The sequence below is a fragment of the Xiphias gladius genome, chromosome 14, assembly GCF_016859285.1.
Source record: "Xiphias gladius isolate SHS-SW01 ecotype Sanya breed wild chromosome 14, ASM1685928v1, whole genome shotgun sequence".
Taxonomy (NCBI): domain Eukaryota; kingdom Metazoa; phylum Chordata; class Actinopteri; order Istiophoriformes; family Xiphiidae; genus Xiphias; species Xiphias gladius.
The window spans coordinates 16286541-16344329 of NC_053413.1; the positions used below are offsets into that span (position 1 = coordinate 16286541).

Genomic DNA, 57789 nt, shown 5'->3' on the forward strand with positions numbered 1-57789 from the left:
AGAAATATTTAAGTTCTGTGGCCGACGTGAAACTTTTACTGTTAACAAATCCGCAACAGTTGCACCACATTAGCTGTCAATGTGCAAACGTTCAGGGCTCGAACTTAAAAATAATGGTACTGAACCCTACCGTGCCGCGTTTGACAGGGAAACTGGATGCGCGCGTTTAATAACAGCAGCCCGTAACTCCTCTGCCTTCGCCGCATTTACAAAAAAGGTCTGACCTGGAGACACGGCGGCCCCCAGCAGGACACAGCTCGGCTCAAGCCTCGCGGTTCGCTCCACTAGATGGCGAGAAATACAAGAGAAACGAGGGCCGCTGTGCCGCGGCCTTGTGAAATGGCGTCCTGACGAGATGGTGCTGAAGTTATTTGCCTCGTCACCACTAGTCTAAAGTAACTGGGCCCAGGGGGGGAAGCTAAAGTTTTCCACGCGGCGGAACCTGGGGCTCTTTATTGATTGGAAGTAGCTGCACCGCGGGCCACTGACTGTGAAGGGAATCCCGCCGAGCCGAGCGCTGGAAGTTCCCGCAGTCCGCAGCTGAGGGCCGGTGAGTGGTGGCTGAGTGTCGCAAGCTTCACTGGGCAGGCTGACACTCTCCTGTTAGCACGCGGCCCACCGGCGGGAGACGAGGGCGCACTTCTGCCGCGGCACCCCAAACATTTTATACGAGCTATGTTTACTCCCTCCCGTCGGCTCACCGCCTCACTCGACGGAGACCGCAGAAAAGCCTCATGGGAAATGGAGTCAGGACGCCGTTCCCTTCTGGCGGCGGCGGCGGCGCGGCGCTCGCTAACGTAATACCCTACCCACAACCCACTGCGTTGTTGTTAGCGACCCCATCTTGTGTCCTCCTCATGAATATATATCAGTCGGTATTTGCGTAGAAGGTCGGCCGACGTTCATTGCATATTCCAGCGCCGTGTTTTGGTCCAAATGGGACGCACAGTCACGTCTCCTCCCCGATCCGTCCCTGCACGCCCTGCCTCTTCCCAGCGAATTTAATCGGTAAAATGTTTTTTCGGAGCGGCGGAGCAGACTCCGGCAGGGAAAGGAAGGCAAGAAGTGAATGACCACTAGTGGAATAAGTCAGCAACACCGCCCAGTTGGCGGACATTTAGCGCGGCGGGCACGTATTCGGGTTTTTTAAATGTAGAGGCTGTAGGTGTAACCAAGTGCGTACCGTTATTTATTGAGAGAGGGGGACTTTTCATTGGCAGAGATGGAAAGTGTGCAGGCTGTCGCTGAGGATGGCGCGTCGGATGGAGGCGCGACCAAGTTAATGAAGAAGCCCAGCGGACTGTCGGTCGCCCGTGGGACTCCGGCGGATGATGGCGGTGGACATTTGGCACCCTCCCGCGTAGAGGCAAAGAACGGGAATAGCCTCTCTCATTCCGTCGCTACCGCGGGGTCTAGTGCGTCAAACCGAACTGTGGCGCCTAATGGCCGGGGCTCATCCAGCAACTCCAGCTCTCTCCTGCTGAGACGGCGGCGCTTGAAGAGGAACCTCTCCGCCGCAGCTGCAGCCGCCGCCAACTCCGCTGTCACCGCCGCCTGCGGCGCCAAGATGAACTCGGCCCTGTCCTCTGCGTCTTTACATACCCGGAGTCTGGATAGGAAGACTCTGCTGAAGCACCGACAGAACATGCAGCTGCAGTCCGCAGACCGCGAGTGGGTGAGAGCGGATCTCCACCGGGGCTCCATACATGTCCACGACAGACTGACGCCCTCGTATCCCAGGCCGGTCCTGTGCACTATGGACACCACGGCCGGCGAGGTGGCGCTCCGTCTGAGCAAACTCTGCAGTAAGTCGAGCTCCGTTATGCGCATTTTTTGTAAAGATAGCCCCAAGACTGACCAAAATGGCAACTGCAATGTGAAGTATGAATATAACGATAACCCATGCAAGGTGACAGAAGACTCCAGTATAAAATGCAAACACCTGACTCCCCTGGAATCCACAGAATTAAGGGGCCATCCAAGCGACAGGTTGAGACTGCTGCTCATGGAGAATGCAGATGAGAGGCAAAAGCAACAGGACGTTGATGGAAAACTTTTCACCCCTGAATCAGAGTCACAAGATAACATAACCTGTTCACTGTCAGACTTAAATTCGAACTCGAACATGGATACCCCGAATGACGATGACTCAGAGCACAGGAATGGTGTGGACAGCTATGGATTAAATTCTGGCTCAGATGTGGAGAGCAGTGCATTTGATGACCTGAGCTCCGGGGCCCGGCTCAGCGAGCACAGGGACTCCCTCAGCGATGACATGATCCTTGGCACAGAGGCCTCCATCCTCAGCCCCACGTTTGATAGTGCCACAGAGGGCCACGACATGTACGGCAGCTCCTCGGACGAACTGGAGCTCGACTGTCCTACGTCAAGCACGAGCTTGGACCCCATCTTCCAACATCACACCAATGGCATCACTGCTGTCACTGCGAACTACAAGCAGTGCAGCGTGGGACATTTAAACGACATGACAAACAATATGGGGCCAGATTCCAGACTCAACCCACACAGTCTGGGCAGCCTGCCATCCAGCAGTAGTGCCGGCTCATTGTCAAGAGCCTGTTCTACAGGTAATACACCTGACATTCAAGATCCGGACTGTGGCCAAGGTGATGCAGAATCAGGGTTGGCGGAAGACCACGGTAGAGATTCCTGTGATTTCAGCCTCACACTGTATGTGCAGCTGCATGGTGAAGCTGTCAGGAGGCTTAGCCCAGATGAGAGGCCTCTGCAGATCCAGAATGACTTTCTCTTTAAGCTTGGATTTAAGGACCCGTGGAGAGTTCAAGAGGAAGGGCTTAACACAGAAATTGGCTCCCTGTTACGTTTCTATGCAGGTAAGTGAAATGATGCATTCAGATGTAACCACATTCTCTCACGAACAGGTATCTGCTCATTCTCATTCTGGCACTTGGTGAGGCCTTCTTCTTTGCACACTGCACCGATTGACTGCAGATCCTTTGTGTTCTAGTGTTTGTAACAGGTTGTCAACCTATAACACAGTACGAGACAGGTGTATTCATGCAGGTGTATATTAGGACACTGTGTGTATGACAATTTATTCCCCTTTTTGCTCCTGATATTATTTGCACACACTGTTTGTGAATGCTGTCAGGGTAGGTAAGTGCAGCACTAGACCTTTGCTGATAAATGCAGCAGCAATTTAGAGGGATATCATTAAAAGTATGTGCTTCCCAGTGATGGTTTAACTGTGTGGTGGCTTGAATGGGTCAGAGTGGGGCTCATGGTCCAGAGGCTACTAGTGTGCCAGATCTACCTTGCCTCAGGGACTTCCTTTTAAATTTCCAGGTCTGTTTTTTTTCTTTGTTTTTTTGTTTGTTTGTTTCTTCCAGCCTTGACTGTCTTTGTTGTACCATAGCAGCACACTGTGCTCCCATGGACACGCATGACATCGCTACAAAGCCATCACCACAACTTATGGTGCTCAGACATGGGGCCCTTTCCGGCTTTTGCCCCATTATCATCCTAATGAAAAGGCTGAATGCCTTTGTGGTTGGATGGAGAGTTGGGGTGGGAGCGGTATGGCTGGGAGGACCATAAACCCTCTCAGTGGACCCAGTGAATTCTGGTCATTGAGATGCGGCACATTGCCTGTCCTATTGGCATCCAGTGCTGCTTCTGTCACACTAACTAACAGCCTGCCAGGCTGGGTTAACGTGCTCCTCCAAAGCTCAGGAAGCCCTTTCCTTCACCACGCCAATGCCGCCAGCACTTCTGCTATTGCTGTCGCTGCTGAGGAAGGTTAAAGGGAGGGGGGGGGTTACTGAATGTCTGTTGAGGACAGTTGAGGAGAAAGTGTTTTTTGGGTCTGACATATGGAAATAGACACCAACAGAGGCACTAACACTCAGTAGCTTCCTGTCCCGAGAGGCTGTTGAACTAGAGGTCGCTCAATACAATGCTGAAATGGCCACATGTGCTTCTGTTCACAGTCACAGTCACATGCGCTTCATGACCTATTGTGCTCTTGAAATACTGGGTTGCTTGAGGTACTGCTAGAATGATTTCATTTAGACAGCATCATATGGCAGGCTGTATGGCTATGCATTTAGGAAAAAAAAACCAAATGAGTCCTACATTTCTAGTCCTACATCTGCTCAGCCAGCAGCAGCAGCAGTTGCTGAAGGCGGGCAAAAGAAGCCCTGATGCCCCTCTGAGGGCGACGCCTCCAGATCCCATGTGAGACAGCTTAACTGTGGTCACCTGAGCTCCCTCTCCAGCCCCTCACAGCCAATAACTCCACTCGGCACAAAAGACCTAATTCTCATCAGCCACATGGAGAAGGACACGGAAGAGTGTGCACACACACAGACGCATGCACTCTAAAGGGAAAGCAGAGCTGATGCCCTTGTGACATGTCTGGCCTTCTTTTCTGCCGTTCCTCTACACGAGTAAAGCATGTGAAGAATGTACGCTGGCTCCTCTAGAATGTCAGGCATGTCTGCTGAGGAGGAAGTGGAGTGAGGGGGCAGGGGGGACAGGGTTTGCGAGGGGATACCGTGCTGACACATGTTGAGCTGACTTTGAATGGTTGTTCTGCCCAGATAGTGGAGATGGGGCCAGCCTCAGCTGACTTGCTGGCTGACTATCAGGCGCAGCTGCCACAACTGTAGACCTCAGTCACACTAAAGGCCTTTTTGTCTGCATGCCTGTGCATGCATAGTGGCCTTTGATACAGGAAGTCCAGTATCTAAACTCTGTTTTATTGCTCAGTTTCTCAGTGAGAACACTGTGCTGTCTTAATGGTAACCTAGATATTAAGTACACAGAGAGGCAGATGAGGTACTCAGCACTTAGCATGTTTAAGGAAGCAGGAGAAAGATGGGAAGAGGCTGTTAAGTCAAGGAGTTGCCATGGTGCATCTCGCCAGGTTCTTTGGACAATGCAGAGGCCAGTTTGACTTTGAAGGAGTCAGGTCATGCTTTCAGTGCACAGACTCTGCAGTGACCAGATGAGAGAACTCACTTTGCCCTAATAGACGAACGAACACACACACACACACACACACATACATATGTACACTAGGCCGCCTAGATCAAAGGGTCGCTGTCTTCTTTGGCAGGCTGACAAGTGATCCTTTCAGAGCTAACCACACAGGAGCCTCTTGTAATGCCTAGCCAGCTTTATTAGAGTTTTGAGTACAAGGGAAAAGAGTAAAAAAAACATACACACACTCATATAATCAATACATGCACATCCTGTTGGTGACATGCTCAGAATGCCATAGCTCTAAAAAGTACACCTCCTCAAGAGAGTTGAGTTTAACAGATTTTTCTGACTGTGCCCTAAGTCAAAGCCATGATTTAATTGCCCATTCAAGTAAAAGTATATGGTACAGGTCAGTTTTGCTCAGTAACAGTGCTTCTGCTCTGAGGACAGGAGATCCTCAAACCTGCAAGTAATGAAGCTGCCCCCTGCTTGGATGGTTCTGTTCCTGTGTGTGTGTGTGTGTGTGTGTGTGTGTGTGTGTGTGTGTGTGTGTGTGTGTGTGTGTGTGTGTGTGTGTGTGTGTGTGTGTGTGTGTGTGTAGACTTGCAAGAAAAGGAAATGGCATACTGAACCCTAACACTCACTGGCACAGGGTTTCCCTAGAGGCGGATGACCCGCAGTTCTTAACCAAACCAAAGCAGCACAGTAAATTATTTAGATTCATTAGCCTACTCAGCTTTGTAAAACACTCATCCATGCACTTCAGCGTACCCACTGCTTTTGCTGAGCTTTCTGCTTACCCTATTAAAGTTGAAATGTTTGTTTTTTGAAAGCAATGTCTTTTAAACCCAAAGTGGTGATAAGATCTGGCCTGCGTCATGAGTGAAATTAAGGACCACTGGTGTATACTGGCCTAGAAACTATCAAGGTATTAATTCCTTTCAGCTTCATGCAGGTTTATAGCTCAAACCTCTGTGAAACAACATCAGGGTCAAAAAAAGTTTCAGCAAGCTGCTCCCAATTTTCAGGTATGTCCCATGTTGTTTTCAGTATCTGCCAGCAAGGTGAACTTGGCAGGAAGAGTTGTTCATGCAGAACTTATAAAACCAGAGATGTGTGTGAAATGATGGGGATAATGGCCCTGCTTTTACACAACAAAGGTCTAATATGTACATGCTTGCATAGTAAAAATCATGGCTGTTACAATTTCAGCAAATGTGATCAGGTTTAGTATTGGGAATTATTTCTCAGTTTTTCAGAATAACACTGTATGGTGCACCTTTTTTATTGCACATTTTTAGTAGAAACTTTTCTCTGCATGAATTCTCAAAACAAATCATGCTTATTTCCACACTGGTACTGTGGTGCTTATTTACAAAATTGAAATAATTATTTTTACGTTTTTATTGCTTTGTGGCCTAGCTGAAACACCAGAGCATCTTTAAATGACCTCTAAAAACCAAAACAACGTACTTATACTGAGACTTGGAAGATGAAATCTTCTAAAAGTGAACTAACTGTATTTATTCTCACTTATTCACTTCTTGCATGCTATTTAAGAGTTTTTTGTATAGATTCGCTCGCACAAATGGGGTTGCTTGCTGCTCCATCTTAATTTGTGGTCACATGTAACAGATGTATGGATGTACACATCTGTTACAGATGTGGAGTCCTGTGTACACGACCCCAGGACTATAAAATAAAATAATCAGTATTTCCAAATGACAACATAAAAATCTAAAACTGTTCAATTTGAAGCCTTTTTGGAGCTTTTTATAATAGGTTGATAGGTTATAATAGGTATGAAAGTTTTTTTCAATATTAGAATACAATAAAAGCTCCCAATTTACAGTCAGAAAAAATCTGAAAAGAGGCATGCGTAATGGAAGCAACATGTCTTTTACTGATAAAATCCTCTATATTCCATATAGACACATGTTGACATTTTAAGAAGTCAGTGATAGTTCAATCATTCTAAAAGCTTTGATGAATCTCAATTCGGGGCTGTGTCTTTCCACTCTAACCTCAGGTCTTCTCTGAGGAGGCAGCGGCTGCTGACGTGATGACTTAAAGGACTCTGCAGGGTTTAAAGGCTTAATGAAGCTCCCAGCTTTCTCGAGCAAGCTCCGTAGCAGCTATTAAGCAGAGAAACGCTCACTCTGTCTTGTCTGTTCCGTGTCGCTCTCTTCGTACAGCTTCGTACACCACGCCAGGTTGCTCCCACACAAAATTCTTCCATCTCTATGAAAACATTGTCAAAGGGAGGAGAACATTCTTTAATTTTATTTATTTATTTATTTTTTATCCTTATTAACCTGATAACAATATGAGGGTCCCTCCCAGTGGTTTAATTTGAATGAATTTTGTTATTCAAACGAGCTTTTACCGGTCACCAGGGATTTAGGAATGGCAATATTCCGAGTGTATATTTCACTTAAATTTACAAAACATGGCGTAGTTTACCACAACTACAGCATCTCCATGAATGCAAAAACTCGTGGGAGATCTTTGCAGAAGTGAGGCACTAGGCTGCCCCATCCTTTCTCACATCCATGTCCTCGCCTGATAGCTAATGGTCTTTCTAAATGGCCCACTGCTGAGTCATTATGTAATTGTGTAATCAGATTTCACACGTTCCAGAGCTCAAATCCAATACGCATGTGTCGGTGTGCGCTTGGGTTTTTGCGTTCACTAGTGTATGTGTGCGCGCCAAAGATGAAAACGAGCAACCAAAGAATAGATTTATGTATTTCATGTCTCTTCACATGCAGCTCCACGTGTAGAAGTGCTCTTAAATGAAATGTGGCCATACAGCCTCTGCGTTGAGCTGGATGTGTGTATCTCTTGAGGATTCACACGAGTGTCTACGGAGGCAGATATGGATGGGATAGGGGTGTCACCTTGTAGCAGTTATGGCCAAGGGAGCTGTTTTCTGTCTGATATAGATTGCCTTCTTGGCTGACATCCTCACACCTTCCTCTTCTCTCCTCTCACGCCAAATCTTCCTCTGTCTCTTAACTTCTCTCATGATCGATCCCCCTCCCTCTCCACTCGCTGTCTTTCCTATCTCCTCCTCCTTCACACCATCTGACAGTTTCCATTTATCTTCCCATATCTCTTTGTCCCTCCCTAGCTTAATGCTTTTTATTCCAAGAATTACTGGTCACCCGCATAATTGTCTGTGAAAAATATGAATAAAAGGCAAAGAACGTACAGCTCAGGTCATTATTTCTACAGGTCTAATGCAATTAAAAGCACTCTTTCTCCCTGCCCTCTGTGTGTGTGCTTGTGCTTGCTATAATGTAAAGTTTTTTTTTTTTTAGTTCATGCCCCCTGTGGAAATAAGTAAAAAAGAAAGAGAGGGGTATGCCATTGAAATTCTCATTGCTTTGTGGTAAGCAGCTAAATCTAGGCTGAACAATGTCTAGCTGATATGTCAGTCCTGTCTGCCTGCCAGCATGTTCTGAGACACAGAATTGGAAAGGGGGGCGTTTGGGAAGGGCAGCGGCTTTTCCTGTCCTATGGGAGCAGCCCGGCCTCTCAGCTGTCTGTCAAACTGCCCTTGCTGAATCCTCACCAGAGACGTCGAAGGGTTGGAGTAGATGGAGTTGACGAGCAAAGGCAGGGAAAAGGTTCTGACTGTCCCCAAGCTGAGCACCAGCCCCTGCCCTGACCACATGCATTAGGGGGGGATTAGGGGCAGGCCAGCAGGGGCTCACTTTCCACAGCTTTGATCAGCAGCAGCACAGTATAATACCAGACAACATCTGCAACTCTCAGCATTAAAGAGGCCCAAAAATTCCGATTAGGGAACACACAGCCCGCTTGCCTGCTAGTGTACAGGACAGAACTGTGTCAATTCCTGGATGGGAGCTTTTTAAATACCATCGCTCCAGTGGTGCTTACACTGGTTTGTTTTACAAAGCCTGAGTCTCCAGAGAAGCTATTTCACATTGTGTTTAAAATTCCAATTTCTTAGCCTTTCATTTTCTTCAACACACATTGAGGAATTGCAAGTGGATAGGATCAGTTAGGTTTTGGGGCAGCTGTTTTTTTTTTTTTTTTGCAGATTTTGCTTCCACAGACACCTTCCTACCATTCAGAAACAAAAAACTAAATAGACGGAGTATTTTGCAAATAGTACTGTGTGAATGGAATTCAGAGCTTTACCAAACTGTCCCCGAATCTTTGTTTGTGTCATTTGGACACAGCTAGATAAGGTGTGTTTGGGTGGAACTGAGCTTGTTTCTACGGACTCTGCTCTAATAGCAGGGGGTAGAGTTATTGATATGAAATGACCTAGTTTAAAGTTCATCTCTCTCAAAAAACACTGAAGCGCAAGAATGATACTTCCTCATTGGCGAGCGTTTCTTTTTAGAGAGAGGCTTTGAGAGCAAACAGGAGGAGGACACACCCACAGTCCATAGATGTACAGGAATAACTTTACAGTTATATACTGCACAACATTGTGGTTAATGTACAGGACTCATACTTTGATCCTGGAGGTATATCTGCAGCACATCATTCTTATAGATGCTGCAGTTCCAAACTTTGACTACCTGCATTATCTCAACACTGAGTCACCAATTTAATAGCTACACCTGCACAGTCTAATGCAGTACAGAAGACCTGCAATAAATCCTATCCTTGTATAACAACATTTACAGTCTGTAGTTAGTGTTAGTGCAGTATTTTGAATGTTGGAGGAAGTATTATGTTAAGTTATATGTACAGAAGTATATTCATCAAAATATAATTAAAGCTGCTATAATGATATATATATGTGTGTGTGTGTGTGTGTGTGTGTGTGTGTGTGTGTGTGTGTGTATATTATATATATTATATATATGATTATAGCAGCTTTAAGTATATTTTGATGAAAATACTTCTTTACATATAACTTTTACTTGTAGTCAAATACTAACAAAACAGCTTTATCAAAAGCTAAACATACATCTCAAAACAGATTATTATAAGCCTCATAAAGGTAAGATTTATTGCAAGACGATTAAATTGGACTGCATTCAATTACACAGGTGTGCCCCATAAACTGGTAAGTCAGTGTATATACAATAGATGCGCTATGTCTGAGATCTGTGAAGCTGAAAGTCCAATTTTCATCGCAGAGACTGAAGAGACATTATTCCACGTGCAGCCAGTCTCAATCATTAACATGGCAATTTGCTTGTCGCTTGCTGTCAGCTGTACGTTTTGATCATCACCCAGGCCCTGGAAAAAAAGTGGAGTTGTCACCTGCTGCAGGAGGAAGTTACTTCTCGCTTTCCCTCCCTGCTTTCTCTCTCACATATACAGTTGTTTTTATTAACACTCACTCGGCTACCACCCAATTCTTTTCTAGCCCACACTGTTCCTCATTCCCTCTGGTTAAAGACTTCCCCTCTTTAGTTCTTTTTTTCTATCCCTCTCTCTCTCTCTCTCTCTCAATGTCCTAGCCCCCCCTTACCCCCTCCCGCTCTCTCAGTGCCACTGTGTTCACATGGCCCCTGCATGTGACATGAAGCTGAGCCAAAACACCCCGGATGCCCGCTTCAGCCCTCCACTGTTCCAGACCTTGTTAAATTTTAAACAAAACAAAAGGAAAGGAAAGGCGGGAGGGGGTAGAAGAAGAAGAAAGAGAAAAGTAAGCACGTGGGGCCAGGGGAATGTGCAACAACATCACAATCTCATTCATTCACTCGTCCTGTCCCTACGCATCATCAGGAGAGAGCAGCCCTTTAATTTTTGCCCCCCCCTCGCTCTTCTTGTGTGAAAGCCTTCCTCTCTGTCTCTCACTCCTTTCTCTCCAAACTGAACTGGACTGATTGTAGCTTTAACCACAGATCTGGGGTCTGATTGCTTTGTGGGCTGTCCTTAAGTGGGATTAAAGAACAACTTACTGTGTAGCTGCTGTCTTCATGGACACTTTCTTCTCAATTATCCAATGGCTACTGCTGCCCATGAGATGCATTTTTAATACTTGATGGAAAATGAGAGCTGGACTAGATATAATAACAGTCACTATTTACCTTTATTATTGCTTGTCCTCTTCCCTTGTATGAAACTCCTTATTACTCTGCTTCTCTTTCCACTGTCAAGAGACTACCACAACATGGCGGCCTTTAATATAAAGTCTCCCTGAACAACTTGGATGCCTGCAGCATCCCAGTGGCTCATTTCCAGATGTAGCTACGCAACGAGAGTCCTCCATAGCTTCAGATAATGAATGGCATTAGAGGTTAAGTACAAACAATAACAAATGATTATCAGTGTGTCTGTGGTCCACCCTCAGGGAAAACGAGGAACTGAAAGTCATTTGACTGTCTTTCATTGTGAATTAGCAGCTAATAATTCCAATCAGCCATACAAACATTGTCATCACACACACTGCTCATATAAGGACATTTTCCTGGCATCCTGCATAATGCATTGGGATGGCTGTGACACCAGATCTGTTGACAAACTGCAAGCAACGGCATGCATTGTTACAGAACTGTCGTTATTTGCAGAGATTAAGTTGCTTTTGAATTAGGCTAACTGATTAAACGCACTGTGTATTTCTCTTGCAGTTGATGGTAAGACAGTGTGTCAGCTTTGGTGCATTTGTGATAACAAATGACACAGATACTTCACTTTCATAGCCTTGTTTATGAACAAAACAAGTTCAGACAGGAGCCTCAAGCACGCTGCAATTTTCAGTCGACCCAGCACAACATTCGTCCCACCAATCAAACATACACTCCTCATGATATTACAGTACAGTACACTGCTCTGGTATTCACCCAGTCTCTTGCTCAGTACTGCATGTATTACAGTGTTGCTGCCGCCTACTTCAATCTGCTTTTCTCTACTCAGGAATCTGTCTACTTGTTGATTGGTAGCACATGCTAAGTACGCACACAGTACATAAAAGCACATCTGTTCACTGAGAAAAGCAAAAGTTGCCATGTCATATTTTCAAAACACAGATTTCTTTTCTTTTTTTTTTCTTTTTAATGACACAAAAGTACAAACCTACCAGCTAGGCTGTGTGTTACAATGTTACGATGTGTTAAAATGTTAACAAGGCCAGTGATGCAGGTAACTCATTATACATTATTGGAAATGGAGGTGTAATTATAACACATTCCAGCACAGGAGAGAGTGAGATAAGATTTGTTTTTGTCGCAGACTGACACATAATGTCACATTGTCTTGACACGTGATCCCACAGCTTCTGTTCACTTAAAATTGTACCAGTCTGTAAGTCTGGTGATTTAAAATGATGTGCACAACTACCGACCTATATCTATATTGCCTGCTCTCTCCAAAGTATTCGAGAAAATTGTATATAGTAGACTTACTGATTACTTAGATAAATCAAATATTCTTATTCCTTCACAGTATGGCTTTAGCAAAAAGAGCACCCCTTGTATGGAAATTCTCGATCTCATTGAAAAAAATCAATGACACCATTGATAAAGGCGATTAGGGCATTGGAACTTTCCTTGACTTATCAAAAGCATTTGACACTATTGACTTTGAAATTCTTCTAAACAAAGTACAACATCATGGTGTCAGAGGCACAGTGCTCAGTTGGTTTTGAAGCCATATGTATGGGAGGAAGCAGTATGCATGTGTAAATCGTCTTAAATCACGAAGTAAAATCATCAAGTCTGGGGTCCCAGAGGCTTCCATTTTAGGGCCGCTCCTCTTTATTCTGTGTATAAATGATTTTGCGACCTCCTATAGCATTATACATAAAGTATAATTCGCTGATGACACAAATGTATTCTTATCGTACAAAAATTTACTGGATCTGCAAAAAAATCTAAATGAGGAACTGGTTTAGGTGGATACATGGTTTAAATGCAATAAACTATCATTAAATATAAGCAAGACAAATTTCATTGTTTTGTGTTCCAATAGAAATCGAAATAATGTTGAACATGTCGGCTAATTGAGAGACTGAAGTGAAATCGATGAGTTGACAAAAGAATTCTCCAAAATTTTAATTTCAGGCATTTTCTACCACTTGAAGCACTTCTAACCTTATATTAGTCCTTATTTGAGCTTCATATGAATTGCTGTAATGTTAAATGGTGCAATACTTTTCCTAGTTATCTTGAGAAACTACAGAGTTTATAGAAGAAAGTCTTACGTGCCATATCATGGGCCAAAGTAAATACTCCCACAGATCCTCAATTCCACGGCCAAAGTTTTCTGAAGCTTACTGAATATAATATTTTCCAAAAGCTTGTGTAATATATAATGTTGTATGTATGCTCAATGACAGACTTTTTCGACCTTATTCCGACTCACGTTCCCTCGCATACATAGAGTATAAGACTCGAAAAAAGCATCCTGTATAGGGTAAGAAACATAAACTCAAATGTACAAGTTTGAGTGTGGTTTGCAGAGGTCCCCAGTTGTGGAATGAGCTTGATAATACTATAAAAATGTATTTATCCGTGTCTGTTTTTTAAAAAGATCTTTAGCAGCAGTTGCTAATAAAATTTGTTTAAACTTGTATATCGTAAGTGGCTGGGGACTTCAGAACTGGTCACTCTACTGTGCTGTTATTTCCACCTACCATATATCTGATTGCGTATCTTCGTAACAAGTATGCGCGGACAGAGGGTTTTGGTGGCAGTGCAGCAGCTAAATTTGTTAGTTGATGTGCAGGAGGAGACTGAGAAGAGATTTTGTGTGTGTAATGCAAATCCTGATGCTCCTGTAATTGTAATATTTGACTTATTATCTAAGTAATTTTAGCTTTGTGAGACAATATGAATCCCCTATGAATTGATGCTTATATTCCTCTGGGTTTTCAGGGTTGCAAAATAAGAGCATAGTCTTTGGGGCAGCATAATGCACACTTCACACAGTTCATAAATTTGGAAGGAGATTATTTATGCTATGGTGAAAAATTTGCAAATGTCATAGAATTCACATCTCACCCAGTGCTGCGACACAAACAATCTACCTGATTATCTTTTGCAGTTTAGCTCTTTTGTGACCTTTTAAATTTTCTCCTTCTAGTAGACATCCATGCCGGCCTTCAGGCTTGGATAGTGGAATTGTTGCAATATCTCCATTAAAACATTATTTATTATTTAGGATTTAACACTTTAATTAAATTAGTGACATACTAAAATCAAGCAGAATTAGTATTGCTGGAGGGCACAGAAATACAGAAGTCAATTCAAAGCATATTTTTTACTTTCTTGTCAGGTATCACTTTAATGGAATGGCCGATTCTGGTGGCATTAAAAAAAAGTCTTCAGTAATAATTAAAATATTGGACTCTCTCAAACTGTGCTTATACCTCGTATTATGTTCAACTGTGAATGTGAGGGTATTATAAAGATGAAGTTCATTGAACTCAGTATATTAGCATTAATTGCTTGTTCCCCTCCAACCTGAAGGGAAAGATTTTGGACAGTTGCTGCTGTAAGGCTTCAGTGGTCTGTCAGATTTACTAAAAGAGGATTTATGATGCTGGTATTGAGAAGGAGACACTTTGGGAAGCACTTTAGGCTCAAGGAAATATTGACCATGACTATGATCTTGTGAAAAGAACCATAAGAAAGACGAGGAGGGGAAGAGAGAGGAAGGAACTGAGAATGTTGAGCTCCGAAGGTAAAATGTCCTCGCTTCATTTCTATCAGCGACAGGCATTATTAATGCAGTGGTACAAATGAACAGGGAAACCCAGGGCGACAAACAGGCGGGAGTCCCTGCAAGCTAATTAATCACTTACATACACATTGACATAGACACACACACATAAATTCAAGCGTGCGCATCCACGCGCACTCCACCACAATCAGCTCTAACCTTTTGTGCAACATCAAACCTTCACTGGCTTACCAATTAGCGTTCTCATCTCGCCTCTGTATCCTCGGTATCAGAGGGAGGTGTTGTCAGCCTTCTCTTTTATCGCTACTCTCCCTTCATCCCTGGCTCTCATATTTCACCTTCCCCTGATGCACTTCCCAGGGGAGCTGAATGCTAGGTGGGTAAACCTAAACCCCTGTGTCTGGGAGGGGGTTATTGTGCTGGTGCTTAAGATGACAATACGACTCTCCCCTCTTCCTCGCTCTCTTTATGCCCCCCATTCAGTGTAAGGCGCTTCACTTTATCAAGGTTGTATAGAGTGCTGCAGAGAGAGGCTGCTGCTGTACACAGGCCATTAGCAGCTACTGAGCGACAGAATGTGGAGGCTGAAGTGACACAGTGACGCTGCTGATGAGCAACCGGTGTCCTGAACCATGAGATAATATGCGTGTTTATGAAACCTCTTGTGTGATTTGGGTAAATCTTAAAAATATGCACAGCAGGATAATCTGATAATCTCTTACTTATTGTCGACTTAGTCTTTTTTTTTTTTTTTTTTTAAAGATTAATTGAGTAGACTTTTGGTCTGTAAAATACTGATAAATCAACGTTTTGCAGAGCAAATCCTCCCATCTGAGAAACGGGTACTTCACTTGGCTTTAGCTTTGATACTACGATTTTAAAACAAAAAGCCTGCGTTATGGCACACTAACCTTTTCAACACAGCAGCAAGTGTATACCAAGCTGCATTTCACTGCACATGTTGTATTAGCATGTGACAAATAATCTTTGCAAACTCAGGGTGTGGACTTTGACAGATATAGGCGTTTATCAGGCAGTGGAAGTCTGACACTTTCAAGTTACATAATGTTAAAAACCAGCATTTTTGGAATTTGAGCTATACAAGGAACTAAAACTCAGGCCTCTGCTGCATCCATTTTGATTCTTTCATTCTTTTTCTTGCAAGTGCCCCACCTATATGGTAGTTCAGTACTAAATCTCTGTAATACCCCTTTAATAAATAACACAAATGATAATCAAAATTGTTCTCTATCAATTTTCTGTTGATACACAAATTGAGATCTAGGTAGAGAATCTATCTTAGTGTTGTCATATATTTTGTGTTGGCTTCTGGGATTTGCTTTAATTGCATCTTCACTACACGCTGCAGATTGCCTTTGTGCCATTGTGCATGCAGTGACCATGAGCAAGCCTGATTGTGTGTCTTCATGTGTTAGTGAGAGTGCTGTAAGACTGACAGCGAGTGCTGCATCATTCATGAGTGTGTGCCACCCTGCGCCTCGACTGCAGTGACCCATAGCTGTCAACAGTGTATCCTTGAGCGTGATGGCACAGGCTGTGCAGAGGGCACACTGCAGGGACCGCTGGCATGTAGAGAGCTTTGGGTGGGGCCAGGGGATGGCTGAGCCAGTCTGGGGCTAGAGAGGAAGCTGTGAATGTAGAGATGGGCTGAATAGGACACTAATATTAATGTAGTACATTATCTGGCCCTTTTTGGAAGTCCTCTTTTCACTTCTCTACCTCTTTGGGGGACATCAGAGAGAATTATCAGCTACAGAGTGGCAACCTCGAGCCTCTGTGTGCTACTTAAGGACACTTAAACAGGATGGACCCTGTACTGACATTTTTCAAAAGAGGGCTGTGGTTTTGTGAGGAGTGAACAAAGAGAGGTCAGGTGGTGAGTAAGCTGGGCCAGAAATGGTGAATCCCTGCAAGGACTGACACATAAAACTACTCAGACTAAATCTCAACAGAGGAAAGTAGGTAGAGGAATGAAGGTTTACAGAGTGTGGATGAAGACTGGAGATATTCAAACCTGATGGTATATACTTTAGGGAATGGGTAGTGAAGGCAGATAAGTAGGAAAAACTAAGACACTTCAGTTGAGCTGAGACTTTCTTTGCCCTCTGAAACATTTAAATATGCACACACACATAGTCAAAACCTGTCTGGTTATAATGTGTGTGTGTGAGTGTGTGAGCAAGCAAGCAAGACAGAGACACATTACATAACTGGGGCACCATGGCTCTCTTGCCAATTTACTATCACACAACAGTAACTCAGTTCACACGTGTGCAGGCCTGCTTTATTTTGTGTGTGGAAGTGCAGCCTCCCGTTCGTTTCTCACGCTTTTATGACCTCCTGGTTATTCATTATTTCCCAACATAAAATAGTCATCCTCTTACACACCAATGAACAAGTTTATCATGCATTTTAAGTCAGTCTGCATGGAACAATATTACATAAAGAGTTGGTGGATTTGATTGAGAATACATCTGACCTTTCGCTTGCAAGGTATTAGACACTCACTGTAGTCGACTGAGACATCAAAGTCTTTTCTGAGTTGGTAACAAAACAAAAAATAAAGAAATCAGCATTAAATTAGCCTGACACTTTGTGATGTAAGGTCGTGTCTGAAAGCTTTCTTGGTTCCACGTCGCCAGTAAATAGAACTTACTCTTCTCTTGTAGCATCTCTGCTGATGAAGAAATGCTTTCGCTTTTATTTAAAGGAATCTGCCAGTACAGCACTCTGTGTGCGTGGGTGTGGGTGTGTGTGGGTGTTAGTGTGTGGGTGTGTTTGTGTGTGTGTGTGTGTGTGTGTGTGTGTGGGTTTCTTTCTCTTTCAAAGGGTAATTTTGTTCTTTTACAGCAAAATCATATTTTTGTAGTTTTGGCCATGTTTTTATCACTTATGTACACACGTTAATTTCTGAGATTACTAAGAAGAAGTCTTGTCAAAATAAACACAAGCATTGTGGTGATCATTCAGGTTTTTAAAGTTATTAAGCTTAGGATTTCAGTTCTGGTTGGTTTTGGCAACACCAGGTTGCTGTTGGTAATGCTAAGGATGCAATAATAATGCAAGTCCCATAGCTCATATTGAAATGAAAGGTTTATTGCTCACTGGGGGCAGGGGACACACTTTTAGCAGCTACACTGTCAGAAATACATAAATCACTGTAGTCATACTTGTGCCAAAACTGCTTTTTTTTCTAAAAATGGCTGGGAACGACTGTTCTGCTCTTCCACATGCTTTCATTACGTGACATATGAGCATGCGCACAAATTACTTGCAATATGCATATGCATCAGCTCTTGTCTCCTAAAATTAGTCCAGTGTGTGCACGCATTGTTTCCTGTGAATTCCCTTGTGCAGGTGCACACCATGTGAATCCAGTGCAGGAATGGTGGACTCTGCCAGGGACAGTGCCAGCTACTATACCAAGAGGTACCTAATGAGTACAAACATGTTTAATGGCTGTAGCAGAATAAATACCATCCATGAATTTTATGACATTGGGTTTGATGTGATGTGAAAATTTTAAGTATTATGACTTAAAAAGGCAAACAGTAAAATGAATATCCACACTGTTCATTGTAATCATCCATTATTCACAGACTGAGTTCTTGGTTCAGCTGTGGCTTATTGTACTTTCTGTAGCTGTGCATGCACACAGTTTGGATGCATTATCATTACTGATAAAAATGATGGCCAAAACTAAACACAACAAGACCCAAACTGTAATTATCCTTTAATATCTATTCATGCATGATTTTATACGGTTGTACAATTTCTAATTTTGTCAACCCAAGAGAATATAATGTCTGGCTGAGAGTATTTTGCCTGTTTTGTGCCACTCTTAATGCTGAGGTTTACAGTTGACTGAGATTAGCTCAGCTGGCCTCATATCGAGTTCCTCTCGTGAGTCTTTCTGCCTGAGGTGACAGGATATGCCTGTAGCCAATTCCTTTTCTGTCTGTTTATACATGTATTTTTCTATCTATACATTATTTTTTTCTCTTCTCTATTTTAGCCATCTCTGTTTGGCCTCATCTTGTTTTCTTTTCTTTTACCGTTCCATATTGTATGTAGATCTCTTTCTTGCCATAGACCAGCCTGCATAGCTCCTCGTATTCACACTTGTACTGCAGCATGCAACTATGGACCCTCATTATTTTTTTTCCTGTACTTTTAGTTATGTATTATTACATTCATTATTGTTATATACACATTCACCCACAAACAGACTAAATAATTAATTTGGGAGCTCTGCACACTTTCATAACCCCACAATCATACTCAGATTTACGCCCATGCATTCAATTAACTTATAGTGCACATTCACAAACACACACACACATATTTTTCCACCACGGTGACAACATTTGCATTCGCTTACACAAAAACAAGGGGGCGATAACAATCCCCACAGCTCTTATGTGTGTGTCTGTGTACTCTGAGCTAGCTGATCAGTGGGCTTGTGTTTTCCAATGTAAGGTTTCGTAACACACACTCATTACATAACAGCAGCAGAAGTGGAGCTGGGGAGAGGGGGAGAGGAGAGGGGGAGCGCACATCGATGTTCGTCAGCATCCGACCCTTCCACTGACAGAGGGAATCACTGGGGAAGTTATTCCTTTTTTCACACACTGATGCCAACACCTGCAATTTGAAGCATCCATAACGCAATTCTCCTCTCTGCCCACTGCAACGGGTTCTATTTTTAGGTGGATATTGATTGAATGACATGATGAAGCATGTTCACAATGCAGCGGGTAGTGTGAAGGATGGTGCTGCTGATGAAAATGCTGTTATTTCTTTCACTTAAGGGCTCATAAGTCATTTATTTAAAAATCCATAGCTGCAAAGCGTGACTTATTAACCTCTAATGGGGCCTTTTTTCATTGCAATTCCTCATCCAGCTGTCAGGCGGAATGAGGAACCTGAGTTATGATTGCATATTTAGACATTGTTTGCATCTGTTTCTGCTTCTGCCCATCAACACAGAGTTGAGTCAGGTTTACATGACCTGACGTGTGAAGATATAAAGTGGGTTGACTGTCCACTGCCGTGCAGTAAGTCATGTTTGAAAATAAAAATGCAGCAGATGCAGAAGAGGGACTGAATTTGCAAGTGGATCAAATTCCAGTGGGGGGAAAAAAAAAAAAGATAAAATTATTTCACATCTACAAATCCTCCTTCAGGTCATCCCCGTGCCATTATGCATCCCCACACTGCCCCTACAGGCAGTGGATGACAATGCACTGACCTGATAACTGGAGTAGTACAATGCCTTTAATAGCAGAGGGCTGTTTAGTTCCCTTCTCCCCAAGGGCAAAGGGTAATAATGGTTTGATGGGGAAGATATTGCAGGCTGTGACCTCATTTGGATTCAGGATGTGTTTCACTGGACTGAAAGAGGAGGTTTTGTATAGTGTGTGCGTGTTTCTATCTGATTGCATCCTTCCCGGTGACATGTTTAGAGGAGATGAGCCATCAGAATTTCAGGGCATCCATCAACCTATTAATTATCCACTTCGCCCTCTCTCCTGGGATGGAGGGACGTCTCATGGTCACCTGGGCCTTGGCAACATTTTTTCCCAGAGCTCCCTGGGCCAAAGATCCCTGCTTCTTAATGCTACATCATCAGCTGAGAGCAGTGCAGATTCAGGGGAAGAAACGACACCTCGGCTGAGCTATTTAAGCCGAAGGATGTTCAGTGTGTGACAATAGACAGGAGCACAAAGAGTGTCAGTCAGCTTTTTACTAGAGGGATTGAAAGCACTCCTCAGCACTCTCTTGAGAACAGAAAAATAAGTGCACACAGTTCCATATAGTTAAAATTAAGTACTATAACCCTCTCCTTCCCTTTTTTAATATCAAAAAACATTCACAGAAACCCATCCACAATAACCCATTTAAAATTCATAACAATCTAATCATGTTTAATTGTTTTATTAATTAAAGAGACAATGAAGGCAAGCTGCGACATGGATCATTAAATAAATACTCATCTAGCTAATCTGCTGCTGGTGGTGCTCTCTAAACACTGCTGAGTTTACAGCTGTTTGTCATAATTTCACTGTTGACTGCACTTTTAAGTTGACTTATCATTAATATACCGTAGTTATTACAGACTCAATACAGTTGGGTCATTTTGGTGGAATAAAAAAAACTGAAGTATTTTATTACAAAATGATTACACTTCATCATGAGGAGGACATGAATGTCTGCATCACATTAGTTCTCGAGACATTTAACTCAAAACCAAAAATGTTAAACTCATTGTGGTACTACAGGAAAAGTCAGTAGGCTTCATCATCTGGGGACCAAAACTGTCTGGACAGTATGTCATGGCAATGGTCATTTGTATACTTCAGTCTGTACCAAAGTGGTGGAACGACGGACCAAGCCGACAGACTGACAGTGCCGTCCTTAAAACCACACGAGTTAAATGTTTAGAACTAAATAAAGCTACCCAGCTTGTCCTTGTTTGATATTTTGACTGCTGAACGTTTTGTTTAACATAGCCTCCCTTGCAGTCAAAATGTTTAAACGCAAGCCCAAATTTAAACCCAGCATCTTTATGATGAACACGATTCAGAGTAAGCGCACACAGACACAACTAGGCCCATGTGAAAATTCAGTGTCACACAGTTATTTCCCATGCAAAACATGTACCTCATCTTCTTATCACTTTTACACAACGGACAGCTTGACACATTTCACACATCAACACCTCCTCAGTCCCAGAGGGGGAAGCAGTCCCACATGTGGGAACTTTTAAAGAGGATGCTTGTAGGATTAAGAAGCTACTAATTAAAGATCACTCATTTCACAAACTGTGAAGCTAAACGGCGTTCCTGAAAATCTCCACGGCACGTTGTGTTTTTCGCCGCCACACGGTCACATTTCAGCATGTGCATCACTGTGAAAGGTGCAGAGAGGTAGGGTGTAATGTGAGGAAAAACTGTGGAACAATTGGTGGGTGCTGCGAGCAGCCTTTCTTCGTGATGGCCTTAGCCACCTTCCAGCAAGGCTCGTCAACTGCTGCCTGAGCAGACAGTTAACACAGCCTGTCACTTTGGATCTGAGTAATCACCTCAAGTCATCCACAGAAGATGAGGAAGAGCGGGAGGAGAGATGGAGAAACAAATAAATGGAGTGGAGCGGTTTAGGCAAAGAGGCATAACTGATCAGATGTTGGAAGCACATTCTTCCCTCGCCTGCAAAGACACACCTTTAAGTACATGCATTTTGACATTGTGTGTGTGTCTTGTAACAGAAGGACAGTGCAGCTATTTGTGTCATGGAGGAACAGCTAGCCTTGCTCTCTTACGTCTATTTCTATGTTGCTTCTCCACCAACTTCCCTCAACTCTATTTTGCTGTTTATAAGTTAGCAGCTCCAGCACTGCCCTGATCAGTGATGACTACTCTGATAGTTCATTAGTGTCCTCTATCAAGTCTTTTTAGATGCTTCTTTTGTGTTTGGTCTTTAATAAGACTCAGTTGAGATGAATTTCAAAAGTAGCTGAAAAAAATCGGACAGTGGAGGTATAAGAACGCGATATGGGCTAAGAAGCATTTATAGGTCCTAGAGTCTTGCCATCCGGTACACCGCATCTGTCACTGCCTATAGAATAAACAAGTGTCTGCCTACGCATGTGCGCACACCGCTGTGACTTATGTGGGTCATCGATGCCCTACGGTACAGCATGCCCAGTCCTGTAGTGAGGTGTGCTGATGTCAGGTTGCATTTAGCAGGAAAGGATGATTAACCAGGGACGCATCCTTGTTATTACTGAGAGAAACCAGGGGAAAGAAACGTTGATCTGTCAAAAGGGAGATGGATGGAGAGAGGTCAGCCTTGGGTGCTGATGACTAACAGTGATGGTTAACAGGGGCAGCAGGGCATCTGGGAAGCAGCTTTGTAGCCTGCTAGTGGAAACATTAGCTGAGAATACTGACATTAGGCAACCAGGAGTAGTTTCCTTCATGGCTGTCTTTGGAAAAATCACTCAAACATACATATTATATGCTCTCTATTACAGGAAAGTGTTGCCATGTATTGTCGTAGCAGTACACTGGATTAGTCTATTGTATATTTGTGTATCATTTTATCTTTTTGAAAGTTTTCCACTTTTTTTGATGCATATTGTCGATGATAAATTCCTGCAGTCAAACATGCCGCATTCAAGAGCATCTTTCAGTATGATAGTACTACAGTATTGATACTGAATGAATTAATTAATATTTTTATTTGAGTGTGATATATCCAAAGGTGCCCAACCCATAAAAGCTTACAGGACACTTCTTACGTTACCTACAGAGGAAAGAGAAAACAAAAGGAAAACATACCTGGCACTGTATACATACAGTATATGTCACTCATTGTATGCAGTATATCAGATATAAACTAAACAAATTAAACATACAGCCCACTCATGCGTTCATGCATTAAAAGGTAAAACTAAGCCACGTCACAGATACACATACAGTACACTGTAATCAACATTCATCCTAATGAAATGAAGCAAATTGATTAATTGATTGATATGTAATTCAGGAGTTTGAGTTGCAGAAATAAAATCATTTTAACAATCAACAAAAATAAATTAGACAATTAAACATTTTAGAGCACCAAAAACATAAATAACTTAGATTAAGTTTCTGGTTTGGTTGTTGTTGGTGGGGCTCCCCTTTTGTTTACATTCGGATCACTTGGATTGTGCCTTTAAACTGCTGGCAGTGAGATTAGTAATATAAACCGCTTGCTCATTGGTCCTGTATGAGTGTGTGTGTGTTTGTGTGTGCATGTGATTGTGTGTGTTTTTGAGCAGTAGGGGTGCAAGCACATAGATATTGGAGCCAAATGTGGAGGGGAAACTGTCTTTTCCTCAGCCTGGGGGAAAAGGAAGGAAGCCTTCTCCAGTAACCAACACACACACACACACACACACACACACACACTGTGGTACTCCTGCTCCTGCATGCAGTAGGTCTACGAATAGACCAAGACTTCTGCAAATGAACGCACCCACCTTGCAGGGCCTGTCGATTATTTTTAAATTCACAACTTATGCATTGCCCATAGATTATGGGATGACCGACATGACTAACATCATCGCTGCTCAAAATATTTTTAGTGTAGGTGGTCAGTGGTTCATACATTTGGAATATGGCAACTGTCTCTTATAACTTCCTTCCCCTGTTATAAGGTTAACAAGAGCTTGTTTCTGCTCCACCCCTGTAAACAGGATGCTCACGTGGGAGTCCCACCCATCTCCCTCCTTCCTTCGCTGAGCATTCCCATGGTCAGACTAAAACATTTGCCTCCATCCAGTCATCCCACATCCACGTGAAATGGTTGTAAACTGCAACATCCTTACAGGAGCAGCTTTCAAACTTCTCTTATCACAAAAGCAGCCCACTGACGCTATCTGTATTATTCTTCTTCTGAAAAAAATCTCTCCCTTTTTTTTTTTTTTTTTTTGGTTCATCAACAGTCAGGGGCGCCAATTAGATGGACGCACATATGGAGATGGTTAATCACTGTCACCGTGTGTGTGTGTGTGTGTGTGTGTGTGTGTGTGTGTGTGTGTGTGTGTGTGTGTGTGTGTGTGTGTGTGTGTGTGTGTGTGTGTGTGGATGTGTGTGTGGATGTGTGTGTGGATGTCAACAAGGGGAAGAGCAGGAGAAGGAGTAGGGTGCGTGTGTTTGTGCATAAGCTTGTGTGGGAGAGAGCACGTTCCAACAAAAGGCCTAAAAATAGTAGGAACATGCCCATGTGACATATTGAGGCTAAAAGCTTGTGAATAATTTGTCTAATGCAACACATACCCCCTTCCTAAGCTCAGTCATGAAAATATGCTCATGCTGGTTACCTTTGCCAGCCAATGAAGTTGGAAGGCGTAACCAGTCTGTTGAGTCACCCCAGTTAGTTTGTCTCACTGGTAACAAGATATCACATGGATTTGGATGGAATGGGGTTGACAGATAGCTTCCTGCCTTCTTGAATTACTTGATTAGACTTTGGTGGTGGTGATCTGGAATTTAAGATTGAAGTGTACCTATTATTCTACATTCTTTTTTTTTTTTACCTTCTTTTATTTAGGTTTAAAGCAGATAAATTAATATTACTAGCAGTTCATGTATTCAAAACAAAGAAAACATTAAGTGTAAGCCCTATTTATCAAAGGACACCTAAATAGCAACATGAAAGCATCATATTATATAACTTGTGTTTTTCTAGGTACATGCTCGTAAATGTTGTCCTTTAAAACTCATATCTTCAGTTTGCTTCATTATCTAATGTTCCTTATCATTCCCTTCCCCATGTTTCCTCTTAAAGAAAACTTCAGGCCCCAGTTTAACTCACTTATCTAGACCACTTACTTGGAAGTGAATATGAAGGAGGACACCCGTCCCGTCCATCACATTGTAAAACTACTTGTGTGTACAACTAGGTGCAATAGATGCCACGTGGTGTCTTGTCTCTCCAAGTTGACATGTTACCTCAAATCAGTAATGAAGTTGTGGCATGAAATGTCATTATAATCAATAGGAATGATGGTCAAAAATATGAAAATAAGACCCAGGTTGTTAAAAAAGAAACAAGCTTTTTCTTTAAGCCATTCTTTAAGCCATTTCCTCCACTCTCCCTCCCTCGCAAAACTACGCACCACAAGTATTAGTATACGTATTTGGCATTTTGGTCCCAGCCTGCACCTGCACCACTATGTACATATAAATGCCCAGTCATTTAACAGCATTTCCTGTGGACTGGATGGTAATGATGACTCTTTCAAGAGAGAGCAAACCTGCAGTTTTATTCACTTTCTGCACACTCCACTTGTTTCAAAAGTGCAGTCAAATGAGTGTAGAGATAAAAAGTGAAGAGAAGGGGAACCAGAACAGAGAAGGTAGAGTTTGGAGTATTTGGAGGCAGTGCAAGTCAGACTCAATAAAAAAGCCAGCAACGTTCACTGACTTCCAATTTTCAGTTCCAAAGTTTGACAATTCAGCAAATTTACTTTTTTTATGGAGAGGATGTCCAGTATCCTTTTCTAACATCTCCGAGTTGGAGATGAAAATGTGAAGGATGTTAACTGTACTTTTTCTGAAGCACAAGATAATTCGATTAGAGCAGAGCAAATGTCCACTTCATGTAATCTCAATTGATAAAGATGTCTGTGGGGATTTTAATAAGGCACTATAAGCAAAAAGTAAGAACAATTTTTTTATCCAGATATTTAGGTTAATTTGCTAACAATATAACTCCAAATGGGATTTCGGCAGGATTTTTACACATTAACTTGTAAATACAGTGTAAGAAAAAATAATTTTAATGTCTATCAGATCCTGATAGCTCATTAAAATGTATTTATCCATATTTATCTCTAGATAATGTTTGCCAGGTTTTGATTACTGCTGTGAATTCAAGGCTGAGTGCCAGAGAACAGAGAGAAATTGTGAGAAAGAGGTGTGCTTTTATGCAACTTAAATTGTCGTATACAATATATTATAGATGCATGCATGAACAAAGCTTCACAGCTTTGTGCGTGTGCGTGTGTGTGTGCGTGTGCGTGTGTGTGCGTGCGTGTGTGTGTGTGTGTGTGTGTGTGTGTGTTAAGGGCATTTGCTGTTATAAGACCATATTTAAGTTGCCATTGTTTGTTTGGCAGGTGTGTAAAGAATCCTTCATTTAAAGGAATAAGATGCACACCTTTACCTCCAGAACCACCCACAAGTTTATACACAAATTGAAGTGGTATTTTTTAAATTTTTTTGCATCACGTTTATTTCACAAAATATCAAATACAAATTTCTGGAGTTTGCCATTCCATATGTTAGATATGTTGATGCTAGACTTAGGTATTATGTTATGCATGCTGTTGAAAGGTTCTTGCATGTATTCCTGACATGTGTGGCAAACGTTTGAATTCTTACACTTTGTCTTCAGAAAACTATATTAGTAAGGAGAATGGTGACAACATGAACTGCTTTGCAGGCTGCATCTCAAGCTTTTTACAGTTATTCAGAGAATTGCCCACGAGTTATGTATGATAGTCTGTGCTGTTTAAACATACCAATACAGCTCACCCTTGTAGTCAAACATGACTCCCAATCAACATTTAACAATAGTGTGTTATGTTACACACTCAGCATTTAGTCAAAGCAAACATCCTTTTGCAAACTAGGCTATTGATTGTGCTGTGAGCACAAGATTAGCTTGTAGCACAGAGGAAAATTCTGCCTCTTGGTAAAGGTGAATTCAGTTGTGTATGTGTTGGTGAAAATCGTTAGAATAAAATGTGCATGCATTGTCATGACCTCAGTTTCAGCTAAATCAGTAAGCAGACCTCTGGTCAGAATGTTATTAAACTCTGCCGAGTGTGTTGGATGAGAGCAGTGTGCAGTACAGTATTCCACTGCGCCAGCCTGACGGTGGGCATGTGAAAGACCTGAATTATTTAAAGCCACGAGAGCATGTGCAAGTTCACACTTGCTTAGCCTACTGACTCGACCCTCCCTCTGCTTCACTCTGTGTGTTTGTTGTGAAGTGAAAAATGTGTGAAGAGACAGTGCAAGAGGAATGCAGCTAGTTTACAGCAGGCCACGGTACGAGAGACATTTTCTACGGCCATCTGTCGCTTGGAAAGGAAAACTACGTAAACCAAGCCATGAATCTTTTGGCTGAATGGAAAAACAGTGAGGTTAAACATGCTGCGAGCAAAAAGCACAAAACTATAGATAGAATGGAAAAGCCGAAAGCCAGGCAGCCGGGCAGATAGAAGAGAAACAACAGGGGGGAGTAGGACAGCGCATGCCAGCCCGGGGAGGTTTGTGCGGAGGTGGAGGTAGACAGAAAGCAGGTGGATGTTTAGACAGAACGATAAGACAGCCTGGCTGACAGAACGCCTGATAAGCAGCCTGACTGTCAGGTTTGGCAGGCTGGCAGTGAAGTGAGAGAACAGGACATGGTGGAGAGGAAGACAGATGGGTAAAACAAAATAAAAGCAGCTCAGAGATTGTAAGAATATAATTTAGAACTGGTGCACCTGGTATTGAGTTAGAGAGTCTATTAATGTAGATCTACACTGAAAACAAATCTATTCAATTCAGTGTGCAAAGTAGGGCACGCAAGGCTATTTAGATCTTAACCTAACCCAGCATTGTGAGGGTACTGTGCTGATAGCTCTCCTGCCAACCACTGTGGGTATATTTCTCATTTTGTTTTCACGATGCTTAGAAGCAGCCCAATTTGAAATATCTCGACAGCCATTGAATGGATTGCCATGGAATTCTGTGCAGATATTTATGGTATCCAGGGGATAAAGCGGAATAATTTTGGTGCATCCAGTGCCACGAGCAAGTTTCATTTATCTAATGAAATATCTCAACAAAATGAACATCATTGATTCCTGAAGAATGTATCATAATGACTTTGGTGATCCCTTGACTTTGTCTATAGCAGCACTGAGAAGTTGACATTTGTGTTTTTTAGTGAAAAGTCTCTCTCAAAAACTATTGCATGAATTTTCGTGAATCTTGGTACAGACATTCATGTTCCCCTCAGGATGAATTTTGCAAACTCTGGTGATACCTTTAAATTTCATTCAACATCACCATCAGCTCAATTTTTTTTTCTTTTGGTCCAATACTTAGGTTTAGGACCAAAGACCTACAAAAGTAATAACATTCCCATCAGCTTTATCTGTACTTTGTGTTGCAAGCTAACACGTTAAACTATGTTAGTATTGTCATTGTAAGCATGTTAGCACGCTGATGTTAGCATTTAGCAGCGCTATACCTCAGTACAGTCTCACAGTGCTGCTAGAATGGTTGTCGACTCTTAGTCTTGTTTGGTTTTGACTTTATATTATTTTAAGTGTCACTGTTTACCTGTCTTGAAAATTACTGCTTTGACATTTAACTATTGTCTGAAAGGGATTTTATTCAGTGGCGGTATGTTTATACTAATCCTCTAACAGTACTGTGTCAAGGTCCCATCTACACTGCTAGTGAAGGCACAATATCTCAAATTCTTTTGTTCCAGGGAAACCCCAAAGCATCGAGAGCTCAGAGCGGGTCCAGCTGTCAGGGACATACAACGTTCGGAAAGGGAAGCTTCAGCTACCGGTCAACCGCTGGACCAGACGGCAGGTCATCCTGTGCGGCACCTGCCTCATCGTCTCCTCTGTTAAGGAGAGCCAAACAGGGAAGATGCACATCCTGCCGCTCATTGGTGGAAAAGTACGTAAAAATCACACCACAACAGGGCACGACTGGCACCACATAATCTTTTTTTTCCCCTCATCCTGGTCTTTCATGGACATGTTACGTAATTTGTGCTTTGGATCATAAACTCATAATGTCATATCACCAGAGAGCGACCTGACAAAGTCACTGTTATTACCCTCTGCAAATGTCTCCCTGCGCAGTGAAGTTAGTCCTTGATGACATTTCACCTTCAACTATCCTTTAGTTTTCAGTTTTCAGTTTTAGTCCATTTCTAATCTGGAGTCAAGACATGCTATAATGTTTAGTGTAATGGATCATATTTCTCTCTGCACTTTTTTAATCTGCCTACCTAAAAATGACCTTTATCTGTTTATTGCTTTATGGATCTGTGTATCTGCAAGGCCAGTAATTAAGCTCTAAGGGCTCTCCTGAAAAGCCCTTTCTACTTGCCTGACACAAAGGACTCTCCATGCCTCACCACACCCAGTTTTTAAACATTTCTCACACAGCACGTGACCTCTAGTCAACCATTTATCCACGCAGTGCGTCTGCATGTGCCTGTATGTGGTGAGTTTGTGTGCATGTGTGCCAGTATTCTATTCAGACACCATAACTAGTCAGCCATTCATTCACAGAGTCCATGTGCTTGAGAGTGTGTGACTCTGCGTGTCTAAAAAGCAATTTCGCATACATTTATTCTTGCTCATGTCATGCATGTGTTCATTATATGATCATGTGTATATTTTCACCAGTGTGCTTCTGGTTGACCGGATTTGTTTACCCTTCAGCCATGAAGCATCTTAATTCCCTCAACAGAAGCCGTTTCAAATAAGTACTAATCTATTTAGAAATCCATGTATCAGCTTTTCCTCTCTGCTCCCTTTCCTCCTGTTGTCTGACTCCATAAGCATGGGGTTATCATTTATATTCAGAGGTGGGTCAAAGATGTCAGTACTTCAAACTCTAATGTCACTCCTTTGTGTGTTGCGCTGCAGGTGGAGGAGGTGAAGAAGCACAGTCACTGTTTGGCCTTCAGCTCGGCAGGGCCTCAGAGTCAAACCTACTATGTCAGCTTTGAAAGCTTCACGGAGCACCTGCGCTGGCACAGACATGCTGCCAAGGTACTGCGTGTGTGCATGTGCATGAGAGTTAGAGAAGGAAAAGGAGAACACGAGCATATGCTCCCCGGCACCGCTTACGGGTCAGCTACATTGTAGATCAGAACAAGTGTGACTGCAAGTTGAACTATGAAAATATGGCGCTATACCCACTGCAGTCCCACTGCCCGTATGAGCTGAGTGGATTGAAAACTGCACATATTTCACTGCTGTCCACTCTGTAGTATATAACCCAAGTGTCTGGGTGCACTCATAAAAGAACACCCCTCATGTCTCTCTCTGTCTCTGACGCTTGCTGTCTCTCTCTCTCTCTCTCTCTCTCTCTCTCTCTCTCTCTCTCTCTCTCTTTCTCCTTTCTCCCTTTTTCTCATTTGAACTCAAGTAGGCCATAGCCAGAAAACCTCTTTTCTAAATATTAACAGGGACATGCATGTCACCAGCACCCAGAGGGCCACTCAGAATAGGGGCCTAGATAGAAGCAGCACGTGCCCCAGTGACAACTGCTGAGCCACTATTCAATTCAACTCTGAAAGGCTCAAGTTCACAGACTGTAGATTTTCTCCTTTAAGACGAGGTGGACGTTTATGCTGTCATTTCATTTAGACTGCAGCTTGTGTATTTCTGTAAATTTGACTAACAAATGAGCACAAGTTAACTGCTCTATCCACCTTCAGTTAACTAGATTACACGATGTCATGTGTGATGTTAGGTCCCTAACCTGTGGGACTCTCCCTCGACTTCTTCTAACTCTCTAATCCTAAGAAGATTGGCTGTTGAATGACTTTTGACCCCTTAGCAGCAGGGTACACAAACAACAACCCAGGGAAGTCTTGTGTGGAGGAGATAATCCTGTTAAACTCCATGTTTCCCTTTCTCGTTCTCTCTGTTACCTCTCCACTCTCTCCTCTCCCTCTCCTTTCCTCCCCAACTCCATCTAGATGGTGTCCCAGAGAATCAACTCGGTAGACCTGTCGTGCTGCAGCCTTGAGCAGCTTCCTCCCAACCTCTTCTACAGCCACGACCTCACCCATCTCAACCTCAAACACAACTTCCTGCCTGCAGACCAGCGGCTGCAGCAGCTGCAGAGGTACAGTGCCATCATAAATTTACAGTAAACACACCTGGGGCTAAATTATAAGTAGGGGAGGAGAGAGGAGAAAGTGGATGATTTAAAAAAAAAAAAAAAAAAAAAAAAGAGAGAGAGGGGACTTGAGGAGGTGCTACAGGTTGAGCAGACAGTGCAGGGTTATTTTGATCGGTTGGTTTGGGCAAGATGAGACTTGAGAAGGTTTAGCAAAGCTTAACATAATTTGGCCACGACAGGAGATGGGCTGGGTTGTTGTACAAGGAGGGAAGAGACAAGACACAGGCCAGCTTCAATGGACACAGCAGGTCATGGCTGGCTGGTTTGGACAGCTTTAGTTTTTACGTGCAATTTGAAAGCCTTTGATCTGAGCAGTCCAGGACTGGGGATATTGGCACTCGAGGACCAAAGAGGCTAGCCAGGACTGTTCTGTACCAGGCCAGGCCAAACGAGCTCAGAGCCCAGAAGGGTAGATGCATCTCCAGGGAAGCTTTTAATGTCCCTGGCCTCCCTCACTCTCTATCTCTGCGGGCACCATCTGCCGCATGCTTATCATGGTCCCAGATTAAAGCCCACATCCAAGACATATGTGTATGTGTGTTCATGTGTGTGTGCATGCATGAATTTCCATTCATTTACACACTGGTACACGTGCACGACTGCCACAGCATCTCTTTGTGAGATTATGCCAAAAGATTTTTTTACAATTGAACTGAATGAATTGTGTGAATCTGATGTCTTAGTATGTGTTTGCAGAATGGACTCTGTGTGTGTGTGTGCGTGAGGGAGAGAGAGCTGCTTGTTTGTATGGAACAGAAAAAGTGGCCGTAGGCTACAGATTTGGGTCAGTGCATACAAAGTCTTGATACAGTACGCATTTGATTTTTTTTTTTTTTTCTTTTTAAGATGTACGTACAGGAATGTGTATTTGTGTGTGTGTGTCTGTGTGTGTGTGTGTTTGGCTGTACATGTTTTTCTTGCATGCTTGTGTGTCTTCCTGAAAGAAAATTATGAATGAGTAGGGGGTCAGGATTTTATGATCCTCTGCCATCCTCTTTTTTTTTTTAATCCTCGTGATGATGACTGGTGTTAAAAAGAAGATGATGTGAGGGAAATAACTAACTTTTAAATCAGAGCAAGTGATCCAATGCTCCTCTTCTGGTCAAGTGAGATAACATCCGTTTAGCTTTGCCAAACCCCAAGTAGGCTCATCCGCATTTGACCCAGCATGAGAGAAAGAGAGGTCAGTAATGAGAAAGAGATGAATAGTTAGCTGAGAATAGAGGGGTTTTGACATGTGGAAACATGTAGCAGAGTTACTTGAGTACCCACGTTGCCCCTGAGAGACTGAAGTCAAAAGAGCTAGAGTCCAGAACAATAATACTCTGTGTGCAGCCTCTACGAATGTGGGTGTATGTGTTTTAGTGTGGACAGTTGTGTGAGAGTCTGTTTTTGTTTCAGTGTCAACACTGGCCTTCCCTGACATCTAACATGGAGTCATAGTGCTTTGTATTTTTCCAAGAGCAATGGAATGTGTGAACCTGACACATGCCTCTCCCCTTCTCTCTCTTTTCTCTCTGGCCAAATACTAACTGGCGGGTGCACTGCCAATCAGATATGCATAATCAGTTTTCTGGGATACTAGCTCTTTCCTCTGGCATAAGACTGCCTTCCCAGCATGCATGTCACTCGACAGAGGTCACCACGTACTGAGGGTAATGGCTGACGTTCCATGCAAATGATTGAACCACCGGCGTGTTTGTTTACATACGGTATGTATGGTAGTTCAGCAAGTTACGAAGGACATAACAGTCATGGAAATGGAGAGAGAAGGAAAGGGGACAGGCAGGCTAGAATAGTGGCAGAAAGACCAAATTTGAGATGAAGGGGGGTCTTTAAAGCCAAGTGAAAGGATTTCATTTACATTAACCTTTTTTTTTTTTTTTTTGCACCTTGGGGGCAGCAGAAAAAGCTAAAAACAATATTGACATATCACCTTATAAAGTTGATATGGTGAAAGTGTTAGAAAGGAGTTGCCTATTACACATTCAGCAGACACAGAGCAATTAACGTTTATTTAGAGTTGTGCTTCTGTTCACCTCAAGAATATAAGTCCAATATTCACTCTTCTTTTACCTCTTGTATGCTCTTCATCAATCCGGCTCCTGAGCTACTAATTGCTTCACTAGGTTCATCAGCTAGTTGCGAACTTTTTCTGTCTGCTGTTTGGAACTGGCCTGGTAGCGTACAGTCAGTTTATCAGAACTCCTTTGCTGAAAGAAAAAAGCAACTGTAGATAGGTTAATGAGAGTGGAATTTGTGGGGAGGAAAACCAAAACAGTGTGCTAAAAGAGGCTAAAAGGCTTCACAGACCTATGGGGAACTTCATTTTTGAGGATAATTGTCTTTGTTAAAAAGGATCACTGCAGCTTTAAATACACAAGGAAAGGAGTAAGGAGAAAAGAGAATGGCATGATAGGACAAAGTGTCAGAGCATGAAACAGACCGGAGGGGTTATGAGCATTACTCAGCAGATTGCAGGGGTTTATTTAATGGTTGAATGATATTTTCCCACACATCCCCTAACCAGTGCCTGCAAGAGTCACCATCAGCTGAAAATACTTCTAATCAATAGCCCTGTAATTCAGTTGCCTTCCTCTCCATCACGGTGTATACTGTGCGCATGTGCGTGTGTAACCTGTGTATGTACATAGGGAGGAAAATCTGACATCGTGCCAGTTTAAGCAGCTGCTCCAGCCCCCGGTGCTAACGTGGCACGCTGCCAATCTCCAGCTTGCCATAGCTCTGTGCACATGATAGGTGATAGCGAGTTGCATGTGTGTGTAGACACACCGCCTTGTTCCGTTGGCTCCCCATCCCATGAGGGGTTAACCCCTCTGAAGGTCAATGCTCTGCCGTGGGACACCACACCAGATGCCACTGGTCATCAGTGTTTGAATGAACAACATAGACGTCGATGCTGCGCTTGTTTGATCAACAATCAAATGCGAAGGTTTAGTCCTACCTTTTAAGGGGGGCCTTGTTTATGGGTGTGTTGAATCTAACTGTGTGTTTTTCACTTTAACAAAGTCAGTGTAAGCTATACTTTGTTACATTGCCCATGAATATATTCATTAATATATTTATGAACATCTTCTACTCTCTTACAATATTCATGTTGACAAGCTAAAACTACATCTCCACTCTCTTCTCTTCTCTTCTCTTCTCTCTTCTTTTCTCTTCTCTTTTCTCTTCTCCTCTCTTCTCACCTCTGTCTAAGATCTCGTTAATTATTTTCCGTCTTGTTTCAGGTTTTCCCGTCTTCGGAGCCTCAACCTGTCCAACAACCACCTTGGTCAGTTTCCACCGGCCATCTGTGACATCCCAACCCTGACGGAGGTCAACCTCAGCTGTAACTACCTGGCCTCTGTCCCCAACTCTGTGGGAGCTATGACCAAGTAAGTAACAGAAGGAAGGTGTAGATACAGACCTAATGTGAACTATGATAAGAACCAACGCTATTTGTGTTGCAAGATCTAAATCTTTGCTAAACTCAGAGGCTGAATATACCTGAATCTAAAGTTCATGCATATTGTAGTTCTATTCTAAATACACCTTAGCTGTTCTTCCTTTTAGTTAGTTATAGTTCTGTTAGTTATTGAAACGTTTTGTTTTTGGTGCTTACCTTAGGGCTACGGAACCAGTGAATCTTTTCACAGACCAACTGCATTTTTGCTGGTTTGAGTGGCAAAGGTTTACATAGCCAAATGTTACCTAGCAACAAGCACATGGCATACCAACCACCATGGTGTACTCTGCTAGTTTCAGCATGTGAGCAAATGTCAAAACAACTTGCACATTTCATCTGCGGTGCTTTCCAGTGACATTTTGTCTGAGTCATGGCCTTTCCCTGGTCTGTTTATTTTCCATTTAACTTGTCTTTCTGGTGTTTTTTTTTTTTTTTGCATTCATACAGTATATTCTCTGTTGTAAAAATGTCTTCACGGTGTTACCGGACCAATCTGTTATTGTGGAGAATCCAATTTTGGCCATCTCTTCTTGTATTTGGGTGCACATCTTAGCTTTTCTTTGCAAGCTTCTTGCATTTCTTTGAGGATTCTATTGCCAGTAAAACATTGACGTCTCTGTGATCGACCACTGAATTCCATTCATGAATTATGTCACTTGGTTCTAGTAGCTGAGAAATTATATTAAGTTTACTCGGTGACAGTGTTACTCTGCCCCCCAAAAATTGCAGAATTTGTAGTTCAAGGCCAACATTTTCAAGATGATGGAACAAAGCTGATTTTGCTGGCTGAATACCAATTTTTCCTCATGTGAACACTCAGAACATTTTAAGTTTTGGTTGAGCTCCAGTATCAGCCTGCTTGCCTGCGGAAAAGCCCAACTACTCACTCTATAGGGGAGTGTCAGCAAAATGCAAACATATTTAAATTGTTAATGAAATAAGGGCCTTAAACTTGATAATGTTTTATTATTTTAGTCCAATTTGCCCCTTTATAACAATACAGGATACTGCATTGTTCTGTGATTTAGCTTTGTTGGTACTGACAGCTCGGATAGGACATGTGCTTCAAACTGAAAGTTCATTTGAAAATAAATACACAGGTATGTGGGTTGAAACAAGGCTAGATGAGAAGTTAATCTGCCCGGAATGATCTGGTATGCCTGTAAATTCCTGAAGTGGCCAGTAGGGCATTTATGATGCCACTGCCATCTGCTGGATATTAAGTGTAGAGATTATGAATGCTGAAATTTCGAAATCGTAGTTCGTACAATGTCATTGATCCTGACCTACACCATCTGTGCAAATAAATAAAAATCTTTTCCTATCACCTTGAATGAAGTCAATCGTCTAATCTCATGTTCATCTCTCAGTTTACAGACGTTCCTCTTGGATGGCAACAGTCTAGATGAGCTTCCCAATGAGCTGGGTTCCCTCCAGAGGCTGAGCTACTTAGGCCTTTCCTTCAATCAGTTCAACCACGTGCCGCAGGTGCTGGAGCGTTTGGCCTCCATGGAGAAGCTGTGCATGGCTGGCAACAACCTAGAAACACTCACCCTGCAGAATTTCAGACTGCTCCGAGTCAAACACATCGATTTAAGGTACAACAGTACGGGCAGATTATTACAAATATAAAACATATTGATTATGAGATTATGATAGGGGTTTTATAAATGATTTTTGACAACTATTTCAAGAACAAGCATCACTTTAAATCCGCAGTCATACTTGTCCCAAGCACTGTACTCAGTGACACGTGATGCCACTAATGATAGAAACAAAAACACAAAGAGGAAGCCAAAACACGATCCGACAGCCAGACAGCACGGAATCAGGAAATCATTTGCCTGTAGTGGCTCCATCAGGTATCTCCCCATTGTTTGGAAAAGCAAAGTGTTAGAGTGACTTGCAGTATTTTGCAGTTAATACTTTACTCTGTCTGACTTTACCTAAGCAGGGTCTGTAAATACGTTTTCCAACATTTCGCCCGTGTTTGGAAAAAGATCACTTTGTATCTTTGATGAGGTTGTGGTCTTATTTTGAAAGTTCTGTTTCTTAGAAAACAAAACTTTCATAGTAGTGCTGAAAAAGTTCAATCAGTGAGTTGATAGTAATTTGTCTCCCAGAAATGCTAAACATTTGCTGTTTTAAGCCTGTCAGTTGTGATGATTTGCTGCTTTTCTCTGTTTCATGTCATTTTAAATTTGATATGTTTGGGTTTTGGACAGTTTATTGGACAAAATATACAATTTGAAGAAGCCTTCTTGGAATATGGTAAATTGTAATAAGAATTTTTAGAGTAGATCCATAATAGGTCAATTGAAAAAAAAATACTGACAGATTAATCAAAAATGAAAATAATCAACTGCTAGTTGCAGCCCTGTCAAGTCAATTGGCATTTTATGTTTTTATAAGTGAGGAGGAATAGAACATGAAGACCATAAGTCTATAATATTAAATATTTAAGACATTATAAATAAAGATCCAAGATTTTAAAACTCAGTCAAATATTATGAAATGTTTTTTCATGCTGCTTCTTTACACAATAACAGCGATAGGAGTTTATGGCATGTTAGTTTCATTTCAGTCCAGCAGTTTCTATTTCAAAATGTCCCTTTTCCAAAGTATGTTCTTATTTCACAAATGAATTTCCTCCAGTTACAGTTGGCTGTTGCTTTAATCTGAATCTAATAAGCCAAATTCAGAATTATGTATTTATGTATTTTATGTCTGATCAGTTTGAGCCATAGACAGTTTCGTCAGAGCAACTGAAAGTTAAACAGAACTCAGGCAGCTGCACAATATAACAGCTATCACCCAAGGCATGTTTGCTGCCTTACAAGAAAGGCCACAGCCTGTGCAGTTCAACGTGATCCAGTTGGAGTTGAACCTTTGCTTCCTCCCTGCTCCGTCTGTCAGGTTGAATAAAATCTCCAGCATGGTGCCAGATGAGCCTGACCTGCTGAGGCACGTGACCCAGCTGGATGTGAGGGATAACAGGCTGACGGACCTCGATGCCTCAGTCTTCCCCAGACTGGAGGTGCTTCACTGCGAGAGGAACCACATCGCCGGCCTCAAGGCCAAGGGTTGCTTTCTCAAAGGCATCTACGCCTCCAACAACGGTGGGTTTGGCACGCAGGACTTCATGTTCTTCTGTGCAGTCGTGTGATTAGAAAAGACAGATCCCCTTCCCTCTCACATCACCATCATCTTACCTGTTTGTAAACTCAATTCACTGACATGAATCTCACCTCATAGTTATCACACCTTTTCCCTTTATAACTATTTCACTCCATGCTCCTCTTTCTACACGCATCCATTTTTCTCATCACTGCTGCAGTTTCAGCGTCTCTCTCTTTCATCCCTCTCTAACTTTTCATCACCCCCCCACCAAACTCTCCCCTCCATTTTCCATCTACCCACTTTCGTAATAGACTGCGTCTGTCCTTGCTGTAGGTTAATGTGTTTGGATTTCTCCCTACAGAGCTACGACAACTGGATGTCAGTCCTGTGCCCTCCAATCTTAGTTACATGGATATCTCGAGGTGAGAAAAATCCCAAAAGTACATATATGAATACAAAAAAAGGAATGCAGCACTAATTGGGAAAACTAGTTTGAAAATGTAGCTCATTCACAGTACATCCTCTGTGCCCTGTAAAGGCACAAAAGCAGTAATTGGTTAGTGTGAGTGAGAAAATTTGCTATACGGAGCTTGTAACTGCATGACCTAAACACACGGTAAAAAGACCTTTGAAAGTGCGGTGAAGTGTGACCTCAGCGGGGCTGTCATTGTTTAACTGTATCAGCCGTGATCTTTGACATGACCTTTGATTGTTAAGTGAAAGATGTGCTTAGCGTCTATGCTCAATAAAAAAAAAAGCATGGAAAGAGTGCTTTACTAAGTGCTGAATTTATTTGGAATTTTTTTAAATTTTTGAATCCATTTTCCATGTTGGCCTTGAGAGTGTCACACTTTGGATAATCTGTTGAGAGTTGTGATTTAAAAAATAAAAGTGAAAAAAGCCGATTTACATCCGGAACTTAAGTTGCTGCCTTGTCTTTTCTAGAGCAGGACTGCTGGGAATTCAGATACTGTACATGCAGTATCCCAGTAGATTATATTCCATGTAAGGTGTCACATTTTTACAAACTGCACATAATTTATCATCATCACCCCCTCTCCTCCTGTAGGAACCATATGGAGTCCTTGCCAGACTGGCTGTGTGAAGCAAAGAAACTGGAAGTTCTGGATGTGAGCCACAATCTCATCACTGAGCTCCCAGCGTGGTGAGTCTCTCTCTCTCACTGAATGTGCAAGCCTGTAAATGGAGTACAGTGCAGTATTATTCTCCCTGCCAGCCAGTCATCTACCCCCATAGAGCCACGTAATTCACACAGATAGCCTGTAACCTCCACAGCCCTCGACCCTTCTCTTTCTCTTAACATAGCCCTTTTTAGAAGCTCAGCTCACTTCCTCCTCTTCTCTGTCTTTTCATTTTTTCTCTTTCTCTTTCTCTCTCATCCTGTGGTCTCATCCAGTGTCTGCAGATTTATTTTTTACCCAATAAGTGTCAGGATGATGAATTTCAGCTGCAGGCTCCACTAGAGGCGCTGCTATTTTCTGTTTTCACATCCTCATCCTCGCCCCCATCCTCCTGCTGCACTATCCTCACTTCCATGACTATTTCAGCCTACTTCAGTTACAGCTCACACAAGCCAGCTGTGTGTAAGCATAATGTGTTACCTGTTCACCAGTCATGTCATTCATCTATCCATCTATCTTTCCATTTTTCTATCCATCTATCTATCTATCTATCTATGTATCTACCTTTCTATCCGTCCATCCGTCTATCTGCCTGTCTATCTATCGGTTAAATAGAGTCCATATATTTATTTATGATGTAGTTTTGACCCAACCATCTGTATATTCTTCATGCTGCAGGTTGTTATGCAGCAACAGTCTGAGGAAGCTGAGTGCAGGACATAACCAGTTGCAGAAGCTGCCTGAAAGAGTGGAGCGCCCTCTGCTGGAGGTTTTGGACGTACAGCACAATCAACTGGTGGAGCTGCCCTGCAGCCTGTTCCTAAAATCTGACAGGTAGCATTAATCATCAGCTGGAAGTAATTTTGTGTTTTCATCAGATAACACACGCGACATCTGACAAGAAGATTAAGCGTAGGAAAAAAATGCAGGTATATGAAGATGAAGGACAGAAATTATAAATAGGATTTTTAATCAAGGACAGGCAAAATACTCAAGGGCAAGGATGACAGGCAAGTAAAAAACCAACCAACCACTACAAGGAGGGGAAAAGGGATTGTTTTAATGGGCATCATAGAACTAGAAACGCATGCAGAAGTTTGTAATTAAAGTGACTCGTCTCAATTTTCCATGTCCCTGTCTGACAGAAAACAAAAATGAGCCTGTTCTTTAATTTTTGTTCAGCTTACGATGCATAAATGCATCAGCCAATAAACTGGAGCACCTGCCACCCTCCAGCCTATCAGAGGAGAGTCATAGCATCCTGCAAGAACTCTACCTCACCAATAACCGGCTGACAGACAAGTGTGTACCCATGCTGACAGGCCATTCACACCTTCGAGTTCTGCACATGGCCTACAACCATCTCCAGACCTTCCCAGCCAGGTAAAGAAAGTCAAATTTTACACTCCAGTCTGACCATTTCCTCTTCTATTTTCATTATTCTTCACTCTGTTTTTTTTCTTTTATCAAACATTTTTATCAATAATCTCATCTATAAAATATCAGAAAATAGGGAAAATCACAGTTTCTGACAGACCAAAAGTCCAAAACCCAAAGAAATAAAATATTAAAGTACTATAAAGAAAGGGGAAAAACAAATTCTCATTTAAGATGGTGGAGCAAATGTTTAACATTTTTTCTTGACAAAAGACAAATTAGTTGTTTCCAACTGGTCTAGAGTCACAGGCCACATGTTGACCAACTAACACTAATTGCTTATATTTCCCTCCATGCATTCCACCTGTCGGGGGATTCAAACCCAGGTCATTCCTGCTGTGAGGGGACAGTGCTAAAACTGTGATACTCCTCAGTTTAACCTTACTAATTGAAAACTAAAATAACTTAAGTAGTATACACCTGGGGCTAAAGGCTCAATAAAATATGAAGGATTGCAAAACAAAATTTAATAGAAATATTATTAGTAGTATTAGTACTACTTAGTCTACTAAAACAATTTTTACAGCATAACATGTCTGGTAAAAAAGAACAAGGCAATACAACAGCTGCAGTTTTAAGGTTTGAACTTTTTTGTTCGAGCCAGATATATAATATGTGTCTGTTATGGAGCGAGTCTTTGCTACTAGCAGCAAAGACTTTGGAAAAATCGCCGCAGTCATGCAAAGCAAGGGTCACACGACTGAGAAAGTCAGCAATCACAGGCTACTTGAACTGTTAAGTTTTCTGGCATTTGACTAATCGATTTATTGTTTCAGCACCGTCTTACACACTTCAGCTTACCCATTGCTTTGTCTTATCCCTAAGTAAAATGGCCAAGCTTGAGGAGCTGGAGGAGGTGGACCTGAGCGGAAACATGCTGAAGACTGTGCCCACCACCATCATGAACTGCCGGCGAATGCACACACTCATTGCCCATTCCAACGCCATCGAGGTCTTTCCTGAGGTCATGCAGCTGATGGAGATGAAAGTAAGCCAGTAGCAGTAGCACATCTCTATGAGCCCCTAAGCTTGTGCTGCTTATGCATTTGTGTGAGTATTGACAGCCTGTCCTCTGTTGTCAGTGTGTGGATCTGAGCTGTAATGAGCTGAGCGAGATCACTCTTCCAGAGAATCTGCCTCCCAAGCTTCAGGAACTGGACCTGACTGGAAACCCTCGTCTCAATCTGGACCACAAGACCCTCGAACAGCTCAAGTATGTCATTGTTTCTCTGCAGATCTTTGCGTTTTATTCAGGACTTCTGTTGATCTGTTAGTTCAACCTGTTTTTCATGTTTAATATTTCCTTATATATTTAGTGTACAGTCTATGTAGTTTGGAAATAGCCAGAATGGAATCTTCTCAGTGGTTTATGTATCTTTATGCCTCGCCATGGTAAAGCGTATTTTATCTTTTTCATGTTTTGTTGTTTTCCAGTAATATTCGCTGCTTCCGTATTGATCCCCCTCCAACCTTTTCGTCGAACGAGGCATCTGGTGGGCCTGCTGTGTGGAGTCATGGTTACACAGAGGCCTCGGGCGTCAAGAACAAGTGAGTTCCATCGCACTTGTCCAGTGAAGCCTCACTAATCCCAAACCTCTTGAGAATCAGCACTGGCAAAGCCACATGACTGAAATGAAGGGAACAATGAAGTGGCGCTTATTGAAAACATGAATCATTTATACTCGCACATGCCAAGACATCTCTGTATGAGCCAAACTGCCAATTCAACACTTCAGTGTACAAGCTAAAGAAGTCATTCAAGCAGTTGTAAACATTGATTCCACATTTCTGTATACATAAGTGATGTTCAGTAGGCAAGTGGTGATGATGGGGTTTCTGCGGTACAGTCAAATGAATAATAGAAGGCATTATTTCCGAGGTTATAGTTTGTGGAGTAGTATGAGCAGTATGTGAACAGAGGAGTTATGATGTGTTTGAAGCCCGCATTGTTTCCTAACAGAGCGCATGCCTCAATGACATTATGGCCTCTCTTTTGTGTGTCGTTTTCATGTCAGACTGTGCGTTGCAGCCCTTTCAGTGAACAGTTTCTGTGGGAGTCGTGAAGCTTTGTACGGCGTGTTTGATGGGGACAGGAATGTGGAAGTGCCCTACCTTTTGCAGTGCACCATGAACGATGTGTTGGCTGAAGAAATACACAAGACCAAGAGCGAAGAGGACTACATGACCAACACCTTCCTCGTCATGCAAAGGTACGTGGTAGCCTTGACAGGCATATTTGCCTTTTTCATCATTCCATCCATCACTATCCTATTTACAAAACATCTATTGTATGTTGGAAATTTCTACTTTCTAAAACATAAACCGTAATCTACACAGTTAAAACCCCTTCTCCATTATCCTCTTTCTTCCACCCATGTAGGAAACTTGGGACTGCGGGTCAGAAACTGGGTGGGTCGGCAGCTCTGTGTCACATTCGCCATGACCCCACTGACCCCGGTGGCTGCTTCACCCTCACGGCTGCTAACGTGGGCAAGTGCCAGGCCATCTTGTGCCGCGATGGAAAGCCGTTGTCGCTGTCCCTGCTTCACAATGTAGGGCTGGAGGAGGAATACCGCAGGATCCGGCAGCACAGGGCTATCATCACTGAGGTAAAGATCCTTGAAGTAAACCTTATACTAATGGAAATCAATATGGAGTGTATTATTGTAAGCACTATATTGATGTTTATACCCTTTTCCATAGGACAACAAGGTGAATGGCGTGACCGATTCCACACGAATCATGGGCTACTCCTTCCTTTACCCATCCGTCATCCCTTGTCCCTATGTGCAGACAGTCACTCTCACCCCCCAGGATGAGTTCTTCATTCTGGGCAGCCGGGGCCTGTGGGATGTTGTTTGTCCCACCGAGGCTGTGGAGGCTGTTCGAAACGTCCCAGACGGCCTGGCTGCTGCTAAGAAGCTGTGCACACTGGCGCAGGGATACGGTTGCACCGACAGCCTCAGCGCTGTTGTGGTTCAGCTCAGTGTGAGTGAAGACTGCTGCTCCTGCTGCTGTTCTGAGACTGCCCAGCCACCTCCTAGCCCCGGCTTGGGCCCCTATCCCCCATCGTCCTCTGCCATTAAGGAACGGCCCTCAGACGGCTCCCTCCCTGTGCCCCCTTCGTCCTGCAGTGAAATCAGCAGTGAGATCAGTACCAGCGAGATGAGCAGCGAGGTGGGCTCCACAGCCTCATCTGATGAACCACCGCAGAGCTCCTTGGTGCTGCTGCACGATCAGCCCCACCATCCTCACCTCCACCTGCACCATCAGGCCCACTCGCTGTCTTTACAGCACCAGCAGGCCCACACAACCACCCAGCCCTGTCAGTACCTGTTCCCAGGCTCAGAGCTACCCTCTGCTCGCAGCTGCTGTGCCCTCCATCCTGCCTGCTTAGCCAGTTCCTTCCAGAGGCAGCTGTCTAGTGCCACTTTCTCCAGCGCCCTGTCTGACAATGGGCTGGACAGTGAGGATGAGGAGCCCATTGCTGGTGTTTTCTCTAATGGGAGCCGTGTGGAAGTAGAGGCGGATGTCCACTGCCTCAAAGCAGAGTCCTCCTCCTCTTTGTCATCTCACACATCAATACCCTCATCCGCCAGCCAGGAGCGCACCCTGCCGACTCTTCCCCCACCTCCTCCACCGCCATGCACCCCAGAGCCCCTGGAGGAAGGGGTCGACCTGAGCATTGGTGAGGCTGAGAACGGCCTGGAGAGGGACGAGTCGTGGCAGGGAGTCGGAGCAGGAGGTGGGGAAGGAGGAAAGTTAGGTGGAAAGAGGAGGGTTAATGGGTCAGTTGCACGCCAGGAAAAGAGTCACAACCTTATTGAGGTGGCTGCTGACGCTCCCTCTAAGAAATCCGGGGGCTACTTCACAGCTCCAGCCCAGCCTGACCCAGATGACCAGTTCATCATCCCCCCTGAGCTGGAGGAGGAGGTGAAGGAAATCATGAAGCAGCATCAGCAGAAACAGCAGAAGCCCCCTGGGACTGATCAGCCCACAGATTACTACGACACCCCTCTCTGAACAGCAACACCCCCACCTACAGCCTCATCTCCCCCTCCCAGCGGCAGCATGCACAGAACCCTACATCGACCTAACCATTCTGATTCTTTCACTCTGAGCCTTCCAGCTCTACACAGCCTCATCCTTGGGGAACCATGCACTGTTAACTGCTCCACCTGTTTTTACCCAAGCAACTCATAGAGTAAAACAAGCAAACGAGCCCTTTAAAGACACTCAACCCTCTTGAAAAGCCTGTGGACACAGCTCTTGGTGTCCACGGTCGTGCCCTTTTCACAGACTGTGGAACGTTGTTTTTACATTAGACAACCAGCTGAGTATGTAATCAACACTAGTCTCTTTGCAATAGCATTAGCTCACCACTTGTTATTATCGATAACAATTCCATGGTTTGTTTGTTTGTTTGTTTTGTAAGAACTTACCATATCTTTTAATGTGAAAGCAGAGAAGTTGCTGAAAGAACTTTTTAAAAACAGAGACACATAATCTTTTTATTATCAGTGAAATATGTCAAATGGTACACTAGAAAGGCCACAATTAACACTTGTAGATAGGGCACTTAAAATACTCTATTTCTTCAGTAAATCATGGCTCTTGGCCTGTAAAATGGCATAGAAATTTTTTGTAGAAATTTTAAATACTAACTCCTAGGAGTTGCATACTCTTTATGGTGACTCAGTCACTTTTACTAATCTTCTCTGAGAGAAATGGTGATTTTTTTTCTTTTTTTTTTTTCCAATGATTGTAAATAAGTGAAATGTTGTATGCTGATGCTTTTAAAGGAACTGCGTACCTAGATGTCGGTGAAGGTTTTAATGGTGGTGGAGGATGTGTGGTTCACCAAGAGTCTGCTGTTATGGAGGTGCCCCCCCCCCCCTTTTTATAACGTAGACCCACAAATACTGCACAGACACATACACACCCCCATACAAAGGTTTCTGTACAATTGCAGGTCTGAAACTCCAACATTCCATGCAATACAACATCGCTGTATCTAATGAACACTAATAGAAAGATATTTGCATGCACACTTGCATGCACCCACATACAAACACACACACAAACACACACACACACAAACACACACAAACACAAACACACACACACACACACAAACACACACACACACACACACACATACATAGACGGACACCCACAGGTAATATTAGTCCCACCTCACCTCCCTCCTACAGTAACTGTTATCACCGGCATGACTGGTTCAAGTTCAGTAATACAAACAAAATATATCCACATGGAAAAGAGACAACACAAATGTTCCTGTCTTTGGTATAATAAATTTTAAATTTGTGAATATAAGTAATCCTGTCTGGGACTTATTCTTAATAATTACTTTTATGTTTTTGCAGTTAAAGTGTGTTGTTAAGAAATTCACATAAAACTTAGTTATGAAATAATTTATTTAACACAATAATATTCTCATATTGCTGTAGTGTTTTTACATTGAATGATCAGAAGGGGGCAATCTCATATAATGTTATGATCTATAGTGTGCGATGGCTTACCTAAAAGCCTGCTCTACAAGATATTTAGCGTAAACATTGAGCTGAAAAATATTGATTTATTCTACTGCAAGTCTTCTTTTTTGTTGCTGTTTTCTTCTTTTTACCAAGTTTTCGTTGGAAAGTTCAGGGTCTCCCACTACAGCGCCTCTGTGACCTGCATGTTTGGCATGACAATACTGTTGTCCTTACTGCGTTGCTTATACTTCTTCTTCACACAGATCACACTGACTGCTGTAACCACCAGCATGACTCCCAGTACAGACAGAGAGGAGGCAAGTGCAACCGTGGTTTTATCCATGACGGAGCCCTTGTACTGACAGCTGTCCCCATAGTACCACCAGTCATCACCCACCACACACCTGGGAGCAGAGAAAAAAATCTGACTGGCAGGTATTCCCAGCACTCATACAGAGCAAGTGTAGAAGGTGATGGAAAATTGGTGCAAGGTAAATATAAGGAAAACTCAGACTAAGGGGACAAGGGAAAATGATTTAAAATGGAACTGATTTACTAGCTTTTATAAGGATTCATTTAGATGAGGTTCAGTTCTCAATATCAGCATCAAATATTTGTTGTACACACTGGAAAAAAAACAAACTTTTTTTCCAAAATGTAATACCAGAAGGAATAGAAAATAGACATTTTGGGAAATAAGAGTAAGCTTAGCTTAGCACAAAGACTGGACACATGGGGAAACAGCTCGCTTGGCTCTGTCCAAAGGTAAAAAAAAGTTACTCCACCTACCAAGAAACATAGTAAAACCACAATGGGTTGTCCTTGTGTGCACGACATAACGTCATTGTTTGTACACATCAAACAAACATGATATAACATGTTAAATGGTGAGCTTACATCTGCTCTTGGCAAGAAAGCCAATGAGCGTATTTCCCAAAATGTCAAACTATTCCTTTAATACTAATATCGAGCAGGAATTTGTATTGCTCAAGTTTAGTTTTATTGCTCATGGACCCTTTAAACTTGCAGACTGATCCATTAGCTGTTTAGTGGGTGCAGTTAAAAAGTGCTCACCTGCAAGCAGCTTTCCCGTCATCCACCACACAAACTCCGGCATTCAGACATTGCACATTGAAGCAGACGTCGGAGGGTGAAGAGGTGACAGGTTTCACGGTTGTGGAAGGCAGAGGCTTGGTCGGAATCAGATGAGACACATCTGAAGAGGGACAGCAGGTGAGAGAGCAGTTAATTGGATCCAAGTGGAGGAGCATTGACGAACATGAAATGAACAGGCAATGATTGGATCGCATAATTGACTCTAGTGTTTTTCTGTCAAGTGGGTATATGAATCATGGATGTAATCATACATTACTGGTATACATGATCCTATGAATGTTGATTGCAGGGGTGGGAGAGATGATTGTGTAGAATACTAATGGATAATTGATGTAATGCGTGACAAGATGGACATGGTCTTACTATGTATATGACTACATCAAATTGTTAGCCCTCTGTGCAAGACAGTTCTCATATCTTTCATATGTTTGGACACAGTGCAAGCTTCATATGCTGAAATCTTTCAAGTTTGCCAGTTTGTGGTGCTTTTTACCCTCCATTGTGAGGAGAAAGATGGCGTCCCCTCCCTTGATGAAATCCCTGCTCTTGGCTCTGAGGTGGGTGAGATACACCGCAGTTCCGGCGCCTGGCCCACGGAAATACTTGGACCCATCTGCATCTATGACTTCAAAGCCCACCTTGCGAGGGTCATCCCAGAAAAATTTGTCAGAGTCTGTTTAAAAGGATGTTGAAAGGGTGTATTAATATATCATTACAACAAAAGTTGTTTTTTCATGATTTGAAGAATAATTAAATTGAATCTTTTTGACATTGAAAGTAGCCGCACCTGTTGCCTTCATGTTGGGGTCAGTGGTTACACTGCGCTGGTTAGACATACGCTTTTGGATGTGTGGGTGCTGGTCCATCAGCATCATGGTTATCTGTTTCCAGGGGCAGGGCCATTCCTGCAAGGTGTCCTTTTCACGGGCCACCAGGTGAGCATAGGCCGACAACTCACCAGGGTAGCCTGCCTTTCCACTGGGGTACAGCTTCATTTGGAAAGTGTAACCCTCCTTAGAGGTGAATGTGGGGCTGAAGATAGATGTGTTTGTTGGGGTGTTTTCCATAACATGACTGAAATTCTTCACGCGCCATATAAATTCTGGGCAGGTGGTCTCAGAAAGGTTGATGTCATCCAGTGACAGTCCCCCTGTCGAGGTCCCAGATCCCTGCTTGGTCCCTTGAAAGACAACGCGGAATTTTGTTTTGACGTCTAGACTCACGTGATGTAGCTGCCACAGCTCCTGAGGGGATCCTGTTACAGCACATGAGGTAAAAACAGAAAAGTTTATTGAACATTTTACCAGCATATTTCTAACAGCCGATTTTGAGAAGTAATAGGATTTACTAATAATCACCATCGATGGTCGTAATAAAGCGCAGTTTTCCGCTGGGGTTAGCTTTGTCATACTCTCGCACATAGATCTTCAGTGTGTCGCTGGGGCCGGCGCTGTTGTAGTAGAAGAACTGCAGACATTGGTAACTTCTTTTGGGGTAAAGGAGCCTGCTTTCAAGCAGAGCTGTATCCCCAGTGTTGGCTGTGCCAGTGCTGAAGTGCATGAAATATCCTGAGCCTAAAGATCCAAATGTCACTTGTTTAATAATGTCGCCACCTAAGCATTATTTCAATGCACTTCATATTTTTTCAAGTCTATCTTAAAACAACCTTCACATGACTGTAGGTATATTGAAACAGCTTTTGGTCATTGTAATTGTTACTCCTGTCCACATTTGATGTGAAGAGATCTCCTCTTAATGCAAATTTTATATAAGAGACAGTGGACAAAATCCACAGTCTTTATTTTAAAATGCATTTTAAAGTTAAGTGGTAGTGTTCAGTAGGCCTTCGTCTGACTAAGTCAGACAAATCAAATGGGTATCTTCCAAAATTAAGGTCTTGTAGTATGAAATTCCCTGTGTTTTTCTGGTCAGTGTTTTCTTGCTGAGCTATGGTGGAGGGAACTTTCATACTTAAACAGACCATAACTTTAGAAGATAGCAACTTGATTTGTCTAACATAGACTGCCATAGTTTCATATTAGCTTTCCTTGAATTTCAGGAATGTGGATTTAGTCCCCAGTCAAATACATGATTTTGCATTAGAAAAGGATTTTTTTCAATGGCAGTATGGGGAGGAGGAACAATTGCAGTGACCGAAATCTTTTTCAGTGCAGTGGGTGTTGTTTTAAGATGGAACTGAATAAGATGTGAACTTATCCTTTAATGCAGAGACATGTATCTGCACCACATGCCATGCATATCCTTCCAAGGTAATTCTCACCAGTGCATTTGCCCATGTTGGAGTAGTCAGTGTCGGGCCCTCCAGCAGCTTTGACAACCCTGACCCAGTCTGCATTGTCCCCTTGTCCCTGGATCATACCACAGATGTTCTCGCGTTCAAAGTCGCATGAGTCCAGGAAGGTGGAGCCACTGGCTAGAGGACATTTCATAATCACACATACATAGGTGAAGGACTTTGAATGGCTATAAATGAATCAATTACACAGTAATGAGAATTGCTTATTAAGACATAAGCCACTGACGGCTGCCATCAACAATATTATTTAGAATTAAAAAATTGGAAATAAAAAGCCAACAGTGGTGGTTCAAGCTGAAACCACACTTCTATTAAAGACAATGAAATACAAATTGGTGGTTAGTTGTCGACTCTCACTGCAGTTATAGAGGCGGTGCAGCTTGAGCAGGTCGCTATCACTGAACTCCATACGCTGGCCGATGACATCGCTGAAAGCAGGGATCTTGGTGACAATGGTGGGCTTGGTGCCATTGCGAAAGGCGTTTTTACTGTAGTGCATCATGGAGCCATAGTCGTAGGGCACCCCCAATGAGCTGGAGGTGGTGTCACTGTAGGTATTAAAGTTGTGTTCTTTACCTGTGGATCAAACATAAATAAAGGTGTCAGTGCAGTTGAATTCATTATCCAAATGTAGGGTCGGATTACAAAGAAATGTATTTAGATCTCTCAGAAAAGTTGCTTATCAACAGCTGATACGGGGGTTAAGCCTTGACAAAAGTTTGCTGACATATCAAAGAACTCTGTACTTTATTCAGACTGTAATAGATTTGATTTAACAATTTGTTGAGCAGAGGTCAATGCAGCTAAGATACAGAGGGGAAACTGCCTTTTATGTCATGCACATGCTTATCACACAAGCAATAAATCAACTGCTGCATGAAGTGCTTTCCTTCAAGTTCTATGTAAGAAACCTCTGGGACACTGCATGGACTGAAGTGATTTTTCTGTTTTTCATTAGAATCTAAATTTTGTTGTATGAATGTAATGGATGAAAGCTGCTTTACACTCCTCAGTCTGACAAAATTATAATCATACACATGGAAATAAAAATCATGAAGTAGGCGTGTCGTAAAGGGATAAATGAAATGTGGGAGCATGTTTAAATTAATTATGATTTAGTTGTGAGAGGTTCAGTACCCTGTGAGATGCGGTCCCACATGATTTTGACATAATCATCACGGTCTGCCCTGGACTGCTCATGCCAGAAACCCAGAGCATGAAGGAACTCATGTTCAATGGTGGCGATGCGGTCACAGTTTTTCCCTATGGACAACCTCTGCTTCCCAACTCGCCGGTTTCCCACAGAGGAGAAACAACTTTTGTAAGAGAGGAAAAAAAAAGCTTTTATGAACATCACTTGGAATCCACAATGACTTTTGTTGTAATGATAAATTACATAATATATTATGCACTAATCCTTGAGAAAGTACAGCTTGTCTTGACAATTTCTATAAAAGAATAAGAGTTCTTTTTGCCTTACCCGCCCCCTTTAAAAATGGAAATGTAGTTTGCCTCTCCGCTCCACGGCTTGAAGTCAATGCAGGTCTTGAGCCGGTACTGCTCAAAGGCCTTCAGAATCACAGCTTTTGCATTGATCTCTGCAGAGAAGATGATATCAGTTCTGTTAAAGTTAAAAAAAAAAAAAAATTCCTTCAAATTCCCCTTTAAGATAGAATATAATTTGGTGTAATTCACATAAGGTTCAAGATTACGTCTACTCCTATAAGGCTGTAAACCGTAGACTCAGAGATTATTTTTGAGGTAATTCAAGATGACATAAAATAATGGTAAAGATTTTCTTTACAGTAGGTTACAAAATTATCAGTATGTTGTCAGGTTTTTGTTTGCACCCTTGTGTTTTGTGGTAGTAATAATAATAATAATGATGATGATGATAGAAAAATCTCTCATTTTAAATAATGTTTTTCTTTTTTTCTGACATCATTAAAACTGAATATGTAGAAAAGCACTCAAGTGGTAGAAATGAGCTTGCATATTTGATGAAAGTGACAATATATGGAAACCATATGAACATGAAACATTGCTATTACATCAAAAAAGGAAATATCTGATTTGTCTATTATAGACTATGAATTAACAAATATATTTATTTTAAAATCTACAGTATATTATCCTACATAGTGACGTTATTTTTGGGGTCAGTTAGACCCCAGAAAGGTCTAACTCTCCGTTAGACTTTTTTTAAAAATGTCATCAAATAATAATCATTTTTATAAGACACTATCACAAAATTAGGAAAAGTCATTAAGTATCCAGTTGATGGATTTGGTGGTAAGACTTTTTTTGAGCTGTTGAAGAAGGCCCAAGATGACAAAAAAGAACCCACACAAAACAATTGAGTTCATTAAATTATTAAACAAAAAACGTCCATTGGGTAAAAGAAAGAAATGAATGAAAACCTTTGCCACTAAAATACACAGTTTTATGTGTTCACAGTTTTAATAAGCTATATGTTGCCATGCACTACTTACACGAGGTTTGCAGACTTATACCACAGAATTAATATATGTGAAAATATTGCATAAATACATCCATATTCCTCTAAAACTATACTGAACATGTAGAAACATTCCTTAAGTCCAGATGAACTTAATAGCATTTTTTCACCTTTTCCCCCTTAGTGTTCTAACAGGCACTCTTACCTAAGTCATCCTCCATGTAGTATGGGACCGTCTTTGGCCACCTGTACTCATCCCCTATTATGGAATTTCGAGTTTGCCTCTGCAGCGGTCAATAAAAGCAATCACAAAGATAGGAACGACATCACAAGTCAAGGTGAAAAAAGGCTTTTCACAAAATTCAATTGTGCAGGGGAAAATTAAGAACAGTTAAATTAACATTACCTCATCAAGGACAATGTCCCCCTCGACAAGATTCAACCCTGCCTCTGTGGAGACCATGCACAAAGAAAAACTGGTTTACAGTGGTTATTCCACGATAATCTGGACACATGAGGAGGAAAAGTGTCCGTTTTTCCTCCTGTCTGCGTACCTTCGTTGATGTCAAAAATGTCAAGGTCCCGTCCACCGTCCACATCATAGTCTGTAAAAGTAGATTAAGTAAAAAAGAATAGAAGAAAATACAGTTGAAGAAACTTAAACTTCAACTTGAGTCTGTGCCTTCCTCGTTGCAAAAAAAATAAAATAAAATAAAATAAAATAAATAAATAAAACACATACCTAATACGTTTCCTGTGGGCTAAACAAAAGAGAATTAAAATAGAAATGTTATTGATTTGCAAATGTATTAAAATCAGGTTTCTAGTTATCAAATGACAGTAACTCAACAAAATAAACCAATTTCTCACCAAACAAAGGGTGGTACCACAAAAGAGGCATACAATGTATAGAAGGAGTACACCTGTAGGTCTTCTTCCTGCCATGTCCTAAAGTGTCCCCTTGTGTGGGACAGTAAGTGACAGCTCCTGAGCTCTGACAAACACTCGGAGAGTTCCTTGCAGGGAATAACATGTGCTTACAAGTTGATATTTGACAGAGCTGTAAAAGGACCTGAGATAAACAACACCTTCAATCCACTCTGCTATCTGCTAACAAATCTTTAAACATTTGCAGATTAGGTTTAGTGAAACAGTACATGAGGGGGCAGCGCAACAGCCTTGCGGCCTTCCTACCTACCACAATGAACAAAACACAAGTAAGTTAGTAATGCACTTAGTCAACCAGGTTTACTTCCGACAAGTAAATTTAACATTCTCAAATATATTTAAATTTCTCAGATACTTAAGGCTTTGTTTCCATCAACAAACCTTTTTCTACTGTTTCTATAAATACAAGCTTTAATATAAATGTATAAATACAGATACATTGTGACTGCCATGTATATCAGACATACAGACATTTTCTTAAGGCTATTTTTTTCAGCGTAATTTTACATTTAATAAAGAAAAATGTCACCTCCTGATACACTTGGGCAGTTCTGTATTATTCTAAAGGCTCTTACAAGCAGTTCAAAGCTCATTATAAACCAAATGTTTAGTTTATCCTTGTCATAGATAAGTATTTCCATGGACTTCCTCACAGTATTATTTCATGGACATTTTAGAAATGACTGCTGTGCTATTTATGCTTGGTCTCATTCCTTGAAAAATTATAGCATTGTAAAAGCTTAGTAGTTGAGGATTGTTGACGAATAGTTTTCAAAAGACTTTCTGACGGTACAGCATATGACAAACATACGCAGAATAGTGCATTGTGCTATATCGATGGTTGAATGGCAACCTTCTTAGAAAATACAAAAGGAATACATCAAAACAGTCACCCTCATCACTGTACCATTACAGTCCAACAACTGAACAAAGAAGCACACTGACAACTGCCTACGCAGACCAGGGATCCTGGGCGGTTTTCTTTGTTGGTTTGTTTTTCTACTATTGTCAATATACTGTATATGCTTTGACATTCTGTAGTGGATCCACACAATGCGGCTCTTTGTGTTTTTGCAGCTGCACTAGAAATTTCTTTTTCTTTAAACCTAGCATTAGTAGACACATACTGCTCATATATAAAAAGAAGCTGAATGTGCAGTCAAGAATTCAACCAAATACCTTAGTTTTTCCCTTCATTTGAGTGTAACATGGCCTGGTAACACTTACTGTTGGTGCCTTTAAAACTGTGTTGCTAGTCACAAACAAAGCCCTTGTTTTGGGGCCACGTTGGTTTGAGGGATTTTGGGGAATATATGCTAACATTGCCATAATTTGTCTAATCCTGGAGAACAAATATCCATTCATCCCTTTTCTACTCTGGTTCTGTTCAGAGTCAATTGATACAACAAACTAAACACATTTACATCCACAGGATATTGAAGGTAAAATACCTCATGGAACGATCTTGTACCTCAATGACAACCCCACTTATTTTGCATCTAGCAGGCTGCAGATTTTCCGCAAGAGGGAGCTTTTTTAATCTCCAGTTCTACACATGACAATCATCCACCTTACCTATAGGGAAGGAAAGTAAGAGCCACATGAGTATACCTCACTGTTGCAACCAGCAGCTAAAGTACACATGTGCCACCTGCTGGCAATGACTGCTACTGCTGCATTTCTTTTCTTTTATTTTTTTTTTTTTTATATATATAGCTTTTGTTTTACTTTTTTGTCTGTGACTTACAAGTTATATATTTGAAACCTGTGCCACCTGTTTAAGTGTAACTTCTAGTGAAAATGTAGCATCATTGTGTCACACTAACCTGTAACTGATACTCAAATAGACATACTAATACTTTTGGAACACTTGATCATCAGACAAATTAGCATAAATTCTAATTGTGATACCGTTCAACCAACTGTTTTTCAATTAAAAAAGAAGAAATGTAATTGCAACCTTGGTGGTAGCACTAGCTGTCCGTAGGTGGCATACGGGTGCAGAAGTTATCACTTTCCTTACCTGTAGATGGTGCACATCTTCATACCCACATCTGCATGTCTTACTTGACGCTGCTATCATTTTTCTTGCCAGTCAGGTAGGACCGGACGAAAGGCAGATCTGTGTCTGAATGATGTTAGCTTAGCTGCTTTTTATGCTTCCATCAGCAACAGTGTGTCCTACTTGTCTACACATCTTTGAATCCATGTTATATATGTCCTGCAGGTTGCAGTAGAGACCCCTTGTGCTCATAACGGTGGTTCCCTCAACCTAAAAATGAACGCACTGATTAATTTCCAAATTAAAGTTTTTCTCAACCGTTTTGGACCAAGAAATAACAACAAAGCTTTGCACTATAGATACGTTTTCAGTACGGGTTACTTTTTATCCCCGGGATTTTGTCTATTTATGCCAATTAAAAAGATAGAGGGGAAAATCAAATCCCATAAGGTTGGTGATCCCTCATGTGTGTCTTATAAGTAACAGTTTTGCTTTTTAATTAATCAGAGAAGGGTTGTCTCTTACTATGAAACTATAGTCTATAAGGCTGCAGATCACTGTCCCCTTGATTATAGCAGAACTAGGATGAGGCAGGGGGAAACAATCAAACACAGCTGCCACATTCAGGCAAACTTTGGCCGCCTCGGTGGTATCATATTTTAGGCTCTGGTGATGACTTAGTGATATTTTCTGCCCTCTGCTTTATATTACTTAAAAGATGGGTTCATGGAATTGATGAAACTGATGGAGCCGAACGGACTCAGTTCAGGGTCCGGCCATGTGTTTCCTGTGACTCGCAAGCAACTATGAGATTTTATGCAAAAAGGTTGTAGCGTGTGGTGCACCTGCAATATTTTTAAGTAAAGGCCCGACATACTGCGGTGCTGGGATGGAACCTTACAGCAGATGAAACCCCCCCAAAGTTTGGTAGGTTTCAGGTTTCACGCAATTTTCTGGGTTGTTTGTTAAGAGCTTGTCTGTACTCCGTCATGGGGGTGATGCCTGTACTGCACTGTAAGGAAAAAAGCCTTTTTGTGATGAACTCTCATCCCTCCAGAGCATACTGTAAAAGATTATATTTCTTGTGATTAATGAAGTTCGCATTAATGTCTCTGCTAAGTTCTTTTTCGCATTCATTCATTACACAGTGTTACAGTTCTTCCCCTTATTTCCTTAAGGTATAGCTCAGGTTCAGGAAAGCCGTTTCCCTTTGATCTGTTGCCTGATCTCATTTTGCCTCCAGTGGAAAACCCCAGCATGCTTGTAGATTAGGGGAGTCATATAGAACAGGAAACATTGGCCACTTAAGCAGACAAACATCACACAGTAAAACACCATATAGGAATTTTGTGGAAACTTAACAAAGCTTAACGTAAATCTATACGTTTTATAATTTCAAGTTAATTCAATTTAAAATGTCTAGTTTTTATTTTCAGACCACTTCAGAACTTATAAACATAAGAACTTATAAGAGTTTTTCTGACTTGAAGCGAAGAGGGGAATGAATGAACTACTGAAGTTCTCTCAATTCATTAAATGAAGTTTTTAAAGAAACAAAACTAGCATGTTGGCAGAATTCCCAGCATGCACTGTTTGAGGGTTAAAACTCCCCAGAGACTCTACTTTTTGGTAGTTTGAGGGAAACAGACACGACGGAAGCTCAATGTCTAATAATGAAAACAATGCTAACCATGATGAAAGTACTGTATTTTTTGATTTACATTAAAAAAAATTTAATTAAAAAAAAAATGTTTTAATATTTTTTTTACTTGGAACAAGAAGTTATATTCAACGGTGCAAATACTAGCCTCACAACTTACCTACTTTACCGCTAGGTGCTGAATCAGCTTTAGCTAAAAGGCGTAGAAAATTTAAGTACGATGGAATTTAATCGAGTTATGGTTTCTGGTTCTATACAGTGTATCTGTAAAGCATCAATGGGATATATAGCCATAGGGTCTAACAGAAAGTGATTTGCTGCTTTGCCATAGGTTCCTTCTCAATATTATTTTATAATATTATTTGCTGTTCCTATCTACAGAGATTATTCCTTTTTTTTTTTTTTCTTTTTTTAATTGATGATACCCGTGGATGAAACTGCAGTTGGGACATGACATGAATTTGAGGACATAAGACAACAGACAAAGCCATTTAGATTGTATTAAACAAACAGTAGAATGTAGAAAAGTTGCTAAATGGTCATATTAGGGCCTATATAATGAATTAATTTTGCCACCTGCAAATTATGTGACCCCGCTCCACCCTATAAAAATTTCCTTGTTCTTTTAGCACAGAGTTATAAATTACGAATGTGATCTGCGTATGAATATCTTCAGTATTTACAGATAGTAAGATCGTGTTTAGTAATGCCTGCTGTTCTCTTGCAGATCAGTCCTGCTGTGAGTGGTATTGGCACAGCAAGGCTTCCACCACCACTTTAATAACAGGCTCACCCGTTTCATTGATCTCATGATCAGAGGATGCATGTATCTGTGCATTTCTCCCACATTCATATTTCCTCATTTCCATATAGATTAAAACTCGCATAGCATGCGGTATCAAGGATAAGACGTATGGCTACTCTGGTTACTGTTTCTGGAAACTTGTAATGTGAGGGAATAATTAATGTATACAGTATGTTAATTATTAGTTACACACTGAAGTCGTTTAATTTTAAAATTACTAAAGTAAACTGATTTATGAGAATTATTCTGTAGGAACAGTGCATGTCCTTTTTTATTTCTCATGTATTTCTTACCTGTCCGTTACTGGTTTTCCACCCTGCTCCTCCCCATCACCACCCAGCACCCAGCCCATGTCCGTGGTCCAGGGAGTTCTTCAGAAGTTTAAGGCCACAACAATGAGAGAGTGGATCTAGATGGTGGGACTACTGCCACAACTTGACTGAACTTGACTGAACTGTAAAGCAGTAATGGCCGCTAGAGCAAATCATGCGAGGTGCTGACGACCTGCACGACAAACTACTATAATGCTCAGAGTAGTTACTGCTTTTCTGTTATTGTTATAATTTGGTTTCCTCTTATTGTTTTGTCTTCTTTATTGCTGATAATGTGTTGGGTTTTTTACTGTACTGTACAACAAGTTTAGAGGCATCATGCAACGTAAAGTTGTTGAGATAAGACATGGTGATATGGGACTCCAGCTTGCATTTAATTCCATAATTC

General features: G+C 42.0%; 2 protein-coding genes across 2 annotated transcripts; one reads left to right on the forward strand and one right to left on the reverse strand.

The window, feature by feature from the left end:
• The first annotated feature begins 304 nt into the window (after positions 1 to 304).
• phlpp1 (PH domain and leucine rich repeat protein phosphatase 1) lies at positions 305 to 45560 on the forward strand. Its single transcript, XM_040143681.1, has 17 exons — positions 305 to 2855; positions 28651 to 28847; positions 29831 to 29956; positions 30892 to 31040; positions 34349 to 34495; positions 35937 to 36164; positions 37483 to 37685; positions 38048 to 38108; positions 38756 to 38851; positions 39507 to 39662; positions 40011 to 40211; positions 41091 to 41253; positions 41348 to 41478; positions 41700 to 41813; positions 42281 to 42475; positions 42646 to 42874; positions 42969 to 45560. The coding sequence occupies exons 1-17, from the start codon at positions 1223 to 1225 to the stop codon at positions 44286 to 44288; spliced, it is 5349 nt and encodes a 1782-aa protein (XP_039999615.1). The 5' UTR covers positions 305 to 1222; the 3' UTR covers positions 44289 to 45560.
• Positions 45561 to 45753: 193 nt separating this feature from the next.
• mep1bb (meprin A subunit beta b) lies at positions 45754 to 52647 on the reverse strand. The gene is made up of 14 exons (XM_040143686.1): positions 52525 to 52647; positions 52397 to 52415; positions 52209 to 52259; positions 52061 to 52104; positions 51860 to 51938; positions 50677 to 50794; positions 50334 to 50512; positions 49554 to 49772; positions 49161 to 49313; positions 48238 to 48453; positions 47667 to 48134; positions 47373 to 47552; positions 46838 to 46979; positions 45754 to 46167 (listed from the first exon to the last, which is right to left on the reverse strand). Exons 1-14 carry the CDS (start codon positions 52597 to 52599, stop codon positions 45945 to 45947), a joined length of 2166 nt encoding a protein of 721 aa, XP_039999620.1. The 5' UTR covers positions 52600 to 52647; the 3' UTR covers positions 45754 to 45944.
• Positions 52648 to 57789: the final 5142 nt, after the last annotated feature.

Excerpts from the sequence above, each read along its gene's own strand:
- phlpp1 (XM_040143681.1), top strand. The coding sequence starts at position 1,223 with ATGGAAAGTGTGCAGGCTGTCGCTGAGGATGGCGCGTCGGATGGAGGC. Across the intron at positions 2,856-28,650 it reads CCTGTTACGTTTCTATGCAG|GGAAACCCCAAAGCATCGAG; the intron begins GTAAGTGAAATG and ends CTTTTGTTCCAG. Across the intron at positions 39,663-40,010 it reads CTGTTCCTAAAATCTGACAG|CTTACGATGCATAAATGCAT; the intron begins GTAGCATTAATC and ends ATTTTTGTTCAG.
- mep1bb (XM_040143686.1), bottom strand. The coding sequence starts at position 52,599 with ATGGCAGGAAGAAGACCTACAGGTGTACTCCTTCTATACATTGTATGC. Across the intron at positions 51,939-52,060 it reads GGGACATTGTCCTTGATGAG|AGGCAAACTCGAAATTCCAT; the intron begins GTAATGTTAATT and ends TGACCGCTGCAG. Across the intron at positions 50,795-51,859 it reads CTACATGGAGGATGACTTAG|AGATCAATGCAAAAGCTGTG; the intron begins GTAAGAGTGCCT and ends TCTTCTCTGCAG.